The sequence below is a fragment of the Balaenoptera borealis genome, assembly GCF_965194805.1.
Source record: "Balaenoptera borealis genome assembly, chromosome: 3".
NCBI lineage: Eukaryota > Metazoa > Chordata > Mammalia > Artiodactyla > Balaenopteridae > Balaenoptera > Balaenoptera borealis.
The window spans coordinates 135,964,243-136,036,331 of NC_138866.1; the positions used below are offsets into that span (position 1 = coordinate 135,964,243).

The 72,089-nt window shown below is 40.4% G+C and overlaps 1 long non-coding RNA gene across 2 annotated transcripts; it reads right to left on the reverse strand.

Annotated features, from left to right (window-relative positions):
* Positions 1-23,567: 23,567 nt before the first annotated feature.
* LOC309625845 lies at positions 23,568-44,172 on the reverse strand. 2 transcript variants are annotated; one of them, XR_014242777.1, is made up of 3 exons: positions 41,062-44,172; positions 31,273-31,371; positions 23,568-29,708 (listed from the first exon to the last, which is right to left on the reverse strand). It is a non-coding gene; the product is annotated as an uncharacterized lncRNA (long non-coding RNA). The 2 variants fall into 2 exon arrangements; XR_014242778.1 differs by having other exon boundaries at positions 40,981-44,172.
* Between the last annotated feature and the right edge of the window lie 27,917 nt (positions 44,173-72,089).

Here is a 72,089-nt window from a genome sequence, read left to right on the forward strand (position 1 = left end):
CAAACTGGAAAAGAGAAACTATCTCATAGACCAGCCCACACTGGGAAATTTGTCAAGTGTCTGGAAGACTCAGGTTGAACACTTTCAGCAACAGGGAGCCTCAGGAGGTGTTATTGCATCATCCCACACCCATGCCTCTCTCCGCTGAGTAGACGACCTGCACTGTCATGGAAAAGCACTTCAGATATCTGCATCCATTGACCATAATTTCCCTGCCTTGTTTCCAGCCTAAGTGTGCTTAGTTCCTTTAATGTTCTAGGGAGGGCATGGTTTTGAGCTCCCCAATTTGACCATCATCTTGGTGTAGCACCCAACATGAACCCTGGTGTGTGACCTGACTGGCACAAAAACGGCTTTTCTATCACCTCCTTTGTCATAGAACACATACCTCTTTTAGTGTATCCCGAGACCATCTTGATTTCTTTGCCAGGTACATAGCACTAAACAACACCATCAGTTTCTACTCCCTCTAAATTGAGTCCTGTGAAGTGCTGGGTGCTGGAAATAATGAGACAAGCAAGACAAACACGCCTCCTGCCTGCATGGAGTTCACAGTGTGGTGAGGAAGGTCCACGTGGGTGGAGGAATCGGTCATAGGCATTAGAGAAGGAGACGTCTGGGCATTGATGGGATTACAGGGCACGGGCTCGGATGAGGTTCAGTGGAGGGTGAAAACCCCCTGAGGAATAAATGTTCAAGCTGAGACCTGCCGGCTGTGCAGGTGCTCACTGGGTGAAGCAGGGGTGGTAAATGAGGTGTGGCGTGTGTTCCTGGGGAGGGAACAGCACGTGCAAAACTCCAGAGGTGAGGAAGGGTGGAGAGTGCCAAACAAAAGGCTAGAGGTCCTGGATAGAAGTAACTGGACCAAAGGGAGAAGGAGTTAGGATGAGGCCGGAGACTGGAGCCAGCATGGTCTTGGGAGGGCCTGTGAGTTCAGACAAGGGTTCTGCCTTCTGCTAAAGCCAGGGAGGCCCTTGTAAGAAGGAAGTCGCATGATTAGATTTGCAGTTCACTTATATCAGAGACCCTTGAGCCTTTTTCACGCATCCTCCTTGGAGACCCCATTCCTTCCCCCATTTCCCTGCCTATGATTGTGTCCTGGTTTTCACATTCCCATGAAGAACTTTGTATTCATCCATATTTTAGACTTCATTGTATGCAATCATGACAGTCTATATGGACATTCATTTTTGGATTTTGGTTCTATTCCCCTTATATATTTCCTCTCCCTCCCAGCTCGGTTCAATTTTGCTAAGTGTGTCTCCTCCTTTGGCTGATTCCAGGCCAATGAGGGTTTTGAACCGGTTAGAGCCCCGTGACACTGCACTGTCTTCTGGGCCGATCTAGATTCATTCACGGGCACAAGCTGGGTCCACGTTGAAACCTCCTAATTGTGCTGACATTACAGTTAGGAGCCTTCTGCCTTCCAGCATCTGTGAGGGTGCAGTGGGAGTGGTGGCTGTCAGGCCGTGCACCGGGCAACTCCTCAGGGCTGTCCCCCTGGCCCCTGCAGGGTGGGGTCTCCACCTGGAACTGCTTAGACCCTCTCGTGCACCTTTACCTGAGGGGCTTATGAGAAAGGTTAATTCCCATGTATCCTGTCTGAATCTTGGCTGAGAAAGTAAGGGCCAGGTGACACCCGTGCTCCCACCATCAGGAGCATGAAGGGAGCTTTCAGTGGGAATGACTTCGAAACCCACGAAACATCCAGAGAGGCCGGGATTTGAGGTCCCTTCTGAACATTTTTCAGAAGGGAACGTTAACAGACTGACTCAGTTGGCAGATGGCCCAAGCGCTTATTTTTGGCAACACCTGGAGCAGTTTGGAGCTTTCTAATTATTACTTCAGAAAACAGACTAAATTCCACTCAGCAAATATTGGGCCCGCAAGTGCTTAGCAGGCTGTTTCTGTTATCAACCAGTCCCTCTTGGGTTCCAGTCCCTGCTGTGGCTCCAGGACTGTCCTGGCCCCATTGAGAACTCAGCCTGCTGGATATTTCTGCCGAGCCTCTTTTGGTGTTCTGTGTCGTCACCCACCCCCTGTGCAAGTCTGAGTGTGCATGAATTGCTTTCTTGGTGCTTTTGGTACCCAGTGTGGGGAATCCTTAGTCTCTCCACCTACAGTTAATAGCAATTGTCCCCAGACTCAAGGTGCTGAGGGACCTTCCTGAAACACACAGCTTCTTGCTTTCCTCCAGTGTGTACTTCCTGCCAATGCCTGCCCCGGCCTCCGTCATCAGCTTGGAGGGCTTGCTCTTGGGGCCCTGCTATAGCACTGGGAGAGCTTTCAAATAGACTGAGCCCTGGTTCCCTCCCAGGAAGTACATGTTCCCCTTGGCAGGTCCAGCAGAAACACCTGTGCTGCTAAGATATCACGGCTCCAGTCACCTCCCTCCACAGACTTCTCAGACTTTGTCCTGGCGACATCAGAAAGGTAGCTCTTTTACCTTTTAGTGCCTGTTTTCATTAGGCTGCTCATTTCTGGATTGCAACTGCCAATTAGCATGCTTTCCTGTTAATAACCATAGTAATGGCACGATGGATTTCACTGATCATGCAGAATTAGTTATCAAGGCAACATATTCGAGTGAGAATGGGTAATTTTATAAAGCCATGAAGACATGGCCTTATGAAGGCTGAAAATTCAAAGCGAGCACCACTTGGATGGCATGGTATTGAATTAGCTAATTATGGTGTTTTATATCTGTGTTTGATCATTATTAAAAAAAGTTTCTTCGAGGTAGGGGCAAGATGGCGGAAGAGTAAGACGCGGAGATCACCTTCCTTCCCACAGATACAATAGAAATACATCTACACGTGGAACTGCTCCTACAGAACACCCACTGAACGCTGGCAGAAGACATCAGACCTCCCAAAAGGGAACGGATGCCCTCAGGCGACGTACATGCAGAGGCGGGTCCAAATCCAAAGCTGAACGCTGGGAGCTGTACGAACAAAGAAGAGAAAGGGAAATCTCTCCCAGCAGCCTCAGAAGCAGCAGATTAAAGCTCCACAAACAACTTGATGTGCCTGCATCTGTTGAATACCTGAATAGACAACGAATCATCCCAAATTCAAAAGGTGGACTTTAGGAGCAGGATATATTAATTTCCCCTTTTCCTTTTTTTGTGAGTGTATATGTATATGCTTCTGGGTGAGATTTTGTCTGTATAGCTTTGCTTTCACCATCAGTCCTAGGGTTAGGTCCGTCCATTTTTTTTTTTTTTTACTTAAAAAATTTTTTTTTCCCTAATATATGTTTTCTTAATAATTTTTTCCATATTTTCTATTTTTAGAAATTAAAAAATTTTTTAATAAGTTTTTTCATATTTTTTATTTTAAAAAATTAAAAAAAATTTTCTTAATAAATTTTTTCTTAAAAATTTTTTTCTTATTTTTTACTATAAAAAATTAATAAATCTATTTTTAAAAATTAAAAAAAATTTTTTCTGAATACATTTACTCTTAATAATTTTTTTCTTATTTTTTATTATAATAGCTTTATCTTATTTTATTTTATCCTCTTTTTTTCTTTTTATTTTTTTCTCCCTTATATTCTGAGCTGTGTGGATGAAAGGCTCTTGGTGCTCCAGCCAGGCATCAGGGCTGTGCCTCTGAGGTGGGAGAGCCAACTTCAGGACACTGGTCCACAAGAGACCTACCAGCTCCACGTAATACCAAACGGCAAAAATCTCTCAGAGATCTCCATCTCAACATCAAGACCCAGCTTCACTCAACGACCAGCAAGCTACAGGGCTGGACACCCTATGCCAAACAACTAGCAAGACAGGAACACAGCCCCATCCATTAGCAGGGAGGCTGCCTAAAATCATAAGGCCACAGACACCCCAAAACACACCACCAGACGTGGACGTGCCCACCAGAAAGACAAGATTCAACCTCATCCACCAGAACACAGGCAATAGTCCCCTCCACCAGGAAGCCTACACAACCCACTGAACGAACCTTACCCACTGGGGACAGATACCAAAAACAACGGGAACTACGAACCTGCAGCCTGTGAAAAGGAGACCCCAAACACAGTAAGATAAGCAAAATGAGACGACAGAAAAACACACAGCAGTTGAAGGAGCAGGGTCAAAACACACCAGACCTAACAAATGAAGAGGAAATAGGTAGTCTACCTGAAAAAGAATTCAGAATAATGATAGTAAGGATGATCCAAAATCTTGGAAATAGAATAGACAAAATGCAAGAAACATTTAACAAGGACGTAGAAGAACTAAAGAGGAACCAAGCAACGATGAAAAACACAATAAATGAAATTAAAAATACTCTAGATGGGATCAATAGCAGAATAACTGAGGCAGAAGAAAGGATAAGTGACCTGGAAGATAAAATGGTGGAAATAACTACTGCAGAGCAGGACAAAGAAAAAAGAATGAAAAGAACTGAGGACAGTCTCAGAGACCTCTGGGACAACATTAAACGCACCAACATTCGAATTATAGGGGTCCCAGAAGAAGAAGAGAAAAAGAAAGGGACTGAGAAAATATTTGAAGAGATTATAGTTGAAAACTTCCCTAATATGGGAAAGGAAATAGTTAATCAAGTCCAGGAAGCACAGAGAGTCCCATACAGGATAAACCCAAGGAGAAACACGCCAAGACACATATTAATCAAACTGTCAAAAATTAAATATAAAGAAAACATATTAAAAACAGCAAGGGAAAAACAACAAATAACACACAAGGGAATCCCCATAAGGTTAACATCTGATCTTTCAGCAGAAACTCTGCAAGCCAGAAGGGAGTGGCAGGATATACTTAAAGTGATGAAGGAGAAAAACCTACAACCAAGATTACTCTACCCAGCAAGGATCTCATTCAGATGTGATGGAGAAATTAAAACCTTTACAGACAAGCAAAAGCTGAGAGAGTTCAGCACCACCAAACCAGCTTTACAACAAATGCTAAAGGAACTTCTCTAGGCAAGAAACACAAGAGAAGGAAAACACCTACAATAACAAACCCAAAACATTTAAGAAAATGGGACTAGGAACATACATATCGATAATTACCTTGAATGTAAATGGATTAAATGCTCCCACCAAAAGACACAGGCTGGCTGAATGGATACAAAAACAAGACCCATATATATGCTGTCTACAAGAGACCCACTTCAGACCTAGAGACACATACAGACTGAAAGTGAGGGGATGGAAAAAGATATTCCATGCAAATGGAAATCAAAAGAAAGCTGGAGTAGCAATTCTCATATCAGACAAAATAGACTTTAAAATAATATTATAAGAGACAAAGAAGGACACTATATAATGATCAAGGGATCAATCCAAGAGGAAGGTATAACAATTGTAAATATTTATGCACCCAACATAGGAGCACCTCAATACATAAGGCAAATACTAACAGCCATAAAAGGGGAAATTGACAGCAACACAATCATAGTAGGGGACTTTAACACCCCACTTTCACCAATGGACAGATCATCCAAAATGAAAATAAATAAGGAAACACAAGCTTTAAATGATACATTAAACAAGATGGACTTAATTGATATTTATAGGACATTCCACCCAAAAACAACAGAATACACATTTTTCTCAAGTGCGCATGGAACATTCTCCAGGATAGATCATATCTTGGGGCACAAATCAAGCCTTGGTAAATTGAAGAAAATTGAAATCGTATCAAGTATCTTTTCCGACCACAACGCTATGAGACTAGATATCAATTACAGGAAAAGATGTGTAAAAAATACAAACACATGGAGGCTACACAATACACTACTTAATAACGAAGTGATCACTGAAGAAATCAAAGGGGAAATCAAAAAATACCTAGAAACAAATGACAATGGAGACACGACGACCCAAAACCTATGGGACGCAGCAAAAGCAGTGCTAAGAGGGAAGTTTATAGCAATACAAGCCTACCTCAAGAAACAGGAAACATCTCGAATAAACAACCTAACCTTGCACCTAAAGCAATTAGAGAAAGAAGAACAAAAAAACCCCAAAGCTAGCAGAAGGAAAGAAATCATAAAGATCAGGTCAGAAATAAATGAAAAAGAAATGAAGGAAACAACAGCAAAAATCAATAAAACTAAAAGCTGGTTCTTTGAGAAGATAAACAAAATTGATAAACCATTAGCCAGACTCATCAAGAGAAAAAGGGAGAAGACTCAAATCAATAGAATTAGAAATGAAAAAGGAGAAGTAACCACTGACACTGCAGAAATACAAAAGATCATGAGAGATTACTACAAGCAACTCTACGCCAATAAAATGGACAACCTGGAAGAAATGGACAGATTCTTAGAAATGCACAAACTGCCGAGACTGAACCAGGAAGAAAGAGAAAATATGAACAGACCAATCACAAGCACTGAAATTGAAACTGTGATTAAAAACCTTCCAACAAACAAAAGCCCAGGACCAGATGGCTTCACAGGTGAATTCTATCAAACATTTAGAGAAGAGCTAACACCTATCCTTCTCAAACTCTTCCAAAATATTGCAGAGGGAGGAACACTCCCAAACTCATTCTACGAGGCCACCATCACCCTGATACCAAAACCAGACAAAGATGTCACAAAGAAAGAAAACTACAGGCCAATATCATTGATGAACATAGATGCAAAAATCCTCAACAAAATACTAGCAAACAGAATCCAACAGCACATTAAAAGGATCATACACCATGATCAAGTGGGGTTTATCCCAGGAATGCAAGGATTCTTCAATATACGTAAATCAATCAATGTGATACACCATATTAACAAATTGAAGGAGAAAAACCATATGATCATCTCAATAGATGCAGAGAAAGCTTTCGACAAAATTCAACACCCATTTATGATAAAAGCCCTGCAGAAAGTAGGCATAGAGGGAACTTTCCTCAAGATAATAAAGGCCATATATGACAAACCCACAGCCAACATTGTCCTCAATGGTGAAAAACTGAAACCATTTCCACTAAGATCAGGAACAAGACAAGGTTGCCCACTCTCACCACTATTATTCAACATAGTTTTGGAAGTGTTAGCCACAGCAATCAGAGAAGAAAAAGAAATAAAAGGAATCCAAATCGGAAAAGAAGAAGTAAAGCTGTCACTGTTTGCAGATGACATGATACTATACATAGAGAATCCTAAAGATGCTACCAGAAAACTCCTAGAGCTAATCAATGAATTTGGTAAAGTAGCAGGATACAAAATTAATGCACAGAAATCTCTTGCATTTCTATACACTAATGACGAAAAATCTGAAAGTGAAATTAAGAAAACACTCCCGTTTACCATTGCAACAAAAAGAATAAAATATCTAGGAATAAACCTACCTAAGGAGACAAAAGACCTGTATGCAGAAAATTATAAGACACTGATGAAAGAAATTAAAGATGATACAAATAGATGGAGAGATATACCATGTTCCTGGATTGGAAGAATCAACATTGTGAAAATGACTCTACTACCCAAAGCAATCTACAGATTCAATGCAATCCCTATCAAACTACCACTGGCATTTTTCACAGAACTAGAACAAAAAATTTCACAATTTGTGTGGAAACACAAAAGACCCCGAATAGCCAAAGCAATCTTGAGAACGAAAAATGGAGCTGGGGGAATCAGGCTCCCTGACTTCAGACTATACTACAAAGCTACAATAATCAAGACAGTTTGGTACTGGCACAAAAACAGAAATATTGATCAATGGAACAGGATAGAAAGCCCAGAGATAAACCCACGCACATATGGTCACCTTATCTTTGATAAAGGAGGCAAGCATATACAGTGGAGAAAAGACAGCCTCTTCAATAAGTGGTGCAGGGAAAATTGGACAGATACATGTAAAAGTATGAAATTAGAACACTCCCTGACACCATGCACAAAAATAAACTCAAAATGGATTAAAGACCTAAGTGTAAGACCAGACACTATCAAACCCTTAGAGGAAAACATAGGCAGAACACTCTATGACATACATCACAGCAAGATTCTTTTTGACCCAGCTCCCAGAGAAATGGAAATAAGAACACAAATAAACAAATGGGACCTAATGAAACTTAAAAGCTTTTGCACAGCAAAGGAAACCATAAACAAGACCAAAAGACAACCATCAGAATGGGAGAAAATATTTGCAAACGAAGCAACTGACAAAGGATTAATCTCCAAGATTTACAAGCAGCTCATGCAGCTCAATAACAAAAAAACGAACAACCCAATCCAAAAATGGGCAGAAGACCTAAACAGACATTTCTCCAAAGAAGATATACAGATGGCCTACAGACACATGAAAGAATGCTCAACATCATTAATCATTAGAGAAATGCAAATCAAAACTACAATGAGATATCATCTCACACCGGTCAGAATGGCCATCATCAAAAAATCTAGAAACAATAAATGCTGGAGAGGGTGTGGAGGAAAGGGAACTCTCTTGCACTGTTGGTGGGAATGTAAATTGATACAGCCACTATGGAGAACAGTATGGAGGTTCCTTAAAAAACTACAAATAGAACTACCATACGATCCAGCAATCCCACTACTGGGCATATACCCTGAGAAAACCATAGTTCAAAAAGAGTCATGTACCAAAATGTTCATTGCAGCTCTATTTACAATAGCCAGGACATGGAAGCAACCTAAATGTCCATCGATAGATGAATGGATAAAGAAGATGTGGCACATATATACAATGGAATATTACTCAGCCATAAAAAGAAATGAAATGGAGGTATTTGTAATGAGGTGGATGGAGTTAGAGTCTGTCATACAGAGTGAAGTAAGTCAGAAAGAGAAAAACAAATACAGTATGCTAACACATACATACGGAATCTAAGGAAAAAAAAAGCCATGAAGAACCTAGTGGCAAGACGGGAATAAAGACACAGACCTACTAGAGAATGGACTTGAGGATATGGGGAGGGGGTGGGGTGAGATGTGACAGGGTGAGAGAGTGTCATGGACATATATACACTACCAAATGTAAAATAGATAGCTAGTGGGAAGCAGCCACATAGCACAGGGAGATCAGCTCGGTGCTTTGTGACCACCTAGAGGGGTGGGATGGGGAGGGTGGGAGGGAGGGAGATGCAAGAGGGAAGAGATATGGGAACATATTGTATATGTATAACTGATTAACTTTGTTATAAAGCAGAAGCTAACACACCATTGTAAGGCAATTATACTTCAATAAAGATGTTTAAAAAAAAAAAAAAAAGTTTCTTCCTTCCCCCCAACACACACACAAAAGCAGGCAAAATCCTATCAAACTAGTTTCTCTTTGAATTTAAAAGTATTCTTGGGGCCATGGAGGTTTCTGAATCACAAATGAAAATTTGGACATCAAAGAGATTTTCCTCCTTCTAAGGGAAGAAGAGCTTTTTGTTATCAACTATGTAAGAAGGGGGAAAAAAAATAGATTTGAAAGTAAATTTTCACCAAGGCAATGAGAGAGTAGAAAACACCAAATTCCTGTGTGTAGACAAGTTTGAATGTTGCTCTAATGAGATAAAATATGGCCTTAAGATAGAGACTGATAAAAAGGGAAAGCATGCCTCATGCTAAGATCAGGTCCAGGACTGGGTGACCATTTCTTCCTGTGCAGAGTCCACTCAGACACTAACTTCTCATCAAATGTTGAATCAAGAAAAGGCATGCCAGATACCCCAAAATGATTAACTCTGGCTTGGCCTTAAATTTTATTCTTTAGCGGAGGGTTGATAGAAAGTGGCTTTTAAAAATTACAACATTCTTTGATAAAAAAAAAAGTATTTGGCTCTGAATGGGTCATCAATTTCCAATAGCCACCAATGGAGGAAATAGTCGGTCCACTTTATTAATTAGTAAAAACAATAATCGCTATCTATTCTCGATTTGTATTTTTGCGATACATAATTTCGGCAATCGTATTTTCATGGACTGTTCTATACTTTGTTTTGTTCCTTTGCTAACTGGGAGTTAATGAATGCTGATAACTAAAGTACAATAACCTGTAGATTACAAAGTGCTCTCACTGATTCTCACAACAATCTTGTAAGATAGGGAGGTGACAGCTCCCTTACTGTAAAACAAAAATCTAGCTAACTGAGAAAAATTGACAGTGGACATCATAATTAAGATTGGGATGTGACATGGCAAGGCTGTCTGCTCTCACCATGCCTATTTAATTCAGGGAGGGGTCATTAATAACCACGGATGGAGTTTCTGCAGGATGCCAGGATCTGTACCATATGTTTCCCATTATAGTATTTTGTTTACTCTTCTCTACAGCACCATGTTGTAGTGACTATTTTCCCCATTTTATAGATGAGGAAGTAACAGCTCAGAGAGGTTATGGTCTTGTCCAGAGTTGCACAGCGAGTGACTGTTAGAGCAGGTATTTCCCACCACAGCAGTATGATAACTCCCAAGCAGGAGCGCTGTTCTGTCTTGCACAGAAGCCGTCTCTTCTAGTTTTAGGAATGCGGATTCTGAGAGGTGCTGTGACCAGCCTGTGGCTGGGGGCGGGAGGGCCCGGACACGACTCTAGACAGTGTGCCCTCCTTTCCTCCTCATTTCTCAGTTGTAGACCAGACTGTTGGTAGATCTTCAAAGTTTTCATAAATTTTGAGATCCTGCATGCTAAAAAATGAAATATATATATATATATATATATATATATATATATATATATATATATGATTTTCTTCCCTTTCCAGTGAAAAACTAATTCCAATTAGGAAATTAAAAGAAAAAAAACCCAATTCAGCACTTATATTTTAATGCTCTTTAAATTTCTAAGGTCATTTTAATATATGGTCTGGTTTTTCTCATGAAAATATGTTGCTCATTAAGTTAAATAGACTAGAATAGTTTAGTCAAGCGAGGTTTCGCATTTAGTGATTGATTTTCATTTTCTTAGGTTACGAATTAAATTTTACGAGACATTGGCATAAAGTTGAGGGCAGAAGTCTCCACCAAAGTGGACTACAACAAAAATGTGGTGATATATGGCCGGGCTGGCTGTGTCCCCTGGGCCAGGCTCCACTGCCCGGGAGTCAGGACGCAGGGGTGGCCCCAGGCGGCCCAGCGTTAGGGCCCATCCACGTTGGCTCTTTCTCCATCCGCTCCCAGGTGGGAGGGAAGGTAGGGGAAAGAAGGGAGGATAGGCAGGAAAGAAGATAGGGCTTCAGCTTCCTCCCAGCACCATTTCCATTTCCTCCCTCTCTTAAGCTTCTCCCTGCGGCCACAAGGGGGCCAGGTGGGGAGGGAGGAGGACTCTTCTCCCCAGAGGTTTCCGGTAGAGATGCTCCCTGAGTAAGTGAGCTCCAGGTCTGGTCCAAAGATTTCCAACTGCTTCGGCCCGAGGGGGCATTTAACAAACATTAATGTTAAAGCCATTTAACATTAACATATGTAATTCCAACCAACTAGAAACGATTGTATTAGAAGAAAGTAAGTCAGCCAGAAGTGCATACAGATACTCTGCAACTCCCAACACTTTCTAAGAATTAATATTTCTGAGTTTTTCTGTTAAATTCATTGGCTGCTTATTCTTTCATTTTATTATCTGCGCTTGTTAGCAAACAAGCATTGGTAAATGTCAAATGCTTAAGAACATTTTCTAGAGAAAAGCATTACATCTAAAAAAATCATTAATGTTTGAAGGCAACCAAAAAAATCAGGTAATAAAGCTGTTTACAGCTTTGTGTGTGTGTGTGTGTGTGTGTGTGTGTGTGTGTGTTTCCCCCTTTCCTTCCAATTTTTGGTATTATTATTATTGTTGTTATAATTGTTATTACTGTCGAAGTATAATACTCTGGCATGATAATAATTATAAATTAGTCATATGGAAAATACAGAGATCATTCTATTATCAAGAGGCTGTCGTCCTACATGGCTGAACATCTCGAGTTTTTTTGTTTTGTTTTGTTTTTTAAATTATGGCAATCTCTGGAGATGACTGAACTGTTTCTTGTCCCTTTCATCCAGCCCATTAGAGGTGGATTACAGTTGCTCATTTCAAAACGGAAGTGTTGAGAATCAGTTCAGTCTTTGGAATAAAGAAATCATAACGTTCAGGTGACTGCTCTTCACGTTTTTTTGGATTTGGAAACATTTGGGTGAACACAGTTATTTTAAGGGTGCATGTGGATATTTCATCAAACTTCAAAACACAAGATTTTGCTTTTAATAAGAAAATTGAAAGTTGTCATTTATCTGTGTGTTTTTTTCAGCTCACCAGATGGACTAAGTTCCTTTTTCTCATCTAGTCCTCCTCTGATAAGCTTCAGGGAGGAAGAGCCTTGTCTTTTAGGGGTGCCCGTCAGGGTGAGCGTCCCTTACAATTCGTGCTAAGTCAGAGGTCAGAGAGTTGATGGTGGGGGGGAGGCAAGAAGAAGAGGCACTACCGTGGGTTACGTGTGTCACTGAGCCTGCTCCTGCAGCATCCTCAAAGGGCCTGGAGACCTTGGGGCCTTGGGACTTCCCGGAACCACACCATTTGTTGGTGGAAAGGCTGGGCTTCCCCTGACATCTGTTGGACATAAAGCCCATTCTCTCACTACCTCAAACTGTGTTGTTTTCACCAAATGCATTGGACACAAAGCAGTATTTTCCAAACTGGATGTGTGATATTAATATCCTTAACTATAACACTTGTTCTATCAAGTCAACACCATTTCTGCTTTTTAATGAACTCAAACTCAGTAATTGCTAATGATGACAGCATTAGCAACCACTGTTTACTGTGCATTTTCTTTTTAGCATTTAATATGTGCTAAAGACTTTACATGTACCATGTTGTTTTAACTTCACAACAACTTTCTGGATTATACACAACTCAGAAATAAGGAAAAGAAATTCTCAGAGGTTAAATGAACTTGCTTAAGGTTACACAGTTAGTGGCGACAAATTCCTCTCTGGCTCCAAAGCCAAAGTGTGTGTGTGTGTGTGTGTGTGTGTGTGTGTGTGTGTGTGTTCCCCCTTTCCTTCCAATTTCTGGTTTTATAATATCAGAAATAATAATACCAGAAATTGGATGGAAGGGGGGAACACACACACACACACATATTTTACTACTGATGGCAAAGGATATTTTTCTTTTCTGTAATGAAAAGAGGATAATGAATTAGAAATTTCCTACCTGTTTTAATATTTTGTCCACCATTAAAAATGGGCCTATTACCATATTAATCATATTTCTTTTAAAGTCACTGCTCAGTAGTTCCAACATCTGTTCTATTGATTGCTTTGCCTCTTGGCAATGGTTTGATTTACCTGACTTATTTGTATGTTGTGTAAATTTGACTGAATGCTAGACATTATGTCTAGAAGAACAGTAGATTCTGAGGTAATAGTAGCCTGGAAATTGTTACACCCAGGCTTTTAGGCTGTTAGTGTGGGGAGTTGAGCCAATATAGTTAGAACTTGATCTGGGGTTGAGTTTTGTTGTTGCTGTTGTTATCTTTTTTTAAAATTAATTTTTATTGGGCTATAGTTGATTTACAATGTTGTGTTAGTTTCTGCTGTAGAGCAAAGTGAATCAGTTATACATATACATATATCCACTCATTTTTTAGATTCTATTCCCATACATGTAGGTCATTACAGAGTATTGAATAAAATTACCTGTGCTATACAGTAGGTTCTTATTTGTTATCTATTTTATATATAGTAGTGTGTATATGTCAATCCCAATCTCCAAATTTATCCTTCCTTCCCTTTCCCCCTTGGTAACCATAAGTTTGTTTTCTACATCTGTGACTCTATTTCTGTTTTGTAAATAGGTTCATTTGTACCATTTTTTAAGATTCCACATGTAAGTGATATCATATGACATTTGTCTTTGTCTGACTTACTTCACTCAGTATCACAATCTCTAGGTCCACCCGTGTTGCTGCAAGTGGCATTATTTTATTTATTTTTATTGCTGAGTAATATTCCACTGTATATATGTACCACATCTTCTTTATCCATTCCTCCGTCAATGGACATTTAGGTTGCTTCCATGTCCTGGCTGCTGTAAATAGTGATACAGTGAGCACTGGGATGCATGTATCCTTCTGAATTATGGTTTTCTCCGGATATACACCTAGGAGTGGGATTGCTGGATCATATGGTAGCTTTATTTTTAGTTTTTAAAAGAACCTCCATACTGTTCTCTGTAGTGGCTGTACCACTTTACATTCCCACAAACAGAGTAGGAGGGTTCCCTTTTCTCCACACCCTCTCCAGCATTTATTGTTTGTAGATTTTTTGATGATGGCCATTCTGACCGGTGTGAGGTAATACCTCTTTGTAGTTTTGATTTGCATTTCTCTAACAATTAGTGATGTTGAGCCTCTTTTCATGTGCCTCTTGGCCATCTGTATGTCTTCTTTGGAGAAATGTTTATTTAGATCTTCTGCCCATTTTCTGATTGGGTTGTTTGTTTTATTGATATTGAGCTGCATGAGCTGATTGTATATTTTGGAGATTAATCCCTTGTTGGTCGCTTTGTTTGAAAATATTTCCTCCCATTCTGTGGGTTTTCTTTTCATTGTTGTTATCTTTAGTGCATCTAAGGCTTCAAGTTTTTGTAGCAGTAGGTTGCTCTTACTTTGTGTTTAGTGTTGGGGCTTGAGTGTTGGAGGTTTTTTCTCAGTGTTCCTGCTTCTGAATTAGCTATAAGTTGTCTCTGTACCCCTGAAGCATGGTGGGAGGGTGAAAGGCAGTCTTCTAAACTCTTCTTTGTGTTCAATGATGTGCTGGAGCTGTCTCATATGGGCTCATGAAAACCAGCTGTGCACCTCTCTTTCTAACTCCATGTTCAGTGATGTCATAGGACATAGTTTGAAATAGGAGATTATGGTCATACTTGCATCATGGAGATTGGCCAGATTTCCTACAAATCCTCAGGCAAATTTCCCACAAAACTGCAAATCTGGACTTTCTAACCTGGAGCACTGGTACTTAAACCTTTACCAACACACTACCTCTTACATTTAGAATTAGTCTTGAGTGGGAAGGTATGATAATCCTTCCTTAGTGGTAAACAAAACAAAACAAAAAACTCAAAACAAACCCAAAAAACTCAAAACCAAAACCCTCTGCTTTGTATCAGTGTAAGATCCTGAGTGTGACTATTTCTTGGCCCTTGCAGGGGTAGAGGATTTGATTCTACCATTCCTCCAGCAGTGAGGGATTTTTGCCTGTGCTTTGGAAAGAGTTTTCTATCTTTTCCCCCAAAGAAGACAAATTTTGCTTCTATTTATCTCCCAGAACTATGGATCTTTGTCTGTGCCCTTGTGAGTCAAAGGGCTTATGCCCCTTTCCCAGTGGCTTAGGCTTTTGATTCACAGGAGGGGAAGGTGTGGGAATGAAGGTGAGGTTTCCTACCTGTCTTCTTCTTCCATTGATCACCTCCTGCTGCCTGCATGCCTGCATGCTACTGAGGGAGTCTTTCCCCAGCCTCCTGTCCAACCCCCGATCTTTCTCATCAAAATCTGGTAGAGAAGCACTTGTGAACACTTGCAAACTTTCTTTACGTCTGGGGCCCCCCAGCCATTCCACAGTGACCTGCTTGTCCATACTTGCCTTTAAGAATTCATTAAAATTTATTCGATTTCTTTCTTTCAGGCTTGTGTGGTGCCCACTTCTTTCTTCTAGGCACTGCCAAATATAAACAGTTCACGTGTCTTATAGCCCCTTGGAAGGACTAGTCACTCGTGAAAAATGGATCAGTTGGTTGCCTAGTGACCACAGCTTAATGATGGGTTCATGAAAAGTTCTGCCTTTGTAGATTATTCAGCTTTTTTCTTGTTTTTAATGTCGGAGTAATATGCTTTGCAGTTTTCTAAATCCTAAACAGAAGCAGATATCCCTAAACTTTTTTTTCTTTTTAAAAAAGTTTATAGTTTTTAAGATATAATTTATGTACAATAAAATGCACATATTTAGAGAATCCAATTTCATGAGTTTGACATATGTGTACACCTGTGAAATCATCCTCATAGGCAACATAATGACCATATTAATCAAGGTTCCTTGTACCCTCTATAAGGTATCTCTCCCTATCCTCCCCATAACCCCATACCCTAGCAACAACTAATCTGTTTTCTGACATTAAATTATCTTTTGGTGAAAGAAATAGATTCCAGACTTTATACATTTTGGGGCCACAGTTGACCAATTATACTTAAACTGAGATAAATTGTAACATGCTCCTATTGCTCCTGACTAATAAATAGTTCACAGTACATACGATTCATCATATAAGTTAGATATGATTTCGGGTGACCTGAATATAGCTATACTCTATTCAATAAGATGAGTCCACTGTCCAGAGGCTTGGATGTTAGATTATAATGTTAAATTGCTATAAACATTTCTAAATGCTTCCTTTCAATTTCTATACTTATTATAGATCAGTAATAAACAGTTTATGGACTACATTGTCAATAGATCACACTTTGAGTAGCATTGCTATAGAATTTCAAGTCTGGATCTTGTTGATTACATTTTTGTAGTGTCGTTTAACATATTCTACTGTATCCACTTTTTTTCCCCATAAACTGATAATTCTAGAGGCTTGATTTGTTTCAAATTCAAACTTGTTTTTCAAAAGTATTTTATCAGTGGTGGTGTGTATTTCCATTAGGGGTTACAGAAAAACTGGTTGTCTCTCTTTCTGTGATTTTAGCAGCCCACTGATGATTGTTACCTAGATCTATTAGTTCATCAGGGTTTGAAAAATTATGTAGTTCTAATGTTATCATTAAATTTTTTTTTTTAGCAGCTTGAATACCTCTTAAAAGGAGACTTCCCCTTATCAGTTATTAGATTACCTTGAGGTATCATTCATATGGAAAGGTTGGATAAATACTTGATTCTTTCCTTTTATTTCCTAACTCTTAAAACAATGAGTTAATGACCAAGCATCCTCCAAAGATGACCAGTAAGTTTTAAAGAAAGAATTATTACTATGAACTTATATTAATACATTTGGTAGTTTTTAATCCATTGCAGTTATTCTTATGCTCAAGTTGTACCTTCCTTGGCCAGTGGAAGGTCCTTCAAGCTGGCTTTTGTGTCTTTTGGACACAATTCTATTGGTGTTTGAGTGTTTTTTAACTTTCTGATACAAAATGTTCTAGATTCATTTTGTCCATTTCCTGCTCCAGACTTGGGACTAGGAACCCTGGTTTATTTTTTAATGGGAAGTGGTATTTAGAGACCACAACCTGGGTGCTAGGTGACCTAAATAATAATGGTTAAGGGATCTAAAATAATTTTAATGGAAAGTTAATCACTTTCCAACTGACGGATAATGACTACTTCTCAATTTTTAACTTCAAGTCTTTACACATAACCCTTAGTTGCTGAATGTCTGCTTTCAAACTTGGTGAGATCAGAAGGAAGAAACCAGCAAAGTCACAAATAGTGGCCATTCTAGCACAGAGATTCTCATAAGTTCTCAGGTAATGCTAATCGTTTAATGGGTGGGGAGAGGTATGTGGTAGGAACTCAATCCAGTAGTCCTAATTCAGGCTCCAAAACCTGAATCTGAAAAGGGAGGACAAGGATAGATTCTTCTCAATATGAATTAACCACTGGGGGACTGATAAAATAAGTTTTCCTTTTTCAGCTTCCAAGATGAAGTGTCATCTGCAGAAGACCTATTCTTCTGTAGCCAAGTCCCAAGCCTTTTCTAGATTTCATAAGATTTCCTGATCTGAAGAAGCAAAACTAGGATCTGTCACCGACTTAAATAAACATTGTTGTCAAGTAAATACCATCCATTAATCATGGAGCCTTGACATCTACGTGGGCAAAGGGAAAAACGGATTAATATTCGTTTGACAAGGTTTTGCCGTTCAAAGTGAAATGCACAAGCAGATCATAACAACAAACTAAAAAAGGAGGCAGTATAAGTAGAATTCCACAGAAGGCTATTTTCTGTTGCTTTTTGGGAATGGGAGAGTGAACGTAGTTGTAAGCAGAGTAATGATTTGATAATGAATGTTCACAGGTGGTGTTAGAAAATCGCATGACTGCCTATTCCTGTGTATGAGTTTGGCACATTTGCATGAAGAAAGCTGTTTCTGTGGCTAAACCATGACAATAAGTGAGAAAAATAATATTTACTTTACTGGAATGAAAGTATTGTTTTCTCTGCAAAAAACATTGTGGAAACCACTGTTAACTGTAAGAGGAAAATGTTAAATAAACAAATAACATAATAATAAAAAGAAGTAAAGAGTAAACATTAAAAAAATAAAAATTCTATATCTCCAGCTCAGAGAAATATGATATATTTTATTTAGTGAATGCCTTTCATACCTGAATGTGTTGTTCCTACCAATACCCTCTTTCAACTGGTTGGAATTTCCCAGCCCTGGTTCTCATCTCTTTCTACTGTACAGTATTTTTCTTCAGTGATATTATCCAGTCCTCTGGCTTTAAATACCTTCTATATGCTTTTGAATCTTAAATTCATATTTACAGCCTTGACCTGTCATCCCTGTCCTCCACACTAATATAGCCAATGGCCTACTCAACATGGTAAATCTTCCCCACTCTAGTCTTCTCTGCAGCAAGAAATTGTACCACCTTCAACCAGAGAAGTTGTTGAAGCCAGAGATCTAGTAGTTATCATTAGCTTTTATTTCTTCCTCAAATCACGTAGGACCCATGAGCAAATCCTGCTATTTCTTATCATCTCCATCCCCACTGTTGTCCAAGCGACCATTACTTTAGCCAAGATTTCTGCAGTGGTGTCTGAATCCATGTCACAGCCTTTTCCTTCGATCATCTGCTGTATTCCAGACGCTGTGTGTAGCAGGCACCCCACCCCTGGGGAAACAGGCATGGAAACAGGCAATGAGGTACATGCTAAAGTGGAGGTGGGTGGAAAGTACAGCAAAAGGAAAGCAACTAACTGTGGCCATCCACTGAGGAATATTTGAACTGTGTCCCCAAAGGTGAGTATGAATTTGCTAAGTATATAAGTGGGAGAAACCTATTCAAAACAGATTTAATGGCAACTATAAGACTAGTAAAAGCACATGGTATCTTAAGCTGCAATCTTTAAATGGGTGTGTGTGTACTCCTGGTAGTTGAAGTTCTTCTGGGAAGTTCACATATATGGACAGTTTTAAGGGAAACTATTTCCAAATCCCCCACATTCAGATATGTGTTTCCCTAGAATTGCTCTGCTTGAGAGGTCCATATGTGCAATAACCCTTCTCCACTTTCCAATAGAAAGGTACACCTCTCACCCCTTCCAAATCTCACTTTGATCAATTGCCCTATGCTGGGATGTGAAAACCCCTAGTGTGTCAAATAAAAGGATAAATAGAAATAATCAGGCTCTGATAACACACAGTACTCACAGATTTCTCCTGTTTTATACACATTTCTATTGAAGGTGTTAGAAATAGGATTTGAAAATGTTAGGGTGCTCTAAATTCAGACAAGCAGAAGTTGTATAAGACAGCAATGGTATTCTTCTAAAAATAATGTTCTGTGGACTACCAGAATTTTTAAGATTTATTGATTAACAACCAATGGGTATTTGCAGGGTTCCTTTTGGATTTAATGGCCTTTATTCAATAAGGTAATTAGAAACTATATTTAGGCATATAATTAAACAAATATTCCAATTCCAGTTGATCTTCTTCCTATGAACCGTGTATGAGAGGCCCATGTGCTGAAACTGAGACTTACCTGGTAAAGAAGCAACTGGGATTGGAATCAAAATCCACTTGTCTAAAGGAGCTGTTACAGTGGAGGATTACTGGACTGAATGTCAATATTATGACATAGTATGAGTGTGTTTCATGTTTGGTAATTGCAATCATTGTTGCTTTTGTTGTGGTCATCCATGTACAATGCTTGGTGTCAGTCTATTTATCTCTTGTAAAAATAAAATACAGTGTGTGTGTGTGAAAAAAAAAAAAAGATACACTGTAATTTCTGAATTCAAAAAAAAAAAAATCCACTTGTCCACAAAGGCCCTGCTCTTGGCCATGTAAATGTGACTTCTGATGGGTCTGTGGGTTCTTTCCCCATCTGTGGAATGCGCCTCTGGCCAACAGTCAGTGAGGGTAGTACATGGAGGAAGGGCTAGAGCCCAGCACTCAGTGCCTGGCCCGTAAAGGTTGATTCTGCCATCTGCCAAAGGGCTGGTGGCTTCATTGTCTCTAGGTGTAATCTTGGGAGCTGACAGGATTTTGTCGAGAATTAAATAGCTCTCAGGTAGGATTGATGATTTCAATGCTTGAAAGTGATAGTCTGCCAAACTCTTCCCAATGGCCTCCTGATTTGTGAATCGTTTCCCATTTGAAGGAAAGCTTGAAGCAAGACTATACTTCTTTTGGGATGTTCAGTAATTTAAAACCTGATGTCTGCACTCAGGATTTCCTTTTCTTTGCATTTTGAGAGGTGAACTCAAGTATTTTGGACCCTGGGAAGGAAGGACAGAGAGACCACTGGAGAACTCTCCCCCGGGACCACTTTTGAATAGCATTGGAGTTAAGTCATTGTTCTGTTCGGAGCTGGCTTCATGGCGTTTTCTGTACTCCTCCTTGAATTCAGAAGGGAAATGGAGGCATACAGACCATTCTTGGGTAGAAGACTAAGTCTGCTCCACCAGGCCCAAGAGTGGCATCAAAATCTGGTGGGTGGGATGTTGGCTCTTCCTACTGCTGACCTCTGTCCTGTCCTGGTGAGGATGAAGCAAGTTCTGCTTGCCGCAGAAAGTTTCCCCTAAGGAAAGTTCTATGACTCCAGCTGTGAAAGTGACTGATGTCCTTCTAGATCCCACTGGCTTCTGCACGCCTACGCTGTCATTCCCAAGCAGAAAAAAAGTGCAAGTGTGTGTGGGGAATTTTGTGAAAAATGCATTTTTCTTTATTTTGTCCAAATGAGGAGCAGGGAAAGGGAAAAAACGTGGAAGTAAATACTGAGCTTCTGTGATGAATAGACTGCTTAGGCATTTTTTTTTTAAACAACTTTATTGGAGTATAATTGCTTTACAATGGTGTGTTAGTTTCTGCGTATAACAAAGTGAATCAGCTATACATATACATATATCCCCATATCTCCTCCCTCTTGCATCTCCCCCCACCCTCTCTATCCCACCCCTCCAGGTGGACACAAAGCACCAAGCTGATCTCCCTGTGCTATGCAGCTGCTTCCCACTATCTATCTATTTTACATTTGATAGTGTATATATGTCAATGCTACCCTCTCACTTCGTCCCAGTTTACCCTTCCCCCTCCCGGTGTCCACTATGTCTGCATCTTTATTCCTGTCCTGCCCCTAAGTTCTTCAGAACCTTTTTTTTTTTTTTTTTTTTAGATTCCATATCTATGTGTTAGCATACAGTATTTGTTTTTCTCTTTCTGACTTACTTCACTCTGTATGACAGTCTCTAGGTCCATCCACCTTGCTACAAATAACTCAATTTCGTTTCTTTCTATGACTAATGTTCCACTGTATATATGTGCCACATCTTCTTTATCCATTCATCTGTTGATGGACACTTAGAATGCTTCCACGTCCTGGCTATTGTAAATAGTGCTGCAATGAACATTGTGGTACATGATTCTTTTTGAATTATGGTTTTCTCAGGGTATATGCCCAGTAGTAGGATTGCTGGGTCATATGGTAGTTCTACTGTTAGTTTTTTGAGGAACCTCCATACTGTTCTCCATAGTGGCTGTATCAATTTACATTCCCACCAACAGTGCAAGAGGGTTCCCTTTTCTCCACACCCTCTCCGGCATTTATTGTTTGTAGACTTTATGATGATGGCCATTCTGACCTGTGTGAGGTGATAGCTCATTGTAATTTTGATTTGCATTTCTCTAATGATTAGTGATGTTGAACATCCTTTCATGTGTTTGTTGGCAATCTGTATATCTTCTTTGGAGAAATGTTTATTTACGTCTTCTGCCCTGTTTGGATTGGGTTGTTTGTTTTTTCCATATTGAGCAGCATGAGCTGCTTGTATATTTTGGAGGTTAATCCTTTGTCCGTTGCTTTGTTGGCAAATATTTTCTCCCATTCTGAGGGTTGTCTTTTGGTCTTGTTTATGGTTTCCTTTGCTGTGCAAAAGCTTTTAAGTTTCATTAGGTCCCATTTGTTTATTTTTGTTTTTATTTCCATTTCTCTAGGAGGTGGGTCAAAAAGGATCTTGGTGTGATTTATGTCATGAAGTGTTCTGCCTATATTTTCCTCTAAGAGTTTTATAGTGTCTGGCCTTACATTTAGGTCTTTAATCCATTTTGAGTTTATTTTTGAGTATGGTGTTAGCAGGTGTTCTAATTTCATTCTTTTACATGTACCTGTCCAGTTTTCCCAGCACCACTTATTGAAGAGGCTGTCTTTTCTCTATTGTATATTCTTACCTCCTTTATCAAAGATAAGATGACCATATGTGCTTGGGTTTACCTCTGAGCTTTCTATCCTGTTCTACTGATCTATATTTCTGTTTTTGTGGCAGTTCCATACTGTCTTGATTACTGTGGCTTTGTAGTATAGTCTGAAGTCCGGGAGCCTGATTCCTCCAGCTCCGTTTTTCTTTCTCAAGGTTGCTTTGGCTATTCAGGGTCTCTTGTGTTTCCATACAAATTGTGAAATTTTTTGTTCCAGTTCTGTGAAAAATGCCAGTGGTAGTTTGATAGGGATTGCACTGAATCTGTAGATTGCTTTGGGTAGTAGAGTCATGTTCACAATGTTGATTCTTCCAATCCAAGTACATGGTATCTCTCTCCATCTGTTTGTATCATCTTTAATTTCTTTCATCAGTGCCTTATAGTTTTCTGAGTGCAGGTCTTTTGTCTCCTTAGGTAGGTTTATTTCTAGGTATTTTATTCTTTTTGTTGCAAGGGTAAATGGGAGTGCTTCCTTAATTTCTCTTTCAGATTTTTCTTCACTAGTGCATAGGAATCCAAGAGATTTCTGTGCATTAATTTTGTATCCTGCTACTTTACCAAATTCATTGATTAGCTCTAGTAGGTTTCTGGTAGCATCTTTAGGATTCTCTATGTATAGTATCAAGTCATCTGCAAACAGTGACAACTTTACTTCTTCTTTTGCAATTTGGATTCTTTTTATTTCTTTTTCTTCTCTGATTGCTGTGGCTAAAACTTCCACAACTATGTTGAATAATAGTGGTGAGAGTGGGCAACCTTATCTTGTTCCTGATCTTAGTGAAAATGGTTTCAGTTTTTCACCATTGAGAACTATGTTGGCTGTGGGTTTGTCATATATGGCCTTTATTATGTTGAGGTAAGTTCCCTGCATGCCTACTTTCTGGAGCGTTTTTATCATAAATGGGTGTTGAATTTTGTCAAAAGCTTTTTCTGCATCTACTGAGATGATCATATGGTTTTTATCCTTCAATTTGTTAATATGGTGTATCACATTGATTGATTTGCATATATTGAACAATCCTTGCATTCCTGGGAGAAACCACACTTGATCATGGTGTGTGATCTGTTCGTCAGTGATATTGGCCTGTAGTTTTCTTTTTTTGTGACATCTTTGTCTAATTTTGGTGTCAGGGTGAGGGTGACCTCATAGAATGAGTTTGGGAGTGTTCCTCTGCTATAATTTGGAAGAGTTTGAGAAGGATAGGTGTTAGCTCTTCTCTAAATGTTTGATAGACTTTGCCTGTGAATCCATCTGGTCCTGGGCTTTTGTTTGCTGGAAGATTTTAAATCACAGTCTCAATTTCAGTGCTTGTGATTGGTTTGTTTATATTGTCTATTTCTTCCTGGTTCAGTCTCAGAAGTTATGCATTTCTAAGAATTTGTCCATTTCTTCCAGGTTGTCCATTTTATTGGCATATAGTTGCTTGTAGTATTCTTTCATGATCCTTTGTATTTCTGCAGTGTCAGTTGTTACTTCTCCTTTTTCATTTCTAATTCTACTGATTTGAGTCTTCTCCCTTTTTTTCTTGATGAGTCTGACTAATGGTTTGTCAATTTTGTTTATCTTCTCAAAGAACCAGCTTTTAGGTTTATTGATCTTTGCTATTGTTTCCTTCATTTCTTTTTCATTCATTTCTGGCTGATCTTTATGACTTTTTTCCTTCTGCTACCTTTGGGGTTTTTTTTTGTTGTTGTTGTTCTTCTTTCTCTAACTCTTTTAGGTGTAAGGTTAGGTTGTTTATTTGAGTTGTTTCTTGTTTCTTGAGGTAGGATTGTATTGCTATAAACTTCCCTCTTAGAACTGCTTTTGCTGCATCCCATAGGTTTTGGGTCATTGTGTTTTCATTGTCATTTGTTTCTAGGTATTTTTTGATTTCCTCTTTGATTTCTTCAGTGATCTCTTGGTTATTAAGCAGTGTATTGCTTAGCCTCCATGTGTTTGTATTTTTTACAGATTTTTTCCTGTAATTGATATCTAGTCTCATAACATGGTTGGAAAAGATACTTGATACAACTTCAATTTTCTTACATATACCAAGACTTGATTTATGACCCAAGATATGACCTATCCTGGAGAATGTTCCATGAGCTCTTGAGAAGAAAGTGTAATCTGCTGTTTTTGGATGGATTGTCCTATAAATATCAATTAAGTCCATCTTGTTTAATGTATTATTTAAAGCTTGTGTTTCCTTATTTATTATTATTTTGGATGATCTGTCCATTTGGAAAGTGAGGTGTTAAAGTCCCCTACTATTATTGTGTTACTGTCGATTTCCCCTTTTATGGCTGTTAGCATTTGCCTTATGTATTGAGGTGCTCCTATGTTGGGTGCATAAATATTTACAATTGTTGTATCTTCTTCTTGGATTGATCCCTTGATCATTATGTAGTGTCCTTCTTTGTCTCTTGTAGTAATTTTTATTTTAAAGTCTATTTATTCTGATATGAGAATTGCTACTCCAGCTTTCTTTTGATTTCCATTTGTATGGAATATCTTTTTCCATCCCCTCACTTTCAGTCTGTATGTGTCCCTAGGTCTGAAGTGGGTCTCTTGTAGACAGCATATGTGTGGGTCTTGTCTTTGTATCCATTCAACCAGTGTATGTCTTTTGGTTGGAGCATTTAATCCATTTACATTTAAGGTAGTTATAGATATGTATGTTCCTTTTACCATTTTCTTAATTGTTTTGTGTTTGTTACTGTAAGTCTTTTCCTTCTCTTGTGTTTCCTGCCTAGAGAAGTTCCTTTAGCATTTGTTGTAAAGCTGGTTTGGTGGTGCTGAATTCTTTTAGCTTTTGCTTATCTGTAAAGGTTTTAATTTCTCTGTCTAGTGTGAATGAGATCCTTGCTGGGTAGAGTAATCTTGGTTGTAGGTTTGTCCCTTTCATCACTTTAAATATGTCCTGTCCCTCCCTTCTGGCTTGCAGACTTTCTGCTGAAAGATCAGCTGTTAACCTAATGCGATTCCCTTGTATGTTAATTGTTGCTTTTCCCTTGTTGCTTTTAATATTTTTTCTTTGTATTTAACTTTTTATAGTTTGATTAACATGTGTCTTGGCATGTTTCTCCTTGGATTTATCCTGTATGGGACTCTCTGTGCTTCCTGGACTTACTGACTATTTCCTTACCTATATTAGGGAAGTTTTCAACTATTGTCTCTTCAAACATTTTCTCAGTCCCTTTTTTTCCCCTTCTTCTTCTGGGACCCCTATAATTCAAATGTTGGTATGTTTAATGTTGTCCCAGAGGTCTCTGAGATTGTCCTCAATTCTTTTCATTGTTTTTTCTTAATCTGCTCTGTGGTAGTTATTTCCACTATTTTATTGTCCAGGTCACTTATCCGTTCTTCTGCCTCAGTTATTCTGCTATTGATTCTTTCTAGAGAATTTTTAATTTCATTTATTGTGTTGTTCATCATTGTTTGTTTTCTCTTTAGTTCTTCTAGTTCCTTATTAAACGTTTCTTGTGTTTTCTCCATTCTTTTTCCAAGATTTTGGTTCATCTTTACTATCATTATTCTGAATTCTCTTTCAGGCGGACTGCCTATTTCCTCTTCATTTGTTTGGACTGGTGGGTTTTTACCTTGCTCCTTCATCTGCTGTGTATTTCTCTGTCTTCTCATTTTGCTTAACTTACTGTGTTTGGGGTCTCTGTTTCGCAGGCTGCAGGTTCGTAGTTCCCGTTGTTTTTGGTGTTTGCTCGCAGTGGGTAAGGTTGGTTCAGGGGGTTGTGTAGGCTTCCTGGCAGAGGGGACAGGTGTCTGTGTTCTGGTGGATGAGGCTGGATCTTGCCTTTCTGGTGGGCAGGACCACATCTGGTGGTGTGTTTTGGGGTGTCTGTGAACTTATTATGATTTTAGGCATTTTCTCTGCTAGGGGGTGGGTTTGTGTTCCTGTATTCCTAGTTGTTTGGCATAGGGTGTCCAGCACTGTAGCTTGCTGGTCGTTGAGTCGAGCTGGGTCTTAGCGTTGAGATGTAGCTCTCTGGGAGACCTTTCACCATTTGATATTACATGGGGCCAGGAGGTTTCTGGTGGACCAATGTCCTGAACTCGGCTCTCCCAATTCAAAGGCTCAGGCCTGACACCCGGCCAGAGAACCAAGACCCTGTGAGCCACATGGCTCAGAAGAAAAGGCAGAAAAAATAAGAAAGAAAGAAGGAATAAATAAATAAATAAAATAATATAAAATAAAATAATTAAAATTAAAAGTAAAAACATGTAATTAAAAATAAAAGAAGGAGAGAAAGAAAGAAGAGAGCAACCAAACCAAAAAAACAAATCCACCAATGAAAACAAGCACTAAAAACTATTCTAAAAAACAAACAAAAAAATAAACAAAAAACAGACAGTCAGAACTCTAGGACAAATGGCAAAAGCAAAGCTATACAGACAAAATCACACAAAGAAGCATACACATACACACTCACAAAAAGAGAAAATGGAAAAAAAATAATAAAAAAAGGAAGAGAGCAACCAAATCAATAAACAAATCTACCAGTGATAATAAGCTCTAAATACGAAATTAAGATAAACATAAAACCAGAAACAAATTAGATGCAGAAAGCAAACCCCAAGTCTACAATTGCTCCCAAAGTCCACTGCCTAAATTTTGGGATGATTCGTTGTCTATTCAGGTATTCCACAGATGCAGGGTACATCAAGTTGATTGTGGTGATTTAATCCACTGCTCCTGAAGCTGCTGGGAGAAATTTACCTTTCTATTCTTTGTTCACACAGCTCCTGGGGTTCAGCTTTGGATTTGGCCCCGCCTCTGCATGTAGGTCGCCCGAGGGCGTCCAGGTATGTGGGGAGTTTTTTGCCTTTTGGGAAGTCTGAGATCGTCTGCCAGCATTCAGTAGGTTTTCTGTAGGAGTTTTTCCACATGTAGACGTAGTTTTGATGTATTTGTGGGGAGGAAGGTGATCTCCACGTCTTACTCCTCCACCATCTTGATGGTGCCCTGACTGCTTAGGTTTTAACAGTGAAGAAACTCTTCTTTAAGAATGAATTGTTTGGCCATTCATTCATTCATTGAGCAGATACTGAGACCTTATTATCTGTTGGACCCTGAGCTGTCTTTGGAATAAACCAAGGTGAATAAAATTGAGGGCCCCCCATGTGTGGTTCACAATCTTGTGGCAAATACACATGTTTAAACAAAAAATGTGGCAATGCCATTTGAGATACAGTGTAGAGGAGATGAGAATACTACAGGAATGAAGGACCCCTTTCTGGGCTGTTTAAAGGGAAAAGGATGGGCTTTATAAAGACAGTGACATTTTTTTTAAAATTTGCTAATATTTTGTTGAGGAACTCTAGATTTTAAATTTCTAAAAATATTATTATTTACATAATACTTTAAAAAGCTTTCTGTTATGAAAAATTTCAAATGTACACATATTTTTGATACCAGTGTAATAAATTTTCTAGTGCCTGGTATGGCTTTAGCAATGATTACAATTATTAAAAAAAATGAAGACAGTGACATCTGGGCTGAATTTTCAGAGAGGCATTTAGCAGCAGGGTGAGGAGCCCAGCTGGGATGGGGCTGCATGGGTCTGTAAGCTTGCTTCCTCACCTCCTAGCTTTGTGACTTTGGCCATTCCCACTTTTGTAAATGACATAACAGCATCATAGTGGTGTTGTGAGCTTTAAATGAGATGTGTCTGCAAACAAAATGCTTAATGCAAGTTGTGCACAGAGCAAATCACCCATAAAAATGTGATCTGTCATCATGATCCTGGCTATTATTTTTGTTTTTGTTAGAGGAGAAGTAGGAATCCGTCAAACAGAGAGAAGGGGTAAGGCAGATGAACTGGTCATCCAGAGAAATAAAGTTTAACAGGCATAATGAAGACTCCAAAGATAAGGGCGGGAGGGAGAAAATTCTCTCTATGACAAGGGACTTGATCCTTTCTGATTTTGATTTGTATTTAGGGGTGGGGTAGGGAGGTGTTATACTCCCCAAGGGCATTTAAAAAATTAAAGAGAAGATGATGTGGTTCAAGTTAGTTTAGACCCATTCTCAGGAGGGGTATGCTGAAGGGTGGATTAATTGTGGGTGTCAGAGTTGATTTGGTTTTATAGATGCATTTTTTTTTCCTGTTGAGAAGCAGGCAGGCTGGATGTTGGTTGAGTCAGAAGGTTTCAGGCACGTGCCTGGCATAAACTGTGGTGGTGGCACTGGTGCTGGTGGGCTTCATGGGAGTCTGATGAAGTTGACCTGCTATCTCCTTTCCTTATCTTTCAAGTCAGGTTTGTATTAGGTCAGTGGTTCTCAGCTATGGTTGTACATTAGAATCACCTAGAAGATTTTAAAAAGTACCCCTTGACACCCCGTTTCACTTGGTTAGGGGATGCCCCTGACCCTAATTTTTTGCAAAAGCCACCCCCTTCCCAAGTCATCCTAAGGTACAGTCAATGCTTTATAGTCAATGTCTTGGGGAGTCCAAGGCTCATTGGTGATGTGGGTTAGGATGACCTTGACTCTACTTACTGACATTAGGCCTTCTATGTAGAGGTATAGCTGCCTCAGGGATAATGTGCTAGGATGCTTCCTTTCCCGGAGAGTACCTTTCACAGGGAAAAGGATCTTCTTAGTAAATGCGTTATATCAGGAAGGCACTTCTGGCTCATCTGAGCCAATTGTCTACCCTCATCCAATCCACCCCTTGGAACTCATGCTTGGATATCAATAAGAATAATTTCTGAGCCTTTGAATGTGGCCTTTGGAGACTGCATAGGACCTGCTGTTTTGCCCTTGGTCTTTCTCTCTGCTCTCCATCTCTACCAGTTTGGCCCAACTTCTCATCCACGGGCTTTGCAACTCTGCCCTTTGAGCCATGACCCTTGTGGCTGCCCAGAAGGAATCACCTTGTTCTGCTGTGACAGAACACCTGCCCTTCTCAGCCCTGTCAGCAGACCTCTCTCCTACCCCTGGGCTTGGCCCACACCCCACTCCCAGGCATCCAAAAGGTACTATCTCTTTATAAAATGCCTAAGGTAAGTCAGCTGTTGGATTGGTCCAAACAGGTTCCTTTGAGGAACACTAAACAGTGCCTGCCCCTCAATAAGAGCTTAAATGCATATGAATTACTTTTTTCCAAAACAAGATGATTGGACTTGCAGAGGGAGAAGCAGCATCTTTTGATCTTCTGCTGAGCACCCCCGGGTAATTCTGACTTCTGGATTGAATTCTGGGCAGGTTAGCTCAGATCGAATACACTGCCAGGGGCTGAAGTTTATAAGTTGTGTTCCTGAAGACTTCCAGCCTCAGGAACCAGCACTCTACAGATGGGGACGTTTGAATGGCTCAGTGCACTGTGATTGGGGGGAAAGAAAAGATCAAAAAATAGAAGAGAAAATCCCAGCATTAGAAGGACTTCAGGAATATTTAGGTTTACTTTCTTATCACCTGGAAAGGAAGGGGTGTATTCTTTATATATGAAGTATCTTACATATTCATTTTTGGTATTCTAGTAAGATTTTTAAGTTCTTTGACCAACTATAGTGGGAAAAAAGCCCAAAAAACTTATGCTCTGAAAATCACAATAATTATAGATTGTTCTCTTATGCCCGATAGGACAACTAAGTAATAAAAAAACCTGAGTATGACTGAAATAGAATTTTTTTAAAAGTTACATAAAAATTCCATGCACAGAGTTGGTGATTATATATGCAGGAGAGGGTACTATTGAAGCAGTGACATGAGTAATTCCAGTAAGTAAAACGTGGTGGTGAGCCCAGCTTTCTTCCAGCAAATGCTGGCTGTAAATGAAAGCTCACGTGGGGGGTGCCATGGGAGAAAAGGTGTGGTACCTTCACCACTTCCACCAGAGCTGTTTAATAATGCAAGCCTGTTAATCGAGGAAGAAGATGACATGGCGTTCCGTGCTCCCTATGGCAAGACCACACGAGTTTTCACCTGAAAAAGTGGGCATAAATGTGGTTCCATTGCAAAAGAATTGGGGGCATGAAAATTTGTTATTTCTTTCTTTTGGAAACATACACCTTATAGAAGGGTTAAGATGGTTGAAAAGTGGTTAAATAAACAGCACTTTCTGACCATCGTTGGTAGATTGTCTCACAGTATTAGCTGTTTATTTCACTGACATATTCTGAAGGGTCTATAGGGGGCTTTTTCAGAAGTCAGGACCTCAATGTAATATACAAGCATTGATTCTGATATTTCCCTTGATAACAGTGCTTGACCATATTGGGGTCGCAAGTCAGTAAGGTTCATTGGCTGCTGTAATGCTCACTGTCACTAGTAATAAGTACAAAGGACTTGCTCTAAAAGCTGGTTTATAAAACTTTAAGTAAACTTGGATTGCTTAAGTGAACTTGCAAGGCTCTGGAGGGGGCAATTGGGCCTTGGTTGTCTACTTATATTAATTTCACAGAGTTTAAAGGGTCAAGAAAGGCGGTCGGTGATGCTTATTAATTTATGAAATACAGACTCTTGTCTGTCTCGCTATCTTGCTTTGACCATCCTGCCTTTCCTTTTAGAAAATTTAATATAAATTAAACCCTACCAGACAAGAGTGCCCTAAAGGATTAAGTCTAAAGTTCACAGCTGGACTAAAAGGATCCAAAGGCGCTATGTCTTTTTAATGGCACAATTTCATTTGAAGCGATGTTCGAACAATAGAACCACATAATGGACGTAAAACATGAGGAGAAAAAAGCAATTACAGACATACTGAAGTTAGTCAAGGATTAGGATATTTTAAAAATATGAGACATACTTGCATCTAAGGATTTTTTTCTTGTTTTTCCAAGAAATAATAGCTTGTAACAAGAGCATCTTCTTGGCTCTAAGTGGGGGCATGGTTCTTGTTAAGATGGGAATGTTTATATGTTATTACAATGTCTCAAAACATACCTGATGGCTGAGGCCAGACTGCTGAGAAAAGGGAAATGTACCATTGCCATGGAAACAAGCCAGTCTTACTGATGGAAATGTTCCTTCTTGGTTGATGTGCTTTGGAATAAAGAGGGAAGATCATAGTCATGTAAAGGCAGGCACTTTAAAATGCAACTCCTAATTTAGTCCTCACAAAGAGCTTTGAATGTTTTTCCCGTTTTACAGATGAGAGCATTGAGGCTCAGAGAGAGCAATACTTTTTCTGAGGTTGTACATCTAATAATTGCCTGAGGAGTACTGGGGAGTAAAAGGATATCCCTCGCCACCACCTCTTACCCCCCCAAACCAAGGGATCAGGTTGAGGATCACTACTATCAAGCCAGACTCTTCTTCTAGGAAGGCTTTTCGAGCAGCACATCCAAGGTAGGGAACAGCTTGTATGTCAAGGCCTGGATTGAGGATAAAATCTGCAGTTTGGCTGCAGTGCAGTGGGGGCGGGGAGTGCAAGGAATGAAAGGTTAGTCTGGGAAGGTAGCAGGCACACATGCAGGAGAAAGAAGGCTAGTAATTTGATTTTTACTCTAATTACTAGTAAGGAACATTTGGAGATGTGAAGCAGAAGAATACCTAGATTTGTAAGTCTGTGAGTTTTAAAAGTTTACATTGAGTGACTACCAGGAGTAGCTGGTGGCAAAGTTTCATCCTGTAGAGAACAACTGAAAAAAAAATGGATATAGAAATTATCAGTTTGAAGGCAGCACAGAACTGCTGAGGCAAAGAGGATAAGTGTGGCTAAGACTCTGGAAAAGTGAACTGACTTCTGCAGCCTCTTTTAACCTGGGTCCATTTGCTGGTTCTGGGTATAGGCAAGAGGTTGAATATCCAAGATTTGCACTAGTGGAAGGCTGTTCCTGGGGAAAAGGGAAACCAGTAGAGCTTGTAGAAGAGACTTAGGAGACCTCATGCCTGCAACCGGTTTTCCCCTCAGTTGAATGCTGAGGCTGCATGGAGCGGGAGGCAAAAAACCTAAGTGCAAGTCCTCTGGGAAAAAAAACACAGCAGAGTTTTCATTTCAACAGTCTTCATAGTTTCAAGAGATGAAAATTAGAGCTCAGAACTGATTATGGGGAGGTGATGCAGTGAGTATGCCAGTCCTTTAGGTGAAAATCTTGGAAGGCTGTGCCTTAAATAAAGGCCAACAGGAAATAGATTGAGCTCTACCTTGATGGCAACACAGCCTTGTAATAGCATAATCTCTGATTAGATTAAGATCATCAACTACTCTATCTGCCTAAATGAGGGAGGGGTAAATGGTCTAAAGAGGAAAATAACATCACCTGAGTCTCTACAAGTTTTATAAACAATACACATGAATTCAACAATTACTAGACATGCCAGAACACAGGATCACATGACTGAAAACCAAGAGAAAAATGGTTAAAGGGAATAGGCCCACACATGATCCAGCTATAGGAGTTAGTTAATAAGACTTTTAAGTAACCAGATATATACGGTAAGAACATGGAGAAAATGGCTGGAAATATAGAGGATGTATCAGAGATTTGAATCTATAAGATCAAATCAAATGTCAAATTCTAGAACTGAATAAACAATATCAGTAACAGCAATAGTTACTGGACATAATAGAAAGTAGAATTGGTGAACTGGAAGGCAGGTCAACAGAAAATCTCCATGCTGCAGCACACAGGGATAAAAAATAGAAAATACAGAAAAGAGACATAAACATGTCCACATAGACATGTGGGGCTCAGTCAGTAGATCTAACATATAAATGGAATCCCAGAAGGAAATGGTAGTCAAAAGAGGTATTTAAAGAGGTAATGGCTGAATATTTTCCAACACTGATGAATGATATTAATCCACAGGTTCGTGAAGCTCTGTAATGTCCAGAAGTATAAATACAATATCACAGTATTGTATTTCAAGTAAATATGATAATAAGACTAAGATAAGATAGTAAAAGATAGTAAAAATCAAAGACAAAAGAAAAATAATGCACGTTACCTTCAAAGGAGCAATAATAAGTTTGATACCTGACTTTTCAACAGGAGCAATGGAAGCCAGAAGACAGTGGAATGATATCTTCAAAGTTCTAAAAAGATTACTATGGCTTCCAGTAAGGAGAATAGATTTTGGGGGCTAGAGGTGGCTAGATAAGATATGGAAAGAACAATTCACAGGCTTTTAGGGTCTTACAGTGTCTTGTGAGAAGTGATTACAGTCTGGATTAGGATGGTGATAATGGAGATAAAGTAAACTGATTTAATAAATATTAGAGGTGAAAATCCTTAAAAGAAATAAAGCAAACCCACCAATCCACCCACCCGCAACTTCCCAAAGACTCTGCCTCATCTCCGTGATTGTTTTTTTCTTTCCTTAGAGGTTTCCTTAGCCACATCATGGACCATCTGGTTGACTGAGATAAAAACACATCTTTCCCACAAGATCACCTCTTTGATAACCCTATGCTCTTTCATTCTTGTCTTCACATTTGATGCTCCATGTTGCATCATAAAAGAAACTTCTGGCAGAGGACTTCACCTCTGGTCTTATCCAAGTATGTGATGGTCAGAATGTGGGGTTATAGGCAAGTGGGCATAAAAACAGGCCAAGGACTGGGTGGAACAGATGTGGTGTTTTTTTTTTGGAGTTCCTCAGTTCAGAGAATCTGGATATGAGTAGGCTGACTTCAAGCCTGACTTAACTGAATCCAAACACCACTTCCATCAACTACTGGTTGTGCAACCTTGGGGCTCAGTTTCTTTCATCTGGAAAATAGGATTGCTGGTAATATCTGCACAAGGTGGTGCCAGGCACTGAGCCCAGAGTCAGGTGGATGTCAGTAATGCCATGTTCTATTTCACTGGACTGCCTGGACTGAGGGGAATGAGCTGGCATAGACCATTTGCCAGGACGAGGCACTCAGAGCTACAGACCATACTGGCTAGTCCTCCCAGCACATGCCATAGTGATCTTTGAGCTCATAATTGTTCATCCTTGATCAGGAGGGGATGGGGAAGACCCGAGAGGGGAGAAAAGCCAGGCGTCTTTGACCAAGACATAGTCATAGGAATTGAGAGGGGCAACAGATCAAATATCAACAGCTTTTCTGTAAGTTCATCTTGGCTCTTGATAAAGTCAGAGCTCTTCTAGTTTAGTACCTGCTGACAAGAAGTAGCTGAAACCAAATGATGAGTGTTTGAAGGTCAGAGACTATTTAATTTATGTAGTAGTTTCCTATCACTGCTGTAACAAATTACCATGAACCTAATGGCTTAAAACAGCACAAATTGCTCTCTTACAGTTCTGGAAGTGAGAGATCTAAAATCAAGGTGTCGTGGGGCTGTGTTCCATCTAGAGGTTTCATGGAAGAGCCTATTTCCTTGTCTTTTTCAGTTTCTAGTTTCTAGAGGCCACCTGTCCTTCATTCCTTGGCTCATGGGCCCTTCCTTGTATCAATAGAACCTCATTATCCTTGTCACATCTACTAGTGACCCTGATTCTCCTGCCTCCTTTGAATAAGGACCTTTATGATTACATCAGGCCCACCAAGATAATTCAGAGTAATATCTCCATTTTACTTTAATCACATCTGCAAAGTTCTTTTTACCATGTAAAGTAACATATTCGACATGTTCCAGGGATTAGGGCATGGATATTTTTGGGAGGGTAAATTACTAAGTTTACAACAAATTCATTTTTTCTTAAAATTGCAGTAAAATATATAAATAGACTAAAATTTCCATTTTAACTATTTTTGAGTATACAGTTCTATGGCATTAAGTATATTCACATTGTTGTACAACAATTACCACCGTTTATCTCCAGAATTTTTTCATCTTCTCCAACTGAAGCTTTTTATCCACTTAATAATAACTCCATATCCTCCCTCCTCAGCCCCTGGCACCCACCATTCTACTTTCTTTCTGTATGAATTTGACTACTCTATGTACCTCTTATAAGTGGAATCATATGATATTTGTCCTTTCTTTTAGTGTTATATCTGATAAATTATTGCTGAATCCAAGAAATCATTGCAAAACCCACCATCATGAAGTTTTCCCCTATGTTTTTTTCTAAGAGTTTATGGTTTTAGCTCATATGCTTAGGTCTTTGATCCATTTTGAGTTAATTTTTGTATATGGCATTAGGTAGGGGTCCAACTTTATTCTCTTGCATGTGGATATATAGTTTTTCCAGCATCATTTGTTGAAAAAACTGTCCTTTCCCTATTGAATATTCTTGGCACCCTTGTCAAAAATTATTTAACGATATAGACCAGGGCTTATTTCTGGGCTCTCTATTCTAACACATTGGTCTTTATATCTCTCTTTATGGCAGTACCACACTCTTGTGATTACTGTAGCTTTGTAATGCATTTTGATATCAAAATGAAATATGGGATCTCTATTGCTATGACTAAGGGTGATTACCAGCTAGAAATCTGAGGTGTCCCTGTGATGTCTTCTGCTTTTGCTTAAACCATGAAGATGGAGAAAGATTATCAACATTAAGAAGATGAAGCATGTTTTAGCTCCCATTGAAATTGCTAGATATTTGAAGACAAAAGCCTCTGGAAAGTACTTCTGGGCTCTGGCCTTCATTTGACGTTTATGGCTGTCCTTAGATGCAGGAAAAAGGGAGAGGGAACAAAATATTTTCACTCAATTATCACTCATTTTTAAATTCTATTCATCCTCTTTCCTTTAATCCTGGCACATTTAATCCCTTGTATAAGTTAAGATTAGGTTAAGCTGCATATAATAGAAAATAGAATAAAATTAGATGTTTCTGTCTCAGGTAAGGAAGTTCAGAGGTGGGCAATCCAGGGATGATGTGAAGCCACACAGACTTTTCAGGGACCCAGCTTACTTCCAGTTGTCTATTCTGCCTTCTCAGATTGTAGCTTTCACCTTCTTATTCCAAGATGGAAACAATCTCATCACTCATCATGTCACATTACATCATCATCTAATCACATCATACTATGTCACATCACAGCAGTTTGAAGGAAAAAAAAAACCCAAACCCCTCCTTTTTAAGGAGACTTCCTGGAAGAATTACACAACATTTCCACTTACCACTCATTGACCATAACTTAGTCACATGGCCACAGCTCTTTGCAAGGAAGTCTGGGAAATGCAGTCTTTTGACTGAGTTAACTCTGGGGGGTTGTATTCACAAGAAGAAGAAAATGGCCATTGGGTGGCAAACTGAAGTCTCTGTCACAACTTTGAATATATTCAATATAAAATTCTGTGTATGTAAATTCTTTAAAGTCCTAATTTTATGTCCCATACTGATATATATCAGTATATATATAGTATATGCTAATTCTATTATATATATCAATATATTATATATATATATATATATATATATATATATGTTAAAAGCAACAAGTGTTGGATATTCATCACTGTGACAGAACAGGATATAAGTCCTACGATGCTGCTTGGAATGAGCATAGATGGCTCTGGTGATATCTGAGTTTTTAACCCAACCATATTCCAATCCCCTTGGGGGTACCATCATTAACCTTACACTGGCAGGTGGGTGGGTAGGTGTTTTTATTTCTGCATGCTTATTTGCCTTTGTGGCCATATTGCTTTGCTGGGTAATTGTATGGGATCTCAAGGCATGTGATCCACCAAAAGAAGGGCAAGCTTGAGCAAAGCATCATATGAAAATTGATGCAGCCTACTTGGCCTACCTCTCTGGTCACCAGAATCCTGACTGCAGTGGTTCCTTGAAGTTCACAGATCCAGACACCTATCTAAAGAAAAATCTGAAGGGAATATTTAATCTGGAGCTAAAAGATTCAAAAAAGGAGTTAAAAAGTGAAAAAAGAATGCAAAGTTTACTATAGAGTTAAATTTAACATATGCACCCACATACATATATTATGGCTACTCCCTTCTCATGAAGAAATTACTGAAATTCTATCAAAGGCCTATGTACCCACATACATATATTATGGCTACTCCCTTCTCTTGAAGAAATTACTGAAATTCTTCGTCGGATGTGGCTAAAGAAAGTTCCTCAGTCCCATTCCAGTTTAGATTCTGTTATACTCACCTATCTCTTTTCTCTCTGTTTAGATTGTTCATTTCTTCTGCCTTTGCTTTAGAATGTTGCTTCTTTAATTAGGACTTTAAGGATTTTTAAATATTAATTGCAGAGATTTCTCAGAATTGCCACCAGCAATGGCTCAGATTCACCGTTTCCTTCAAAATGATTATCAGTTACATTTTTTAGTTCCAGTGACATACTGGTCCATGCAATGCTGAAATTTACTAAGTCTACCTCTCCTTAAAAATGCCATATTAACTTGTGGGGAAGGTTGCCTGTGCTCTGTGGGTTCCACGCCCTCTCTTCTGCCTCACTAAGCCCCTTTTCGATAATCAATGGCTCAGTTATTAAGAAGTTATTATGAACCTAGAATGTGTTTCTGCCATAAAGCACAATCTGTAATCTTGTTGAAAATAGTGATTCTGGAACATTCTTGGAAGTTGGTTTGCTAAAGTAGATCCAAGGACATCTGGAAGCATTTTTTTCTCAAGTTTGAGAGCCAAACGTTTCATATTTTCCAGTTTTTCAGGTAAATGGGCTTGGAGCAAAAGTTTTCAATCAAAGAATACTGTTAGGTGAGTTATTTGCTGACTATTGGACACCATGTGTGATCAGTACATGCTGCCTGCACCCAATTCTCTCCCCAAACATATTTTCTTTCTCTAACTGTAAAGTAAATAAGTTACTGTTTATCTTAAGAGTTCTGAGAGTTTTGTGAATGATAGTGATTAAAGAGCAGTCCAGATGGCCGAAAGAGGACGTATGACAGAAGTCCCAGGTTCAAGACTCAAATCCCTCATTTGTGAAATGTGGATGATAATAACCTTGCCCACCTCCCAGAATTACAGGGAGTAGCCATTTAGACAATGGACGTGAGAGTGTTTTGTAGATTATAAGACACTATAGAAATGTCATTTGTTACCACAACCTTCATGCCAATGTGTTCCTTATGTTTTTGGCCCAAGCTAATAAAAATTTGTAACTTTCACTTTTTTATAATTTTTTTGCTTATTACTCAAATAGCTTTGCTTTATTTTAGTTACAATTGACAGAAGTCCAGCTCAAAGAACTTGAGTGAAAAAGAGAACCTGTCCCATCTTACTGGGAAGTCAAAGCTGTCTTCAGGCATAATGAGATCCAGGATCTCAATCTCATCAAGACTCTCACTCAGTCTCTGGTTCTGCTTCCCTCTGTCAGTGGGCATGTTCTTTCCTTTGGGCTTAAGTTTCTTTCATGTATCCAGGGAGGATGGCTATTGACATCGCCATATAACTCAACAGACAGAGAGCTGCTTCCCCCTACCCATTAGTTCTAGGGAAGTGTACTTGGAATGGCCCAGTTTGGGTGACTGCTTGGAGCAGGGAAATGGGTTTCCTTGGGTTCCCTGCCTACTGTGCTGACTCCTGTGGGCCAGGGAGATGTAAGGGCAGGTTCCTGGTGCTGACTACCTAGTTAGAGCCACGAGAGTGGGAAATTGGTGTTTCTCCAAATGAAGTCTTGTTGGCAGAAGCAAACTCCATGTGCCTTTTGCAAAAGCTGAGCTCACTCATCTCACAGAAGAGGAAACACAAATAGTGCATGAACATATGAAAACGTACTCAACTTCATTAGTAGTCAGGGAAATTACAAAGCACTGTGAGATACTGTTTCATACCAACTAGATGAGGAAAAATGAAAAACTTAGATAATACAAATTTGGAGGGGATGTGGAACAAAAGTCTCTCTAATGAACTGGTTGAAGGATAATCAGGTATAACTGATTTGGAAAATAATCTGCTATTGTTATGAAGGTTGAATATTCATGTATACTATGGCTTAGCATTTCTACTCCTAATATCTACTTTAGAAATTCTGTGCATGGTGCACCAGGAGACCTGTGCAAGAATTATAATAACTGACTTATTCTTAGCAGCAAAAAGTTATATATATATAATATATATATATATATATATAATATATATATATATATATATATGTATATATATTACATATGTTCTTTTCTATTTTAAAATATTAGGTAATAGAAGCATGGAAAAACAAAATGCATACTTCCTACAGGTTTTCCCAAACTAGATAAGAAATGTTTATTTCAATAGACATTAATCTGCATATAATAAGGAATTTTAGGAATCAAATTATGATTTGTAGGCAATTGTTGTATATTAGGACACACTAAAGATTTAGCTTGGTCAAGTGACTAATGGGACATTTGGTAAGTTACCAAACTTTGAAAGATACAAAGAAAACTACAAAGGAGGGACATGTTTTTTCCAGCCTGACCACACAGAACATTGGATTAGTTGGAAAAATGGGGAGGGGGGCTGGTTTAAGGAAGTTATTTTGAAAATTTAGAGCAACGTTTCCACCTCAAAGCCATTAGACCATGGAACAGTTACCCAAGAGTCAGGGGAAGAAGGGGTCCAAAAGATTCACTTATTGCATCAATGGATGTTTGGTTGCATCCGTTCCTAGAGAATACAAATCAGCATTAGATATTGACAACATCATTTTTAACTCATAGGGAAAATTTTAACTCTTATGGGAATAGTTTGACTTTGTATTCCTGTTAGGATTTTAGAACTGGATTTTTACGAAGACTGCAATTTTCCTCAAAGGAATTATGAGTCAGGCAAGGAGTAAGGAAAATGATCTCTAACAAAGAAAATGATAGAAAGAAGGATAGAAAAAAGGGGGAAACGAATGAGGAGCAGGTAGGGAAGGAGTGGGAGAATGGGATGGTGGAGAGAGCGGGGCTGGGAGAGGCGGCCAGTGAGGCTGAAACCTGCCACTGCCACACTCTGCTGTGGGATGTAGACAAGTTCCCCTCCCTCTCTGATGTTCAGTGGGCACACCTATAAAGTGGGGACACAAGTGTCTACCTCCCCACGTTGTTGTTGGGATCACGCCCTCTGCAGGCACATGGAGTCTGACCCAGGAAGGAGCAATGAAGAGATGTAGGGAAGATGAGCCCTGTTCTGTAGCATATACGGTAAGAGAATGGGATTATGGTGAACATGGCTCTGTGTGAATGACTAGTGTGAAGGGTGGGACTTATTATTTTGCTTAGTGCCAGGCCCATAGTTGAGCTATTAACCTGACCACCTCTGTTGAATGCACGTGGTATGTCTGGCATGCAGATGGAATGTTAATAAAAGTATTTGTACTGTGCAGTCTACCATGTTTGGTTGGTTTTTTCCTAACATTAATTAATGCCAAGCTGGTGACTTAAAAGGAAAGTGAGACAGTGTGAGTGCACTGTTAGGGGTGGGTTAAGTGTACAAGGGGTCTGTCTCAGAAATGACCAGCTTGAGGTGAGGACCACCACCAGGTACCCCTCTCTGTTTTGGGAGGCAGTGGTGTTGGAAGAAAGAACATCTGCTCTGCTCTGGAGACAGGCACACTGAGAGTTAAGTCCTGGTTCCCACATTTATAGCTGTGTGACCTCAGAGAAGTTACTTTATCTCTCTGAAAAGTGGGATAACATCATGCTGACTTTTGACTGTCTCCCGATCTTTGCTTTTTCATCATGACTTTTGGTATTTCCCTATGGACTTGACCATTGCATTTGGGATCCAAAACTGATATATTGAAAACCTCATGATAAACCACTATATGTTACCCACTCCCTATTACCTCTCATCCCAGTGGAGCTCAATGGAAGGGCCCAAGCTTTCTTCATGGCAGTTCCAATCATCACTATTAAGTTTCTCTCACCTGGGCACGTCATGATGACAGCTCCTCCTGAGAAGTACTAAATCAGCACAATTTCTCATTAATTCTGTGCAGTGCCAGAGATCCTTGCTCCTCCCCACTCTGGGATGTCCAGCCGAGGGCCCCGTTTATCCTGCTCCATGAAGGGTCACCACTTGTACATGCTTTTCCTGAATGGGGCTTCTGTCCCTGATTCCTGCTTTCTCTCCAGCCCTGGACTAGAAAGCACAGGAGGAAATCCCAAGGTTCTCTTTCAGTTTCTCCCTTCAGAGACATCAGACGGACATCAGTCCTAATCACTCAGATTCTTTTTCTTAAGATTCTGTCCTGGCCTCTCTTGCTTCTTCCAAGGGCAAGGGTCTTCCTACCTGGAAAATAGTCCAACTCCAAGAGGCTTGGCAGCCCAAAGGCTACTTCTCTCCAAAGGACCCCAAATGGCTCTCTCTGAAGTCCCTTCACTCTTCCTACAAGTATCTCCCGCCACCAGATCTATGGTGTTTTCCCAAAGAGGAGGGAAGGCGGGGTTGTGTTCATCCTGGATGCCTCCAGCCTATGCTTTTGACCCCTTTCTGTGAGTCGAGTCTGGAGACAGGAGGCAGGGGCCGGAGCTGGGCGGGCACTCAGATCATGGGGGCACTCAGATCACAGGGGCACGAGTGTCAGCCACAGGCGCCAGAGGATGTTGTGACTTTCATGGTCTTGTTTGCAGACACGCTCACTCAGCTGGACTCAGTTCATATATTTACTAATAACGCTTGGGGAAGGGAAAGACCAAAACTTGCCGAACAGCCGTGCATGCCAGGGATTTTATGAGTCATCTCCTTCAGTTCCCACATAAACTCTCCGTGCAAACTATTATATCCTGAACTTTAAAAAATCCACTTTATTGAGATGCAATTGACATACAAAAGACTGTACATATTTAAATGCACACATATATGTACACATGTGTATGTATTTAATGTATATAACTTGATGACATTGGAGATAAATATACATCCCTGAACCTATTGCTGCAATCTATGCCAAAGACAAGTCCATCACGTCCAAAAGTTTGTTCTCCTCCTCTTTACTTATTATTATTATTGTTATTATTTTTTATAAGAGTACTTAATATGACCTACACTTCCAGCACAGCTTTAAGCACACAGTGTAACATTGTTAACTACAGGTCTGTGCAGTACATCTCTAGGACGCAGTCATCTGGAATAACTGAAACTTTATACCTTGTTACTCATCCCTCTCTTAGCTGCTGGCAACCACCATTCTCCTCTCTGCTTCTGTGAGTTTGATTATTTTAGGATCCCTAGTGGTTTCCTCCAGATCACACACTGAAGCTCCATATTCACCTTTAAGGACACCTGGCTGTAAGTCATGGGGTCTACCCGCTAACCCACACTATCTCCCATTTGACAAAATACTCACACAGTTTATCCTACTTGGATGTTGCCCCAAACCAAACCTCAGGAGGGAGTCATGGAAGGCATTTTACAGATGAGGAAGTGGCTGCTCCCTGGCTGTGAGTGGGAGAACGGGCTAGGGAACTGAGTCTTTTGACCCTAAGTCCAGCCAATGGAGTTGTTGCATGGAGCCAGAAGAGGAAGACACTTTCTCGTGTGATCCTGCAGGAAGTGTGGAGCCCAGAGGGAAGGGGTAGAGACAGATTTTGGGGTGAACAAACAGGAAGAATGAACCCCTAATGGGAGCTGACCATGAGGTCTGCCACTGCCCTGTGAGCAACTGTGAAGAGGTTAAATGTACGATCAGTCGTGGTGGAAGTTGGCCAACCAGCTCTAAGCACCTATGACTCTTGTGGTTCCAGAAGTTTCTTGCTTCCTTTCACAAAATTATAGATCATCCTACCCTAACGCCAAGATCGAGAATCAATGCCTCAGAGTTCCAAGTGCCTCACCATTGCAAACTTGGAGGATGGAGACCATAAATGATTCAACTACTGTTCCCAAGAATTCCCAGTGATTTGCCTATTGATTTTCTGCGTTTGGCAACAGCCTATCTGCTCTGTGGGATAGAATCTCTTCTTTTGTTTAAAAGGTGCATCAGTTTTCTAAACTCAAAAAATGCTGCTCTGGAATGCACAGCCCCTGACCCCCTTATAGCCTAAAAAAAAAGGATGTCACCATTAGTTGCTAATATTTTCCTTAAATCTACCCCCTTCTCAGCTCATATGCCTACAATTCAATGCTCCCAAGGCCAGGTGTGTATTTTTCAAATGAAATTGCAGTTAATGGTACAAAATATTTACATTTATGCCCCAAATCCAAAGAGCCACAAAACTTTATTTCTCCTTTTGTAGTTTCAATATTTAATTAGTGATGAAGCACCAGAAACCTGTAGGGAAAAAACACCCCATTATTTTTTAAGTTATAGTATATTTACAACCCATTTCCACCTGCTCCCTTTGTCTCCACCTGTCTCCGCTGTACACAGATTCGTCTCAGACATCCCCTCAGGAATACAGCTGTGTCATCACATACCGTGGCATCCTAATATTTCATACTAAGCTTTAAACCAATTAAGACTGACTACTGACTGTGCTGACTCATGGGAAGGGAAGGGGATAATGCGTCCTTCAGGTAATGAACTTCTTTGGGGACTTAACACATATTTCATTTTTTAGCACCGTTGGTTTTCCCTTGTCACATTTCTGTGGATGTGGCTTTGTTTTGCTTCACTGTGCTAGGAGGATTATGCAGGGATTAATATTTGTGAAGTAACCAAGCTTATAGTAATAATGGCAGGAATTGGACTGATACATGGTGAGATTATTGGGTCAACCTCTGAGGCCTCAGGGGTGCTCTGGATGACAGAGATCTTCGGGGCGATGGGACCCATTTAAAGGGGCAGCCCCAACTGACTTCCAGCAGATTGTGGTACGTGGAAACCAGAATTTCCGGTTTTATGAAGTGAACCCCAAATCTAGATTTTTAAAACGTGAAATTTCCTTATTTCAAAATGGAGGCACTGTAAAATGAAACAAGCCACCCTCTGGGTGAGAGCTCCGGCTGGCTCTCAGCTGCCAGTTTGCAACCTCTGGCCTGACCCAATCTACCAGCTTCTTTTGTTTTTTTAAAGAGAGTAGACAGCAGGATAAGTGCATAGCAGCAGGATTTTCTCCAACTTGGCCACTTGCCCATCCGAGGCCAGTGGAGGGCTTGGGTTCCCATTCCCTGTCTGGGTCCATGTGGTGAAAACCTAAGGCAGGGGCTGGCCGGCTGGGGACAAGCAGGGTCAAAACCCTAGTGGGCATCTAGAAAGTTGGGGGGAGGTCCATGTACAAGTGACATGGGATGAAACTGATTATTTAACTAGAGAGAATGATTCTAGCCCTTCATGGTGGTTGGACCTGGGGCAATTTCTGTGTTTATTTTGGGGCAGCAGTAGATTTCTATAGAGCAGGTACCCGCAACCCACAACAGGAGGAGCAAGGCTTAGCTGTATCCCCTTTATGGAGGACACTTGTCCTAGGAGCATTCACATGCTGCATCTCACTTAATCCACACACAACGTGATGAGATGGTTATTGCCATTTTGCTGAAGATGAAATTGAAGGTCTGAGAGTTTTAGCAGTCAATAAGTGGTTGAGCTGGAACCTGAATCTGGATTATTTGATAGGAAAGCAAGTGACCCACAACCCTGAACTCAGGATAATGCACCCGTCTCCTTGCCCAGGAATATATCATGACAAATGGCAAGAAAATCATGGCTTCCACCTATTTTTTATGACCCCAAATTTTATAATGGGAATCTGACCTCACATTTACATATATTCCTGCATAGGAAGAGCTTTATTTTCTTGATTAGCAAAAAAAATGACTGCAGGAGAAGTTCAGTCTCAGCTCAAGTAATCTGTGTTGAAATAGGATGTTAACAGAAACCTCCTTTAGCCTGCAGAGCCCACTTCTGAGTCATTAACAGCCCTGAGTTTGATTGAGGCAGGTCCTAATTCTTCAACTGAGATTTCTTTGCTCAGCTAAATTCAATCCATGTTGGGGCTATTAAAAATGTCTTTTTAGTGCTTAGTCTGAAATTACCACCTTTTACAAATTTTCCCGTTACATATATAGCCTTTTGGAAAATGAGTTGCTTTTCATGGAGGTGTTGGAATGTTTGTGATTTTAACTTTATTATATAATGTGTCTTGATTAATCAGTGTCTGAGAGCCATCTAGCTCTAAGCAAGATTACAAGAAAATAAAACGGACTTTGAACCTGCCCTCTGCCTCCATAAAAGACCCTCAGAAATGGAGATGACAGGAGTGAGGGAACGGCAGTATCTGAGCCCAAGAACCTGGAAGGTTGAAGCAAGGTACTTAGTATTCATCTGGTAGTCATTGCAGTAACATCAATCTTACCAAATTCTCCTGGTATTAATGTAGATGTTCTGCATTTAATATATATTTCCAGTGGAATTTCATTGTAATTGAGCACTAAATGATGCCCACTTATGGTAAAGTGGTTCCAGAATTTTTTGTAATAAATGGATTTTAGTAGAATAGAAGATTCCAGATTCATCTCCAAGTCTATATTAGACCCTTTATGCTCTAATTGTCATTGACTATCTTTGCCATATTATTTCCAGACAGTTCATAGTTTCCCCTGCTGAACAGATGATGATTTGTGAGTGAAGTAAGACACTGACTGAACTATGTGGTGCAGTTGATTTTTTTTATTGCTCTTGTTTCACAAAATCTCTTTTAAAACCATTTGAATCATCTCTGTTTGGTGTCATTACTAACGGCTGTAGATTTATAAGGGGAACGACTTGTAGAGCAACAATGATAGCAAACATTTATTGAGTGCTTACTGTGTTCTAAACACCCTGTAAAGGTAAGTGCTTTACATTCATCATCTCATTTGGAACCTCATAACAATTCGATAGGTCTGGTTACCATTTGTATTTTAGTCAAGTAAGTTGGACATCAGAGGTTAAAGAATTTGTAGGAGGTCATAAGCTAGAAAGAGGCAGAGTTGGGATTGAATTCACATCCTCCTGGCTTCAGGCTTCAAAGTCTGTGCTTTTATGCACCAGAACAGATGGCTTGTGGAATGGAATCCCTGTGAGTAGATGGAGGAAACTATGGATTCCTGGGCCAGTGAGAAATCCCTGTGTTTCTTTATCACAAGCAGATACAGTTATTAAGATAACTCAGAAACTGTCTCTATGGTTAAGACACAGGGATGGGGGGGAGCTGATGTTTAGGGGGAGTATCTGCTTGAAAACTGGAGACACAATGATTTCATGAAGTGAATAACCAGTAAACCAAATAAATTGCACTACTGTATTTGTTTGCATGGAAGGGGTTTTACCAGACATGCAACGGTGGCTATTTAATCCCAGGTTTAGAACACGTGGCTGTTAGAGCTGAGGTTGAAAGCTCTATGGCTTGTAATCCTCACGCTGCCCAGTTGAGTGTTCTGGGAGGTCCCATGGGAAGGGGCTGTCCCAGCTCTCACACTAACAAGCAAATGACCTTGGCGAAACATCTCAACCTCTCTCATCTGCAAAAGGAAGGGATTGGGTTGAATTTAAGACTTCCAAACGTATTTAGAATCTGGTATTGTAAGTCTTTCTTCAAAAGAAAAAGAATGCAGAATTAATTCAACTATGTAGAACAGATGAGAGTAGAACCTATCTGGTTGAAATGAGCACTGTGCCTCCTTCTCCTAAGCTGGAAACTTCTCGGGCCTCCTTGTCCTGGTCCACAGCCCCTGAGATCCCATGGGCTGTCTGAAGACAAGTCTAGGAAACCTCTAGGCTAGCTGCTCCCGAAAGCTTCTGTTAACTCACACTTTCATACCCATAGAGCATGCCCAGAGAAACTGGTCTGTAATTCTGTGAGCACTGGGAATTGATCACTGATGAGTTTTCCTTGCCATGGTGTCTCCCAGGCTGATGGTTTACTTAGGGCAAGAGTATGGGACACTAAGTGATGTATTTTGGATTAACTGCGTTTTATGTTCCCACCATTTCATTTTTCTTTCTCCTCTCCTTCTGGTGCATGTAATTGGGTGTTTTACATAATTCTGCAAACCACTTCAAATAAGAATTTTTTTTTTTTTTTGAGCAAGGTGGGTTAGGAAATGAGCCAATCAATAACATCTCCCTCAAATATTTTCAGATTCCATGCACACAATGTGTCATAAACTCCTACAGATTCTGTAGCTTGGAGCTCAACTGCCACTTTCTCAGGGAAGCTGCTCTGGTGGTTCCCATCCTTACACACCTCAGCTGCCCCTGTGGTCACCCTCATTACATCTGTGATCTCCCTTGATCGCACTTAACACAATTTATGATCATGAACTTGTGTGATTACATAATTCATCAAGCTCTCCGAGGAGAGCGAACATACCCATGGCATTGGCCATTGTATCCTAAATACCAACACATTTCCTGGCATGGGGAGGATGTGCATCAAATGTTTATGCAATGAATCCATGTTGAAATTCTTTGTTTGGGGGCAGTCTAATCAGGTAGTTATTTGTTCATGGTGAAGCTCTGGAGCCAGGCTACTTGGTTCAAGTCCAGGCTCAACCAATTACTCACTGTGTGCTCCTGGATAAGTCACTTAAATCTTTTAAGGATAGGTTCCTTCATCTGTGAAATAGGAGTGATAAAAGTATCTATGCTACAGGGTTTGTGTAAGAAATAACAAGAAAACTTATGTAGAACATTTAGTTCAGTGCCTTATTTATAGTAAGCCTCCACAAATTTTAGTTTCTTAGTATTATGATATTTATTTCCCCAGCAGAATGTGTAGTCCCATATAGGAGACACAAATAAATTGATAATTACAATATAACGTGGTAAGTCGAAAAATTTGGCTCAATTTCACTGGGGTTCTGTTGAAGTCCATTGGAGGAAATGGAGAATGAAATGACTGATTAAAGAATACCAATTATTTATTTATTCATTTTATGACTAGTTCACTTATGACTAATAAATGACTAATTTATGCATTTATTCTAGCCCTGGGCTAGATATAGGAATACAGAGAAAAATATGGTCCTGTTCTTTTTTTTTTCCTTATTCAATCCAATTTTATCACCCCAATCTTTTTAAAATTAATTAATTTTTTAATAGCCCAATAATTGCATTTTATTTATTTTTTGTCATTTAAATTTTATTAATGAGAAATGTTACTTACATTTTATAAAGCTTAATAACTTTTATTTTTATTTTTTTATTGAAGTATAGTTGATTTGCAATGTTGTGCTAATTATTGCTGTACTGCAAAATGACACTGTTCTTACCATTAGTGAATTTATAAAATCTGGCTTGGGACAAAAAATATTAATAAAATTAATGTTGTATAATATATAACTTAATCCCAGCAAGATTAAGACCTCAGTGTCCTTAAACTGTGAAGCAGTTATGATTTCACCCTCACTGTCCCTTCCTATAAGAATTCTGAATGAAAGCAGTGTTAAACCACAAAATAAGTGTAAGGAAGGCCAACAAAATTCTGATTTTCCCTGAGATGACTATTGTGATACTATTCTGGAATACTGTTCTCAATAACATGTCTTTGGGGCCCATGCTTTCCTAGTGACTTGCACTCATTCTGGGTGTGCCCACTGGGTACACAACACAGAGCATGGGCATGAGTGCGTGGCTCTAGCCATGGTGAGCGTGAGTTCAAAGCACTTTGGGAATTCTGGAGCCTGCAGTGGCTCTGGTGATCAAAGCTGAAGCCTTTGCATGTCCTCTGAGTACTTGCTCACCCTGTCACCTGCCAGCTTCTCATGCACGGTTGACCCTTTCTGTGAGCCAGCAGTCTGGTTACTTCCTGAAGCATCACTCAGGTGCTCCTCTTGCTGGTTCTTTCCTTGGGCCATTTCTCTGCTCTGGGCCATCACCACACATACTGCTGAAATAGAAAATTTGTGTTTTGATAACTCTTGGGAATCCTCTCTCTCTGTCTCATGTATAATGTTATTTAAAACTTGTTTTCTTATTGGTTGGTTTGAATTTGCTTCAAGTGCATACACATACACACACTTAAATAGACAAAGGCACTTGGGAGCAGAGCCCTGTTGCTTGCTTCCTTTGTGACCTCAGCTCATTGAGATGCAGTCCACTCTGCTGGGCGTGACCAATGAATGAGGCACACTCGCCTAATGACAAGGAGTGTGTAGTCCCTTGGGATGACATGTACTCTGATCCCTGGTGAGCTCTCTGAGCAAAGTGAAGTAGCAGAAATGAGGCAGTGACACACTCTACCCTGGAGACTGGAGAAATTTCACAAGACCCCAAACGAGAAGGACCTCTACAGTTAGAGAAGGGGTTTGTGTATCAGTGTGTGTGGAAGGGAGGGTTTTTGTGTATGTGTGTGGGCATGGGATTGCGCATGTGTGTGTGAGTGTGGGAGGGTTGTGTGTGTGTGTTGTATGTGTGAGGGAGATGGTGTGTGTAGGTGTGTGCGAAGTGGTTGGTGTGGGTTTGGGGGTTTGTTAGGAAGTTATATGTGTGTCGTGGGGCTGTAGGTATGTGTATAGGGATTGTGCTATGTATGGAGGGATTGTGGGTGTGTGTGGGAGAATCATATGCGTGTGTGATGGGTTGGGTGTGTAGTGCTGTGGGGGAGGTTGTGAGGGAGTTGTGAGTGTGTAAGGGTTGTATGTATGTGTGTATGGGGTTGCATACGGGTGTTTTGGGGGGTTTTATGTATGAGGGGCTGTGTGAGTGTGTATAGGGTTGTGGGTGTGTGGATATGAGTTGTGCGTGTGTGTGTGTGTGTGTGTGTGTGTGTGTGGCTGTTGGCAGACATAGGTGGATCCATTAAAGATAGAAAATACACATGGCCAGAGAATGGAGTGGTGAGAAGCACAGCTCATTGGAGGATGGTGAATTTTTAGGAGAGGAAGCTGGAAAAGTTTGGGTTGGGGTGAAACTAACTCCAGATAAGGCTAGGGCCATGCTAAGGTATTTGGACTTTACCCTGTTAAGTTACAAAGCCACACAGACAGACAATAGGTCCTCAGTCAACCATTACTGAATGATTGCAGGAGACAAATGAATCCCTAGAGACTTCATAGGAGGCTGCCATCACCACTTAAGGCTCCACGATGGGGAAAAGCAGTTCTTTATTGTTAACGCCAACACCTCAGATAATATACTTTTTATCTCTGTTCGTAATGGTCATGTAGATAAATTCCATAAATCAAGTCTCAGCAGTAAAAAGGTTAATAAGTTTACGCTGTATAATTGAAAGCCATATTGGTGATTAAGAGGATTTTATATATCAGTTTTCTGGGTCACCAACTAATTATTTTCAATGGCTGGCAATAAAACACAGCACCATGGCTGGCTAGGCACTGCAAACTGTCAGATGTTAAATTGTGTAGAAAGGACTACAGCAGGTTACCTTAGGCTGGCTGGTCCTTCCCTTGGGAGGTGATGCCATTAAAATCTCTGTTGTTTGTGTTATGCCAAACCTACATGATGCTTTGGTGTCCTCTTCTACCCAAAATAGGAAGCTAGACAATCCCCCAAATGTAAAGGACATGGTAAGCTCCTGGGCCCCAGGGTAGCTGTATCATTCATGTTTAATGCACACACTACTAGTAATACTAAGCAGTTTCTCTTACAGCAAGATGATACTTGGCCATCCTTGCTCAGAATGGAGGATTCAAAGAGGAAAGGAAAAGTGTGTGACATGGAGCAGATTCACATTTATTGATCCCCTAAAATGTTCCTGGAGCAGTACTTTGTGATTTATATCTGCTAGAGGTCACTGTGGTGTGCATTATCTACCCAAGGTTAGCAACATGAAAACTGAGGTTTAGAAAATGTGGATGAATTGCCCAAGGTCACAGTTTTTAAGTGGTATGGCCAGCGTTCAGGCTTGGGTCTATCTGACCCCACACTGAAGCGATTCCACTATTGAGTTATACATCTTTTACTTCTGGCTTTGTGGAGGACCATCTGAAGGCACAAGAGCAAAAAAAGATAACAGGTTGGCCTGGTCCTGAATTTGATTTGGGCTATTGGAGGTTTGTGTCATTAGAGGGTGGTGGAAACATGGTTGCTGCATTGCATAAAACACACATTGTGTTTTAGGGAAACAGTGCCCCTCAGCAGAGTGCAAGGCAGCAGTATGTGCTGAGACAGTCTGTGTCCCCATTTTGGAGGCTGCAAAGAGGTGGATGGAAATGAGACTGGGAGAAGCAGTGGGGGAGGGGCATTGGTTTCAACTCCTGGTTTTATTCCTTAGGAAGGAGCCCAATGTGTCACTTAGCCAAAGTGCCATCACCTCCAGAGTTTGTTCAAAAGAAATACGTTTACAGCTTTTGTTTATATAATTAAAGAAGCATAATTATTGTATATGTAAGTATGAATTCATGGGCTTAAACACAGAAAAATTGTTAGATACAGTGGTCAATGTCTTTCACACTTGAATGTATCTGATCTTGCTGCATTAAGAGGGGGAGAAATTAAGGTTGGAAACCTTGTAGTTGAAGTCTTTCTGTTTCTCTAGTTTTTTGTTAGGTTCTGGTGTTATCTTGCAAAATAGGCACTGTGTGGGATTGTGAGTGTGGTGTGTGTGTGTGTGTGTGTTTGTGTGGAGAGGGGTGAGAAAGATTTGTAAGATCATTCTATTGGGGCTCTACAAGCTCTGCTAATACAGATGAATCAGAAAGTTTGAATTATTCAGTTACTTTCTTCAAAGGCAAATGATTTGCAGATGAAATAAAAGAATGAAAATTGGAAGGTGGATGCCATTATGTTGGCCACAGAGTTTAGTCATTTAAAGATCAGCCAAAAGCATCCAAGATTGTGATGACTGATTTAAAAAAAATGTAGTTGACAGATATGGTAATTAAACCACCAAATAAAGGAGACAATCTTAAGATGGCACCAAGACTGGACATTCCTGGAACTCTCCGTGGGTTTGGTAATTCAATCCAAGTGCTTTCTCTTCCTTGGCATCCAGTCCCAGGAAAGGCTGGACCTATCAGTAACTTCCTATTCTCATCTGCCATCGGGCAGTGTGTGACACACAGAGCAGCCTCAGGTCCTTCCTAGAGGAAGAAGGAGTGGTGATTAACCCAATAACCCAAGGGGAAGACTCAGAAACGTGCACAGAGAGAAGGCGAATGACTCTCCTTCAGGTCCGAGTAGAGAGGTTCACCCCACAGGGAAAATCTGGGCTTCTCACGTCAGAAACATCCTTCCTCACATTCCTTGTGACAAGAGGTTCCAAAGATGACAGCTCCCTTAGCTGCTGGGCCATGTTTTAGAAAGAAATATTGGGGTAGGGTGAGGAGTGGGAGGTAAGAGCGGGAGCAGGAAGAAGTGTGAGGAGAAGATTAGAAAACAAAGAGAGAAAAGAGGAGAGAACGGCAAATGTAGTACTTTCATGAATATGAGAACAAATGGGCACAAGTGACATTTCTCTCTCATGGGAAGCACACTTTGAATAAAAGCAAGCAACATCATCCATAATCTTTCCTCCTGATATGCCTTAACAATCAGTGTGCATGAGGGCAAGTGGGACTCATGCCGGGATTGTGGGTGAGAGCCTTAGTCAAGAGGAAAGGCTTGTCTGGGCTCCACGAGCACAGAGCTGGGTGTCCAGGAGTGGCTGCAGGTGAAGGAAGCCAACATTGGAATCCACCATCAGGGGTCTCCTAGGTGGACTGCTTCTTACAGGGGAAATCCATCTAGGTCATGGGCATATCCATCACAGATGGCTAGTTTTCACCCTAATAGGGAGCTGGTAGAGAAAGGAAGGTGAGAGAATGCACAAGGGTTTTACTCATCCCTGGAAAGGCTATAAAAATGGTGTGCCTTTGCTCTGGCCCATTCTCTCCCTCCAGGGGCCAGAGCTTTCCCTGACAGGTTTTCCTGTCTTTATTCTCTTCCTAATCAAAAGTTTTATGCCTTGTGCTCACTCTCAGCTCATCTGATGAACACAACCAGTCTGGCATGAAAATACCTACTAATGGGTTCCTCTGTTATTATCAAGTAATGGACGAAGATTGCAAAGAGCCTATTGGGAAACAATACCGTGATCCAGGGACAGGCTTGGAGGGAGGAATTTCAAACACCAGTGTAGGGATTAGCAGGAGGTGAGTGAGGCACTCTCTGTGGGCACAAAATTGAAGGGGGAGTAAAAAAAAAACCTCAAAGAGGAAGCCAAAGAATATTTTATGACAGTAGTTTAATAAATAAAAATTAATGCAAAATCCATAGTGAAGAAAATGTCAAAGTTGTAAATACAGAACCCATGGGCGCGATTAGGGTGAGGCAGGGAGGCTTGCACTCTCAGGGTCATGCAAGTCTGGGGTTAGATCTGGTCTTCATTTAAAATGTTTTGTTCATGTGGCTGGTGAAGCCACGATGGGCCAGTGGCTCCGTCTCTACTTGTAGCCCCACACTGTTCTGCAACCCAGCTAGGATTCTCTTTCTGTATTCATATTATCCCTTTGCAATAAATTCCCTTTTACTTAAGCTGGGTTGAATGGTGTTCTGCTTCCAGCAACCAATAATCCCTAAGACAGAAATAAACCTTCATTTCTTTCCCTTCCAACTTCAGAGTCCTATCAGAGAATTCTTTCTTCTAGATTCAGGTTTCCCATTTCAAATTGTAAAGAGAAATTTTATCACAGTGGTAAAAGATTTCTTTTTTAAATATATTACCTCTAATCCCATAAATCTAATACAGTGGTTTCATTTTTACATGTTCCCTTATAAGACCTGATCATAGCTTTACATAGTCATAATCATAGTGAACATATAACTTTGTATTCTGTTCTTTCTGGTTAACTCTGTATACCAAAGATTTTCCATGTTGTTACAAATGCAATTTCCATTCAATGGCTCTAAGTCATTCTACTGAGTTTTATGTTCTGTATTTTACTTATTAAATGTCTCATTATTTGACTTATAAACTGTCTCAACTTTTTCCATATAATAGATAATGTTAAAATGAATATGTTCATTTCCATGGGTTTTGTTTCTTTAGTTATTTCTTAAAATTATCATCCCAGAAGTCTGATTCTGAGTCAAAGTTCCTTGTCATGCTTCTTAATTTATAACTTGTATTGCCATATAATTTTTAAGAGCACTTAGAACTGACAATGAAAACAACAGAATTTAAACCAAAAGAAATCAACACATAAGCTACCTCATTTCAAACTTAAGTGGGAATGGGGGAAGTATTCATCTTTAAAATTTGATTTATGATATTTTTCATTTTTTAAAATTGAGCCTCAGTTTATATATATATATATATATGTATATTCTCCTTTTACTTGCAGTAGAGACTTATGGCTGTGACAACTACTTTGTCTTTCTTCAGTTTATTTTGTGAACCAGAGGAGCAATCATATTTTATGGTTTCTCTACCAAGAAAATATATTTGGCACCTCTGATGATAACCAAATAGTCATAGAAGTTGCAAATTTAAATTGGAACTCTAATACACATAGCAGATATCTGATGCCAAAACATTTATTAAAAAAAAACAGCAATAATAATGTCATGCTTCTAAGAAAGAATCAAAATCTTTTGTTTCAATTGTGGGCATATGCAGCAATACACAGTATCCCCTCTACTACTCAGGAATTGAATATATGCAAATGAAAATCCATACTTCACATTTCTGTGCTTTATTTTCAACAAGGCGTTTAAGGCCATCTTTAAACAAACAAAGACAAAAGGAGGACCCGAGTTCCCCAAAGGCTTCATTTTCCCAAATTGAGTCAATGATTGAACTAGTGATTAAGTAAATATTCCTTATACATGGGTCATTGTCTCTCTATAAAAGAATTCTATAAACATTTTCCCTGAAACCAACATCTTGAAACATTAAACTCGTTCTCAACCTAGATAAATAAAATGGAGGTAGAAAGCCAAAACGTGACTATTGAGAGGGCAGCATTTTAAAAGCAAATCTGGTTCTAGCTACATCCATTAGCAGAAATACTTTCATCAGCCACAGAACTAAGTCAATAGCTTTAAAGTCCAAATTGCCTTTCAAAAGAGGGATTTTCTGGGGTAGACGGGGAAACAGAAAACAAAGGATAGGAAGAAACTTGAGAGCAAGTTTCAAGGAGGTAGGATGAACTAGGGAAAGTCTAACTCCTAAAATAGGGGCCACTGGAGATAACAAGTGTCTTGAGATTAGCCTGTAAAATAACCCCTTTGTCTTGTTTAGAAGAATCGAAGACGCCACAGATGCCCAAAGTCCAATAGCTAGATGATTCCAGCACCAAGGCCACACTTTAGCTTTTTGTAATTCTGTGCACCCTCACTTCCTTTTCCTAGCATGTCACTGACAATGATGTTCTTCCTGGTGGCCCACCTCCATTCCTGTCCCTTTTCCTCCTGAATTACCCAAGTCTCTACTCTGGAAACCAGCTGGGGGGTGGTCCCCATTCCAGGCAGTGTCATGATCTATGGGCTACGACTAATGAGCAACACTGTAAGGTCTGTCCCCAAATTCTCTTCCTCTGTCCTATCAGGCTGGGACACCCACCACCATTCACCAACTCAGTCTTTGCTTCTCTTAGTTCAAGTCCTCCAGAATATATTTAACAGGCTCCATCCTGCCTATGGATTCATTCTCTTTAGATTAGGATTGTGTCCTGCCCTTCCAAAGGGGCTGAAAAGCAATTCTAAAGGAAGGGCAGATGTTTGGACAGGTAGCCTAACACTATGTCTCCTCCAATTGAGCACCTTTTTGGGGGCCCAGTTTTTTGATACATACAAGGTTCTGGAAGGAAACAATTCAGTCAGAATTGTTTCAAGAAACAACAATTGTTGAAGAAGAAACAACTGTTTCAACTTTCAAGAAAGAACTCCCTGCAGAGGTATGGACAGTGTTAACAGACCAAATAAGAGGTGTTGAGGCATCCAGAGAGTGGCCATAGTGGGGAGATGTCACCACTGAGGCTGAAGTGGAAGATGAGGGAAAGAGCGTTATAGAGCCTGGTAATAGACAGAGCCCTGGAGGAAGGACCACTTCCCAGGAAGCTGCAGCTATGGAAGATGCTGATGGTTCTTGAGATGTTGCACTGAAGCAAGGAGGGCAAGAGGAAGAAATACTCCTGCCTGTCTCTCTTGCTATCCTCACTTTCCTGCTGGCCTCCCATTGGCCAAACCCACAGGGAAGTCAGCCAGCAAAGGAGTCAGGGATGTGTCTTATCAGAGTCAGCCTCCTGGGGCACAGAGCAGAACAGAGCAGAGAATGGATTTGGGGAATAAAAGAAAAAAAAAAAATTACCAACTCTTTTTCTATGTCTTCTCATATAATAGTCAAAACAGTCATATTGGGGCTTCTCTGGTGGAGCAGTGGTTAAGAATCTGCCTGCCAATGCAGGAGACATGGGTTCGAGCCCTGGTCTGGGAAGATCCCACATGCCGCGGAGCAACTGGGCCCGTGAGCCACAACTACTGAGCCTGCGCGTCTGGAGCCTGTGCTCCGCAACGGGAGAGGCCGCGACAGTGAGAAGCCTGCGCACTGCGATGAAGAGTGGCCCCCGCTCGCCGCAACTGGAGAAAGCCCTCGCACAGAAATGAAGACCCAACACAGCCAAAAATAAATAAATAAATAAATAAATAAATTTATAAAAAAAAAACAGTCATATTGTGTGGTTGAGGAAACTGAGGTACCTTGACAAGGTACACTGAATCTTTTCTGAAATAAAATATCCATCAATAAACTTGTTCATGGTCACAGAGCTAGTGTGTTACTGGGATGTGACCATGTCTGTTTGACCCCAAAATAATAACAGTATCTGACACCATGTATACAGGTAATATGCAGGCACTATGTCAAGAGATTCACAATTATTAGCTCATTTCATCTTTGCAGCAGCTCTGCGGGCTAAATACCATCACTCCTTCAGGGTGCCAAGCTTGGGGTGCTCCATCCTCAGGAGGCTCCTGGTGAGTTTAACAGTCATAAGATGTCTTCCTCTATGGAATAGCCATGATTCGAAATGACATTTTCCCCAGTCCTTAGAACAAGGCTGCAAGGCAAGTGCTGTCCCCATCTTACAGATGGCCTAATTCAGGTTCTGAGAGACACGTGGCTTAGGCAAGCTCAGATGGTACTAAGTCACAGCCAGAATTTGAGCTGCGTTGGACCGACGGATGGTAACACCTGCTCTCTTTGTTTTAATTCCCACATTTCATTTTCTTATTCTCCCTCAAATCAATGAAAATCTTGAAATGAAACCTAGGAATTTGTTCCTGGAGTCAGGTAGATCCAATATGTTGCCCCTTTGGCAATCCCCATCTCTTCATCCAAGCAGAAAGAATGAAACTTCCTGTCTCTGTCTGAACAGGGTAATCGGAAAAAACAAAAAGAAAGAAAGAAAGAAAGAAAGAAAGAAAGAAAGAAAGAAAAAAGGAAAGAAAAATAAGCATGTGTATTCTCATTCTGACTCTATGAAATCCATAATTTAAACCTTTTATTGAGTCATTAAAACCCTAAGATTGGTGGTTATTCCTGTTTTATTGAAAATCAGGTCGCTAGAAGATGAAAGCTGAGTGATTGCGATTTAGTTTTCCTTGTGCTTTGCAAGTTGCCTCCACTAGACTTTTGAATGGTAGGGGCTGAAAAAGCACATATTTAATGGACATATTTATTTGGTGTGCTGGCTACTGGGCAGAACCCTTTGAGGATTTATAATCTGAGGAATGGATGTTAAATCCTGTAAACTAATGGGGCCATGCAACTTGTCCAGGATCAAATGGCCAACGAATGGCCCTTGAGATGCCTAGTCCAGCTTTTCTTCTTGACAGCAGAATGGTCCCATTTCAGCAGGGATGTTGTGCACTTAAATCTGGCATTCAGAGTCGGGAGGACATCTATGGAATCATGAGGAGGAATGGGAGGTGTCCTCAGCCAAACACATCACCTGAGCCAGTTCTGGTGATCAAGAGGTGACTGATGGGCACCTCTCTTCACTGGGCAGGTATTATTCCTGGAGTAGTGCTTCTTTAACTTCACATGCATAAAAATCACCTGGAGATCTTGAAAAGTGCAGATTTTGACTCACCAAGTCTGGAGTGAGGCCTGAGTTTCTTCATTTCTAACAAGTTCCCAAGTGATGCTGCCATTGTTGGTCCAAGGACCACACCTTGAGTAGCAAGGTCCTGGGATATGCGTTTATCTTATTGTGGTAGTGATCTCATGATTAGGTCAGTGATTTATAAGTGGCTTTACCCAGACCAAGGCCAGTCTTACACAAGACCATTTGAGGCCATGGAAGTCATTGTCATTGTCACTGTACTCATCTTGGAGTCATCATTGTTATTGCCACTATTTGATGAAGCTCTCAACCAGGGAAAAATGCTGGCAAGCACTGGAAATTCACTCAAAGAGTTTCAAATAAAAAGAAAATTTATGGGATGATATTGACAAATCTCTTAGACCTAATTACAGCTCCATGGGGACTGGAGCTAGATGCTTCCTGCTGAGCATCTGCTCATTCAACTTTGTGCATATTGAGACTGCTGACCAATGGTGGCCTTAGTGACTGACTCTACATAACCTAGAAACTCAGCCCCTCGTAGCTAACTGGCTGCGCCTCTAAAGCCCCAATTCCAAATTCCCATGTGCCTATTGGTCTAGATTCAGTCTGGGGTCCAGCCTAGGTCCAATGCCAGAGAGGGATGTAGGTGGGATGTTATGGCCCAGAGGCTGCCAGGACTGAGGGCTCAAAAAGTGGCTTTAGAGGGGAGGCATGATGCATGTGTCTACTGCAGGTAGGCCTTATTACTATTTTCCTTGGTTAACAGATGATTGAGATTTCCTAGCTCACCTAGCCGTAAGTGACTGAACTGGGATTCACATGCGTGTCTTTCTTTCTTTCTTTTTTTATTGAAGTATAGTTGATTTATAATGTTTCAGGTGTATAGCACAGTGATTCAGTTATATATATATATTCTTTTTCAGATTCTTTTCCATTATTAGTTATTACAAGACATTGAATGTGCTATAGAGTAGGTCCTTGTTGTTTATCTACTTTATATACAGTAGTGTGTATCTGTTACACACACATGTCTTTCTGATGTCCCACTCCAGAACTTTCCATTCTCTTCATGATTTGAGGGACCCTGCAACTTGTTTCCTCTCCACCCGCTACCTTTAAGAAATCCCCTTCTTTGGTTTAACATGTCTTCCCTCTGGAGAATTGCATCTGGGAAGGTGGTGGCTTCCCCTTCTCTTGGGCTCCTCACTGCTAAGCCCCTGCACTGCCCTGCAGTATTGGTTAAATGGCCAATCCTGATGGGGGCAAAAACTTTAGGGTTAATCATTTTCTGGGTCTCGGTCCTAGGATTGTCTGCCCACGACTACATGGCTCCCACGTGGTCATCAAGCAGCAGCTCTTGATATCTTTCAACTCACATCTTGAATGTTTCTCTTTCACTCCTGCCCTCCTTCTGCTCCCCATCAGGGACTGCCAGCTGTTTTGTCATGCACACCCCCCTGGCCTGGACCTCTGCAGGTTACAGGCAAATCACCTAGAGACCACTGCTGGCTGCCCAATGTCCAGTCTACTTGGATCCCCATCACCACCCTTCTATGGGATTAGAAACCCAGGGATCAAAATTGCCTGGTAGTCATGACCTCACTGACCCTGCATGTCTGGTACTTCTGGATCCCCTCTGAAATCTCACCTTTGACCTCAGTGTATGTTTCACTCTGGTGGGCCAGTTAGGATGCCTGTCCTGCCTCACTGGCTTCCTGCTGCCTGAGCAGTAGGTCAGGGCTTGCCCATAGTCACATTTGCCTTCCAGTCACAAAATGGGCAAGCTGAGTGGGAGATGAAAGGAGAGATAATCACCCAAATACAACATTCTCTGCACTTACCTGAGGTCTTCTTCACCCAAGAGCACACTCTCAGCCTCATGGCCCTTCCATGATCGAAATGTGAAAACCAAATACTCTCCTCCAAGTTGTTGGTGTTCTATCTGTTGAGGGGACCAGCAGTGAGGCTACCATCTGTCAGGAGAGCAATGGGCCTCCCCTGAGGTCTGGTAAGGAGGATGCAGGGAGAAGGAGGACCCAGAAGGAGAAGGAAAGGTTTCTAATAGGAGACTGATATAGCTTGGGCCTGTCTAGGGAGCGGGGTTGCTGTGGTTCTGACTGCCAGCTAGTCAGCTTCAGCTGGGACAGGTGCCATGTCATAGCCAGGGCAGGTGGAGAGTCAGCTGGACGAAGTTCACTTGTTTCCAGCAAGGTAAAGGGAGACGGTGGTCCGGGGGCATCTGGTAGCAAGCAAGCTGGCTGCGTGTGGTGGAGCCAGGGAGGCTTTCTCAGGCTTGGTCCCACTGGGTGCTTGGTTTTAAATCCCAGCTACATACTTCTATAACAATTTGTGTGTCTCTTTACTTCCCTCAACCCCGTTAAAAAGTCAGTTCTTGCTCTATGGAGATGGGATGGATTAATTGAGATAATGCATGGTAATACATTAATTCCTATCCTATAATGGGTGGGAAGATGGGACTAGTTTAGGCAAAAATTGAAGGGAAAATACTGTTGAATAATCAAAAGATTGCAAGCCTTTAGCAACGCATTAAAAAAAAAAGATTTTGAAAATGAAGGGAAGTAAAGTTTTGGCTAATGGCAGCCCCAATCTGCTTAGAGATTATCTTCATAAGTGTAAATTCTGTGCCTCTAGCAAAACATCCTGCCCTTTGTTAATTGTAACTTGAGTGGTCTCCCGAGGGGCCTCTCCTCTCCTTCACCCCACCCCCAACCCATAAAACAGTGAGTTTGCCTGTGGCATCTCGACATCCTTTGAAAATAAACTATAAAAGAGACCCACAAAAGAAAAATTAAGCACCTTTCAACTGTTTACCCACCTTCTACTTTTCAAGTTTCATTGACGTTAAAAGTTTTTATGGATTGTGAGGAAAGGCATTTTGCCACTTGAAGTTAAGGTGTGATTCAAATTACAGGACAGCAGAGTCTATTTCCAAAGTGGTGTTTAGCGAGTTTCACAGATATCTTTTTTCACAGGACATTTCTTCTGGAGCAGAATGTCAGAAAGAGTGAAAGACTTAGAAGCTCCTGGGTAACTGACCTTGAACGCTAGGTCTGTTTACCCTGCAGCCTGTTCCACTCTTTCCCTCAATCCCTTTCCTTCATCCCTTACTGAACAAGCTCTGTACATTGTTCCATGAATAGCCACTTACATGGTCTCCCACCTGGGCATGTATAAGTGAATGGGATCGGTGGATGCCCAAAAGGGGCTGCCTCAGAGGGAGAATACGGTGTTTGTGTTCAACTGTCTGTGGGGTCACATGTGACATCTTGGCATTTACGCCATTTTAATTTAAGCATTGTCTTAGCATTTTGTTCTATGTTGGGTAAAAAGGAACCACATACAAATTGAAATATAAACCATGGTCATTAATAGTTGCAAGACTTGGGTTTTGAAAGCTGTAGCCAGCTTCTGTTTTCCAAAGGATAAGAACAAACAAACAAACAGAATTGCTTCATTATTTAGTAGAATGGGTATGCAGTATTGACACACAGATTAAATTTTAAAAAACCCCACAGATTTAAGAACCATGAACTAATTTATACCCACAGCTCTTGCCATGGAATGTGTGAACCTGTTCTCTCTTTCTTCTTTGAAGCAATATCTTCTTGCCCAGGGCATAATTATCTAGTTTAATCTGGTCAGTAGTGCAAATGATTTTTTTTATGGGAGGGCTGATTTATCTTTGATTTTTTTATTGTTTGTCAAATTAGCTGGATAATCACATAATTGATACTTTTCACTTCCTGAGACCCAACTTGAATGTAGAAGAAATTAAAAAATGATTTCCCCTGCCAATTAAAAGAAAACAGTTCTTACCCATCTATTGCTAGATCTATCAGAGTTTACAGACAGTGATCTAGAAAACAAGTTTGGGGTGGGGGTGAGGCAAACCCATTGCAAAAGTTTTGTTCTTTTTACATTGAGCATAAAACCATTTCTATCGAGGCAGAGTGGCCTGTTTGGCTCAACTAGTATTAACATGCCTTAAAAAATTAGAGGTAAAATCCCCTCCAATGTCTATTTACACACATTTCCAACTGAACTAAAAGACATGGGAGACAAATTTTTTTAAACTCACAGGAGAAAACTCTTTTCCCCTTAAAGTCAAACAAATCTGAGTTGACTTCTCTCATAAATTCAAGAACAAAAAGTTATAAATTGAACATGTGAAGGACATTGCCTTTTTAAAAAAAGTGGTGTTTCCTTGCCTTAATGGATTTAGCTGTGGCAGAGAGTCAGAGTAAAGCTGTCTTAACTAAATCTTTGACTGATTATGCATTTTTTCCTTATTCATACCAGATAGATTCATCATCCCAATTTGTCAAGCTGGCGAGGTTCCAATTAATTACACCCGGCAAACCTCAGCTTGTGCTCTTCCCGTGTCAGGCCTAATCTAGTGCCTCATTTGCTGGCGGCCCAATGAAGAGGTATCAGAGGTGTTGTTCCCTGGTACTTACTGTGATGGATGCCCCTGGCGGCATGGCCCGTGGCAGAGGCAGAGCGTCGAACGCCTCTCTCCTCCGAGCCCGAGGACTCGCAGCTCCTGCACTAATTTGAGGGCTCATCTGTATAGTGGATGTTGTCGGAAAGCCTATCCTTCATGGCTGGGCTGAAGGCGCTCCCTGTCACATGGGCTGTTTAAATATCTACACAGGTTCTACATTTCTGTCAGATTTGTCCTTGCAAAACCGAAAAGAAGAAGGCAACTTGTCCTCGAGATTTTTTGAGCTCTAAAATTTAGTGGCTGATGTGTGTTGCCAGAGAAAATCACAGGTCTTAGCGAGGTGCACCCAAGGCACTTGGGAACGTATGTTTGTGCTTGGAAGTGTGGTTCCAGGCCGTGTCTAGGCAATGCCAGGCTCTTGTGATTATGGAGACTTTCTTTCATGCTCTTAGTTTATCAGGCAATGACTTGCTAACAAGTATTACTTATTAAGCAACGTGAGGTCCACAGGATTTTGATATGCGTTCTCTGGTGCGTGCAGGAACTCATGTTTGATGGCGTAGCAGACTAGAGCCATCTGCTATGCCAAGACCTATACTGGCATAACATCTCTTTAGACTAATTGTTTTTATCCTCATTTAAGATGGGAAAACTTAACTCAGAGAGTTAAGTGATTTGCACAAAGCTGCACAACTAGTAAGCATGAAGTTGGGATTTGAACCAAGTTTTATCTGATTATAAGGTTTGAGCTCTTTCCAGGATGCTAGGTCATTTCTCTTAAGTACCTACTCCTTCTTCTTCCTCCCTTCACACTCTGTTCTAGCCTCTGACCCTCGTCTTTCTAACACGCAAAGACACGCAAAGACCCTTGATGGGGCGCAGAGCTGCATGACGGAACCATTGATGGGGCTGTGTCTCCACTGGACCCATGGAGACAGCAGGCACGGGGTATAATGGGGCTAAAGCTCGGGCACGTTCCCAGATTGCCTTGACCGCCTCCTTTCTCTCCGGGTCTCCCACTCATCTTAGTCACCCCTCCGTTCTCAGTTTTGGATGACCACCCGAAGGTCCTGGGCATCTAGATCCCGGAGTGGCTACTAGAGGGCTTCATGGTGCAGCCCACATGGGGTGAGCCTTGTCCCGTGTGCAAGGGCAGATGGGAAAGAGCGAAGCCAATACAGACGCCCTCCCTTCCTGCTTTTGTGGACCACCCTGAGGTGTGGCTCCTCCTTGCTTCCCTACAGACAAGTCCAACTTGCTAAGCGAACACGTCTGCTGAGTTATGGGCAGTGTTTCTGTGGCTCATAGTGAGTCACTGGCCGGCCAGTAACACACTGCACTGCTTGCCTTGCATCTTAGCCTCACTTCTTTTTTAACCCATCTTACTTTTAAAACAAAGTGTCGGCATCTTGATCCTTACCTCCAGACCCAAGGCAAGGTTACAATGGCACTAGGAGCAAAGCTGACTCTCCCTGTGCAGCCTGTACAGAAGAGACCCTGAAAGGGATTCTCATGTTTTGGAAAGAATCAAATCACACCAAAGACCAACTTTTAATTTAAATAAGACTTCAGGTGCATTAATATTCAGCATTTACATTCATTCCTGGTTCTTAAATATAATGTGTTTTATAGTTATCAAAAACATATGCTCCTTTTCCACAGCATTTTATATACAACTTGTTCAACAGAAGGTGCCAGCACCCCAATATGTTTTGCTTAGTTTTGGCTTTAACTATTGTGATGAAGGAATTCAAGTGCAAGAGAGTCATCATACGGAGCTGTTGCCAAAGAGTGCCTCATGCACCAAGAAAAAAAGAAGGGAATTATTTATTGTTTCTTTCATTGAACTGATTTTTATGATGCTTCTATTATGAGGAAGGCTCTGTATCAAGCTTTGTGAGAACTACATGGGTGAATCAATCCCAGTTCTTGTTTTCAAGGAACTTTGAGTCTTATAAAATACCTTCTTGAAAAAAAGCTGGTGGTGGCATTCTTCTTATTAAAGGAGTCAGAGGTGATCTGCAGCTGCTATATCTGTGGAGTCATACTAACTGACAAAATATTGAAATACTTTCATGTCAGTTTGTAAATATGCATTCTCCTAATGCCTCCCACACCTGGCATAGCTGGTCCCTCTTCTTAGGTCCAGCGACTATAACAGTAAATACCTGGCAAGGCAGGGGATTCCAAGACCTTCCTCCAGCACTATGGCCAGTGTCTGTTCTAATGGCTCAGAAGCCACACCTCACTTGTTAAATGATTGGAATGTCTTTCCTGAAAGAAGTGATGCTGTGCCAGTTATATTCAGATGATCTTCACCCTTAGTGTTACAATCTCCAGTGAGGATTGTGGCTATGTCTCTGCCTCCTTTCAGTTCTGTCAGTTTTTGCTTCATGTATTTTGAGACTCTGTTATGAGGTGCATATTCATTAAGAGTTGTTATACCTTCCTGATGAGTGGACTCATTTATCACCATGGAATGTCCCTTTTTAACTCTTTATCTTGATGTTTATTTTATCTGGTACTAGTAAAGTCATACCTACTTTCTTAAACTGAGTTTGCATGGTCTGTCTTTTCCCATCCTTTTATTTTTAACCTACCTGTATCTTTACATCAAAAGTTCTTCTCTTGTAGATGGCATGCAGGTGAGTCTTGGGTTTTTGTTGCTGTTGTTGTTGTTGTTTGTTTGTTTTTAAATCCAGTCTAACAACCTTTGCCTTTTAGTAAGAATTGTTCATCTATTTACATTTAATGGATTTTTGGCTATGGCTGGGTTTAGTCTGGCATTTTGCTGTTTGTTTTCTACTTGTATATTAGTTTTTTGTTCCTTTGTTCCTCTTTTCTTGACTTCTTTAGGTGATCGAATCTATTTTTTAAAAAATTTATTTATTTTTGGCTGTGTTGGGTCTTTGTTGCTTCGCGCAGGCTTTCTCTAGTTGTAGTGAGCGGGGACTACTCTTCGTTGCGGTGTGCAGGCTTCTCACTGCAGTGGCTTCTCTTGCTGCGGAGCATGGGCTCTAGGCATGCGGGCTTCAGTAGTTGTGGCACATGGGCTCAGTAGTTGTGGCTTGTGGGATCTAGAGCACAGGCTCTGTAGTTGTGACACACAGGCTTAGTTGCTATGTGGCATGTGGGATTTTCCTGGACCAGGGCTCGAACCGGTGTCCCCTGCATTGGCAGGCAGATTCTTAACCACTACACCACCAGGGAAGCCCTCGAATCTATTTTTATTATTTCATTTTCATTCCTCTATTAGATCTTACGTATGCCTGCAGGATTTTTTTTAGTTGTTGCTCTAGGAATTATTTTATATATATATATATATATCACTATCTTATCACAGTCTATTTAGTGTTATTATTGTTCCACTTCACATAAAATATAAGACCCTTGAGACAAATTGATTTTACTTATTTTCCTCCCTCAACTTTTGACCCTTTGTGCAATTTTTATCATATATTTTATATGTCCATATATTATAAACTCTGAAATATTTATATATATATAAGAGTTGCCTTTTAAAGAAATTAAGAAAAAAAAGATAATTTTTTGTTTTTGTCTGGATTCACCATTTCCAATACTCTTTATTCTTCCCTGTGGATCTAAGTTTCCATCTACTGTCATTTTACTCTGGCCTAAAGAACTTCCTCTGGCATTTCTTGTGATGTGATTCTGTATATACATGCATTTCACCCAGGGTGGCTCTAGTTTCCATCGGCTTTTGCTTCTCTCCAGTGCCTTCAAATAGAAATGAATGTGGATTAAAAATACCAGAGATGACTGAACTTGTATTTCCAGTGACAAGTCATTTCTAGGTGGCGAGCCTTTCTGCCAAAACACTGGGAATGAGATTACAAAACTGGGAGACTTTGTGCTGGCTTTGCCTGCAGACAGATTTTACCGACCTACACAGGGTTTAACACATTTTAAACTTATTTTTAGGTTTGGAAGATTTTGCATAAAATTGTGGATTTCTGGAATCTCCTGAAGATAAAAAGCCCCATAAATTTAAGCCCTAAATTCTGTTATTCCATTTGGCCCCATCAGCCAAGGTAAATAGTGTTCCTGGCCCCAGTGAAACTTGTGCTATTTAGTTTGCCCTGGTTTTCCACCCAGATTCACTCACCAACGTTGTCCTGCCGGTCCCCAAGTTCAGGAAAAAGGAATTAGAATTTCTCCATGCATCATCCAGGGGTGTATCCTGGGGTGATCTAGAAAGTGAATTAAGGTAATTTACACATTTGTGATTCACATCAGTTAAGAGATTAGATGGGAGGTTCAGAATACCCTGTGCTTGTGCCTCTTTAAGACCAAATGAAATCTTCTCTGAAGGGAATGTGAATTTGGGGAACTCATCATAGTGAAAAAAATCCATTGAATTCTTAGATGAGGACTTCAAGCTTGAATACATAGCACTAAATTTCTCTGGCTGGGTGAATTTATGCATACTGGACAGAGGACTTCTATTTCCAAATCATAAAAGAGTCCACATTTTCTGAACGCATTTCACCTCTGAAGGTAAACCTTAATCATAAAGATTGGCTCAAGACTACAGTCTTCTCAGAGATGACAAGGCTCCAGATTGTGCTGGGAAAGATACAGGTGACACACAAAATAATCTTACTGCAACTGTGATTAGATGTACTGGGAAACCTTGTCTCTTTGCCCTCTTAGAATCATTTTTCCCTCTTTTTTTGATCATTACATTGAATTTCCATGACTTCAGATTCAGACGTTTCACTTCTGCAAGCTGGATTCCATAGCCCTGTCCAGGAGCCAGTGCTACAGTGCTGAGCAAAAGGGTAGGAACCGAAAGGAACAAATAAGAAGAAGGTATCCCAAACAAAGAGCATGTTGGTGGTCATTGGTGAAGGATGGGGCTCATGACCTAGTATGAGATGAGGCTAAACTTGTGCTGAGCACTTGGCAAGAAAAAACTTCAAATCCAGCTGGGCTGGTGCAAATAGCCATCTGTCAGTGTGGACAGAGAAACAAACAGTCTTCAGGCCATTTTTATCCTCTTTGGAGTTTCATAGGGAAAAAAAAAAAAAACTTCCTCTGATGATAGAAAATTAGAAAAGACAAGAGGAATGGGATCTCTGCCCCAAATCCATCCTTTTAGATTAATACTCACTAATGGATATTAAAACATGGTAGATTAATGAAAGCCCGATAGACCATGCAGCTGGAAAAACACACTTTATTTTGACAGCCAGGCAGTCAAGAGCTGCTCAGGGATTAAAGAGCAATTCAGATTAAATTACCCTCTCCATTAGGACATCCTTTCCTTGGTAAATCGTGAGTTGGAGGAGAGGGGTAAAGAGATGCCATGACCACCAGTGGGCATTTCTTCAACCTGTGGTTTGCGACCATAGAAATAAAGGACACACTTAGATTTTATGTCCTGGCAGGTTAACCAAACAGGGGTCAACAAGAGGCAGGAGGAAGGGATGCTGGAATTTTGGATTAACAGCTGTTGGAAATCATGAGGAGCTTGGATGGCGGGAAATGAAGGGGCCGCCAGGTGTCCGTCGGCCAGTGTACTAGTGAAGTGCATTTTCATCTTTGAGTTGTTATTTACTCTCTGTGGTACTTATGTACTGTGTGAATTTAGCTCAGCTGGAACTACATTTACTAGATTCCCTTTATGTCTGGTTCCTTGTTAGGGTTGGTCACAGGAGGAATTTGTGTGAGATTTGGAAGGTGGAAGTGAAGCAGCAGCCAATTTTATGCTCTGAGCGTTGGGATAGTTAGAGCTCCATGTACTGTGGCAGCCAACACACACTGTCCCTGACGTGCTGTCTCACCTTGCTGGCTCAGCACATCACCTGGACCTCCAGCTCCTCTGGCTCCCATAGATTATCTCCTATGTGCAGCTCTGTGGTAGAGGATGCCAGCTCTTTCTTTGTGCCACCATGAATTTTAGGTGGTGAGAGGCAGATGTAGGGGATCCAGGTTGTATTTGTGGATTCTAGCTTATGTATGTGGGGTCCAGCTCTTCATTGCCCTCCCCCACTTCACATACATCTTCCCTATAAGACCACCCACCCACTGACTTAACAGTGGTGACGTCAGCAACAGTGCTAGATGGAGAGGCAATAACCTTGCATAGACTCTCCTCCAACCTCCAGGTCTAATTTTATCAACACACCTCTTACTCTAAACACCTCATAGTGGTTCTGCTTCTTGGGTCAAATCCCCACTGATACCCAGATGATATGTAGTGGATTAACTTCTGTGGTTGTTACCGAACCAAACTTGGGTCTGTTCACCTGCACACAGTAAAGCCAATCTGCTTAAACTGGGTTGTGGTGAAGGAAAGTGCAGTGTTTATTATAGGTTACCAAACTTTCAAATAAAAGTTTTTAAAGACAGGATGGGGAAAAGGTTATGGGGTATATGATCAGCTCATGGACATTCTTCTAATTGGTTGGTGGTTAAGCAATCAGGAATCAACATCATCAACCATCTAGTTCCTACTAGTCTGGGGTCTACATGCTTGTGGTCAACATACAGTTAACTTCTTCCACCTGGTGTTGGAGGCTTTAGTATCTGCAAAATAGCTCAAAGGATATGGTTCAGGATATTATCTATAGCTTTTGAGGAGGAACTAAAAGTCCTTGATTTTGTTTAATGGCTAAACTATTATTATTTTGTCTTGTTTGACTGTTTTCTTTTAATTTTTGACAAAATTCAACACCCATTTACGATAAAAACCCTTCAGAAAGTAGGCATAGAGGGAACTTACCTCAACATAATAAAGGCCATATATGACAAACCCACAGCCAACATTGTTCTCAATGGTGAAAAATTGAAAACATTTCCTCTAAGATGAGGAACAAGACAAGGTTGTCCACTGTCACCACTACTATTCAACATAGTTTTGGAAGTTTTAGTCACAGCAATCAGAGAAGAAAAAGAAATAAAAGGAATCCAAATCGGAAAAGAAGAAGTAAAGCTGTCACTGTTTGCAGATGACATGATACTATACATAGAGAATCCTAAAGATGCTACCAGAAACCTACTAGAGCTAATCAATGAATTTGGTAAAGTAGCAGGATACAAAATTAATGCACAGAAATCTCTTGCATTCCTATGCACTAGTGAAGAAAAATCTGAAAGAGAAATTAAGGAAGCACTCCCATTTACCCTTGCGACAAAAAGAATAAAATACCTATGAATAAACCTACCTAAGGAGACAAAAGACCTGTATGCAGAAAATTATAAGACACTGATGAAAGAAATTAAAGATGATACAAACAGATGGAGAGATATACCATGTTCTTGGATTGGAAGAATCAACATTGTGAACATGACTCTACTGCCCAAAGCAATCTACAGATTCAATGCAATCTCTATCAAACTACCACTGGCATTTTTCACAGAACTAGAACAAAAAATTTCACAATTTGTATAGAAACACAAAAGACCACGAATAGCCAAAGCAACCCTGAGAAAGAAAAACGGAGCTGGAGGAATCAGGCTCCCTGACTTCAGACTATACTACAAATCTACAGTAATCAAGAGAGTATGGTACTGGCACAAAACAGAATATAGATCAATGGAACAGGATAGAAAGCCCAGAGATAAACCCATGCACATATGGTCATCTTATCTTTGATAAAGGAGGCAAGCATATACAGTGGAGAAAAGAGAGCCTCTTCAATAAGTGGTGCTGGGAAAACTGGACAGCTACATGTAAAAGAATGAAATTAGAACACTTCCTAACACCATACTCAAAAATAAACTCAAAATGGATTAAAGACGTAAGTGTAAGGCCAGACACTCTCAAACTCTTAGAGGAAAACATAGGCAGAACACTTCATGACATAAATCACAGCAAGACCCTTTTTGACCCAGCTCCTAGAGAAATGGAAATAAAAACAAAAATAAACAAATGGGACCTAATGAAACTTAAAAGCTTTTGCACAGCAAAGGAAACCATAAACAAGACTAAGAGACAACTCTCAGAATGGAAGAAAATATTTGCAAATGAAGCAACTGACAAAGGATTAATCTCCAAAATTTACAAGCAGCTCATGCTGCTCAATATCAAAAAACAAACAACCGAATCCAAAAATGGGCAGAAGACCTGAATAGACATTTCTCCATAGAGGAGATACAGATTGCCAACAAACACATAAAAGGATGCTCAACATCACTAATCATTAGAGAAATGCAACTCAAAACTACAATGAGGTATCATCTCACACCAGTAAGGGTGGCCATCATCAAAAAATCTACAAACAATAAATGCTGGAGAGAGTGTGGAGAAAAGGGAGCTCTCTTGCACTGTTGGTGGGAATGTAAATTGATACAGCCACCATGGAGAACAGTATGGAGGTTCCTTAAAAAACTAAAAATAGAACTACCATATGACCCAGCAATCCCACTACTGGGCATATACCCTGAGAAAACCATAATTCAAAGAGTCATGTACCAAAATGTTCATTGCAGCTCTATTTACAATAGCCAGGACATGGAAGTAACCTAAGTGTCCATCAACAGATGGATGGATAAAGAAGATGTGGCACATATATACAATGGAATATTACTCAGCCATAAAAAGAAATGAAGCTGAGTTATTTGTAGTGAGGTGGATGGACCTAGAGTCTGTCATACAGAGTGAAGTAAGTCAGAAAGAGAAATACAAATACCGTATGCTAATGCATATATATGGAATCTAAAAAAAAAAAAAAAAAAGGTTCTGAAGAACCTAGGGGCAGGACAGGATAAAGATGTAGACGTAGAGAATGGACTTGAGGACACGGGGAGGGGGAAGGGTAAGCTGGGACGAAGTGAGAGAGTGGCATGGACATATATACTCTACCAAATATAAAATAGATAGTTAGTGGGAAACAGCCACATAGCACAGGTAGATCAGCTTGGTACTCTGTGACCACCTAGAGGGGTGGGATAGGGAGGGTGGGAGGGAGACACAAGAGGGAGGTGATATGGGGATATATGTATATGTATAGCTGATTCACTTTGTTATAAAGCAGAAACTAACACACCATTTTAAAGAAATTATACTCCAACAAAGATGTTAAAAAATAAATAAATAAGGTTATTACAAAACAAAACAAAAAAATCTGTCTTTAGAACTCGGAGAAGGCCTAGGAAGCTAAAGTTTTTCTGCAAACAAGAAACAGGTGGAGGACATGGGGTATCTGTCCCAAGAAGGCCAAATAGGGTCGTGCTCAGTTACAGGGGGATTTTTGCAAAGTTGTTGGGGAGGGATCTCTGTCCCCATAAGTACTAGCCTCCCTTTTAGCATGAAGCTCTAGGACAATCTCAGTTAAACTATGATGGGCTCTCTGTATCTTCTGTACAGTGATGAAGGCTGCTGAAATGGAAAGATTCTGGCAGAATTGCCTTGTAGTGATGGAATATAGCCTGCCTGTTGTGTCTCCCTGTCACCGCATTTGACATGCATCCTCCAGGGTAAATGCAATCATTGCGTCTTGGCTCCCACAACATATGAAAGTTGGGGGGTTGATCTGTGTTTTTTTCCCTCTGTCTTCAAGAGTTAGCAGTGTAGCCACCTTCCTAATCCA